Genomic DNA, 72,089 nt, shown 5'->3' with positions numbered 1-72,089 from the left:
GTTTGCTTTGACAATGAATCATGTTTTAATTACAGTATTTCAACTTGTGAAGTAACTAAATCATTAAAAGAAGAAGAAAGACAAATAAATAAATTTCACTATGTACAGCCATTAGAATCTCATATGAATTGTCATCTTTTTCTGTCCAGAGTTAAATACTTGTCATCAAGCTAAATCAATGTTTATTCTCTGTGTACAGCAACCACTAGAGGGAAGTTTGACACTCACATTGCAAGTTCACAACAATATGCTAAACTGCAGGGAAATGTAGATCAGAAATCTGCAGTAATTAAAAAAGACCATCCTGCCAAACTCACGACTTCTCACCATCTTTCCAGATTACTGAGTGAGATGATTTCTATCTGACTTAATAAAAGTCTAAATCCTGCTGCCAGTTGAGCTTTGTCCGGCTTCCTGATACATAAAATGAAGCAATGAAGCTGCAGTGAGCCGAGGAAGAGAATATGAAGCGTGCTCAATAATGAAGACAAATATAAAATAGAATTGCCTGAGATGAGACAAGACTTCACAGTCACTGGACTTTTTGAGCCCTAGGACAGTTACACAAGGAAACACTCTTCCTGACTTACTCCTGCCTGCAGATCACTGGCTAAATGTGATATTTGGTGAAAATATACAACTTGAAAATATACAGTGATGTCTTCTGTGTGCACCAAGACTGTATGGCTAACTGCCCTTGATGTTTCCTCCTGCGTGTTTCTTGTTTTTATTTAAGTGAACTGTTACTGTCTGTGCACCACAGGGAGATGGAATTTTGAAAAAGCATCAGTCTCCCTTTGCCATGGGTACAGTGCACACCATCCATGAAATTTTCCCTTAATGCGAACACAGTTTCACTCAAGTCCATAACCATAAAGATACCTGCCAGGACATCAGGCATGTTTCAGGATGCTTGGTGGGGGTGGGCAGGGGGAGCTACAACTAATGCATGATGACCTCCCCAGTTTGATCCTTTGTACACCCACCTCTTTAGCCAGAGGGAATATTTTAACCCTAATTGATTTAACCTATGCATCATACACAATCTCATAATAACACAAGCTTTTGTACCACAGCATCACACACAACTCCTGTAGTAAATAAAAGCAATGCCATGGATTCTGCAAACTTCTTAAAACTGTAGTTTGTATGAGTGTGGATATTTTCATGTGTAAGCACACATCTGTCACAAGCAGAAAATATATATATAACACATCATTTTTCCATAACTGAGTCTAAATGTACTTCTACTGATCTTCAGAACACTGGAAGAGTGCAGATTCAAAATAATGAAAAAGATAATCTATCTTCTAGAAGAAAGAAATGAATGCACTGCACATTGCTTGTCACAAAGAATGTATTTAATCCATGGTCTTATTTATAGCATCGAAATGTTTTTGACATAGCAAGGAGAGTAAAAAGTCAACAAACATGGGACAAAGACTAAAGAAAACTGCACTCAAATTAACTCAAGCAGTACTTAAAGAGACATTGATTGTGTAAGAATATATAAAGCATACATATAAAAGTTAAATATGTTATTTATTACAATGACACTCCTCTTGTGCTCTGTAACATCCCATTCACCTGATTTACTCTAACACCTACCAGTGTAAATCAGTGGGTTTTTCCATTGACAAAAATGACATTTCTGTGGCATACAACTGATTCAAGTGGAGAATTTGACCCTATTTCTGAAAACCTTCCATTAAATAAGTAATTAGCGTACACAGGTGTTGTTTTTCCCTAGTAATTGATGTGCAAGTCTAACCGTTTCTAAAGCCTGGCCTTTTGCTTGACAGACAAGAATTTATTTTCCTCAGTAATGAGCACAATTTCATATGGATGGGCTTTTTTTCCTCCCCAAAGTAGAAAGACCATCTAGATTTTAGCATATAATCTTCCTCATGACAAAATTTCAAATGGCCCTTAAAGATCTTCTGCAAATTCAGTGAGTTTATGCAAGACACTGTAACTAGTCCTACTGGAAGGCATCACCTTGGGCACTGGAATACACACATACCTGAAGATCTGGAAATGAGAATAACTGGAGATTGCTGCCCTCATCATTCACACTGGAAAACTTCCAGGGACCCATATATAGTTCAAGACAAAATGACCAAAAAGTGTTTCTTCATGTTTATTACTTGACAATATTTTACATAACAGCTCTCCCTCCACAGGGGATGGGACCAGCCTTATAGAAATGATCCCACTTTGGCCAGAGCTCTTGCAGCAGAGAATCAGTACTTTCGTCCATCATAAGAGTTATCCTTTGTAGGTTAATTCCCAGCATGAAAATGAGGCATGTCTAGTTTAAAATGAGATTTCAAGATCAATGTATTAATTGATTGTGAAAGGACTATAAGTCTCCACTGCAACACTTAAAATGAGCCCAAAGACTTTAAATGATCCTAAAATACTTCATGGGAATAGAGCACCATGTCAGTGCTTTCATAAGTACACTGCAAACCCTGCATCAGGAATAGTCCATAAGTTTAATTCTGTTCAATATTCTACATATCAAAGAAGATCATACACATGACAATAGGATGAACGTGGACATCAAGACCTAAACTTCCAAGGACTGGCTAGAATTTACCAGCCGCACCAAATAATTAGCTCTAGAAAAAAATCCTTATTTACAAAGTGTGATTCCTCTGTTTAATGGTGACAGAGAATTCAGTATGTAGTCCAGATGGCTGGTTGCACAGATAACAAATCCAGCATGGCTTTTTGGTGCTATGGGCAGGCTGACTGGCTCGCACTGTGATAGACAGATAGATTGATAGACAGACAAACAATGACCTCTTTTTCAAAATGGTTTGCTGATAATACACAATTTTTTAAAAATCCAGCTATGCATAGACCTCAGTCAGTTACAGAACTGCTACAGTAGAGATGAGAAAACATCAGCAGAGTTTCATTTTAGGTTTACAACTTCAGATGTTTCTGTTGTCCCCTTAGGAAAGAGAAGGGCAAGGACTGAGTTCGAAAACCTATTCAATAATAGATCTTAAGCTCTTAGCTAGAGCAGGACAATTCTGGGCCAGCACAGTGATTCCCCAACAGCTGGTATACACACTTTGTAGTACTACAAGCTTTTGGCAGAGAAACTCAACTAACACTGGATTCTATTCCCAGTGCTGTCTTTCCCCAACTTTTAACCCAGGGCAATTTAGCTAACTTCTGTCTGTTCCTGGTTAGCCATCTGGTAAATAGATAATATAATTGCATCCTTTATAGGCTTATTGTGGGGCTTAATTATTGAAAGTCTTTAAGATAAGTCAAAGTTCTTGGTGAAGAGTTGTGCAAAGCATTAATAAATAATAATAGGGGCAGCACTAAGATGAAGGGAAGATTAAAGCTGAATTGTTGCATAAAAGAAATGTGCCCAGCTGAGGCAAGAGAAATATAGGCAAGTGATTAGTTGACATGATGTGAAAAGGAAGGGAGCAAAATCACTCAACTAATTGCACTAGAAAATGTAGAGAAGGAAAATGGGTTAAGTTAAAATGACAAAAAAAGTAAACTTGGACAAATGGGAAAGGACAGACCTGGCAAAACAGAGTAAGTTATGTGTCACTGGAGAGGTGTCAAGATTGGACTGAGCCAGGAAGCTTAAACTGACTGGAAGGAGAACTTCTCTGTGCTTTACAATTCATGTTTCATTCTGTTCCAGTTCACTCATTTCTTTAGAGTGTGGCTTACACAGATTGTCCTAATGGATGGCACTGCCACGGGGCTCGTGCCCTGTTCCGTCTCATCTGAAGTGGGCGGCTCCTCAGGGAGCTGACAGCTTCTCCTGAACGTGTGGCATTTCTAGGACAGACATCTGCACAGGCATCTCCATAACAGCCTAAGGGGAGCAGTGTTGACTCCCTTCACCAGCCTGATCATGTGCAAATTACATCATCTGCTCTACCTTCATTTCCTAAGCATAATTGCCCTAAGTGATCCATTGATTGCTATCTGACACTCATCTTTTCTGTTCTCATTCCCCAGATGTTCCTGGATTTGTCATGACTCTCAACTCCATTTTATCAGTGATGTGACAACGCATATTTGAAAGGACGTGGTCATATGCAAAGAAAGAATTATATCAGATAAGTACAATAGAGAACCACCCTGTTTAAATAGCATTATCACAAATTTTATAGTTTGCAAATTAAACACAATTAGCTTACTGTTTATTCAGCTTTCATTGGAAAAGTTGTTTTAAATGCTAGATTTCGTTATTGCAAAGGCCATGCACTTTACATAGCATGGCAGCAAGCAAAATCTTGTCCCTTCATTTTTTGAAGCACCCTAATCTTTTGGGGAGAGAATAATAAATATTGACTTAAATAGTGGGATTTTTTTCTGCAAGTCCTTCTTTGAACTGGAAATTTTTGAAAAAAATTATAAAACCACTGACTGTATCTTCTGCTTGTTTCATACAGTTTTAAGGGACAGTCCAATGGGGGTGGAAGGGAGGCATGTGGACAAAAGGTTTTGTCTAACAATGTCAATGGGCTCTTCTCCCCTAAGGTACAAAGATAACCTTTGGCTTTCCAGAATATTTTAACCATGCTGATGAACACCCCTCAAAAAACAAGGAGTCATTAGGTAATTAGGTCATTTTTCATCATAAAGAAAAATACCAACCAGAAGAAAGAGAAAAGATGGTAGAAGGAGGACTTTCTTGTTATTTTCCATGTTGCTGAGTTCATAGCACACACTCTGAGGTATCTGAGCAGTTAAGTGACTTTGTTCCACGCAGTAAGTTTTGGAAAACCATTTGGCCTCCTCACTTGTTGCTAAACACTGGGTCCTGCTCAATCTTGCTTTTGGAAGCACGAATTATTCAGAAAAAAAACCATGCCTTTTAGCAATAAAATATTAAATACGAACATTGAGCTTACCTTCTGTCACTCCACTACTCATTTGCCAGTTACTGATAATGAAGGTGTACAACTTCCAATAAAACTTCATTCCAGCTTTCATGTTTTTCTCTAAAAAGAAACCAGGTGAATCCTTGATCTGTCAAAGACAAATGTTATTTTGTTTTAGTCTGTCTGACCAGTCCATCAATTACAGTCATTCATCTGTTGTGGAAAAGTGAACAGAGCACCATGAATTTGCTAACATTGCATCTGCCATTACATTTTTCTTTGATAGTAAGTGAGGCATAATAAACCTTGATCTTTTCTTGTATGCTGCATTTTGTTTGAAAAGTATGATTCACTGGATAATACATGCTGTTCCTCTCCAGAATCACATTCTACAGTCAAAAAAATTTTCTTCTTTGGATTCAACAAAAAACACTATTTATTGTTCTTAAAAAGTAATAATATAATGGAGAAAACTCCGTGTGAAAATTTTAGGCCCACGTTTTCGGTGCTGACACTTGCTGAGTGACGCATCAGAGAAAAGAGGGCCCATTATCACCGTAAGAACTCAAAAAAATTCTTTCTGAATTCCAGTAAATATCTTCCTTTTCAACAGTTTATTTGAGATATATGAATGTGATGAAATTCTGTGTTCTTTGTGAGTGAAAGTGTTTGCATTTTCATTCAGCAAATAATCTGTAACCCCCAATAATGTTAGGATTATTTGTCTTTTGAGTGCTCCATGGAAGTCATTTGAACACCTATGTCACAACTTTTCAGCCTAAAAGCTACACTGGTGATCATTTACACACACACAAAATTGATCACTTAGGGGCTGGAAAAGTATTCTTAGACCTTTCAGTGCCAATACAAAGGAATTTTCCTAAAAAACCAGTTTCAGTAAACCTGCCTCACAAATAGAATGTACTGCTGAGCTGCATGTTTCCTGTGACATACTCATGACTCACCTTCTCCTATTATGCTTCTTCCAGAAGAACAAAAAAGCAAGGACAGCAACATTCAGTTGTCTTTCACTCAAAGATACAAATCTATGAACAGTATCACAGGTTTCTTTCTTTTCAGATGTTCATTTACATTGTATTTAGAAGCTTTCCCCTACAATCTGGGTAAGATTTTTCACTTTTTTAAGAAAGACCACAAAAGAAAGAGGAGAGGGCCCGAACTAACATATATAGAAATAAGCCTACACGTGGGTGTAATCCAATTCAAAGAACAGGTTTCAGCTTGTGCTTATTGCTGTGTCTCACCTGAAGGTAATGGATTCACAGACTCTTATGAACCCAACCCAGTATCTCATCTTTGCACAGGTGAACTGACATTAATTAAATAAAATTGCAAGAGAAAATAGCCATAATTCCCCTGTTAAATATCTTTTGCCTGTATATATGCAAGTCAATGTGAAGATTATTTTGATTGCACTGCTCTTTCCAATGCTGAGATGCATGTGAAAAAAATTTTAAAATAATAAGAGATAGGTTTCTCTCACCCCAACACTGAGATTACTTTAAAAAATAAGTTAATGGAAACGTTGCTGTATGATGAAATATTAATTTATGTTTATATATATTATTATTATACTCCCTGTGTTGTTTTCTTGTCTTGACCAGTAGAAAATTAGAATCTATTACACAAAAACATAACTTACTATAAGGACATAAAACAAGTGCGTACATGACAAGCTGAGTAATGCAATGTATAATTACCATGTATAATAAAAATTAATACATCTTCTATGCTTCATGGAGGAAACAGTTTTTCAACATCATGCTAGCAATTTCTTGCCCTCAAAAAAATTGTCTCATTGAATGTATACATTCTCTAGAGGGAGAATTTAGCTGTATTTATAAGTATACAATGAAACACAATATTCTTAATTGATTTGAATCAGGAAAAATGTTTGGAGCAGCTTAGCTCACACAGTAGGTACATTGTGAAGCAACTTCCAGTTATTAAAAACCTGAAACATAATGAGAATTTAAACAGTAACAGAAGATTGTACACGCGAGCTTTGTTTGCTCAGTTAATATCAAAATTCTTTCATGCAATCACAGTAAGATACTTTAGGTTTCCTTTTATATATCAAAAACTGGTGAACTCTTTACCCTCTAATGTAACTTTGTATCATCAGAGCAACAGCAAGAACAAGAGAGAAAATCATCTTTATAAGCTGAAGTCCCCATCTGCCTTATATTTCCAAATTACTATGAATATTATTATGTAGCTTTCATTTTATGGCAGCACCAAGGAAATCAAACTCTGAATCAGTACTCCCTTCTACAGTGACAAATACAAACAACAGAGAAGCAATCCTTGCTCCAAAGCCATTATATCTAATCAAATTATTAAAAATAGTAATATTGATCATTATGGTCTGTCTGTAAGGCTGCATTTAAATTCATCAGCAGATGCCACATCAAGCAGTATGCAGTCATAAATTGTTACCTAATCTGCTTGAGGACACGGGACCAACACTTTTGATCCACAGCTAAGGGACTGTGACTGCAATGAACAGTACTCGAGAAAAATTAATTCACAGAATGTTTTGGCTTGGGCCTGACTCCTGTGGAGTAAATGCAAAACATAAATATCCTCTTGCAGGAGGACACAGCTAAGACAGTCTTTAATTTTAAGGTAGACGAACCTGAATTACCTTAGTCTGCTGCTGAGTTCCTAGAAAAGGCTGAATCTGTTTAGAATATTAATCAGAGCTTGTGCATTTTCTGAATTCCATCAGGTCTGCAGAGTTTTACTTTAATAATACCATTATCATTAAATTTTACTGAAAAAAGAAAAAGAAACAAAGGGATATTTATATACATTTATATCTTAAAATAAGCTGTTGCTACCGGTGTTTCACAATTATGTGCACTTTTTTTGAGTCACCTTAACTGCATAGCCAAAGAGTATGTGAACTATGTATATGTATATATGTAATTATGGAAATATGTATGTATATACATGTAATTATGTAGAATTGCACGTTTCATCTTGCTTGTGTAGTTCTAAGGCTTTGATTCAGTTTCAAATTTTTTTTGGTTTTTTTTGTGTAAAGATTTAAACTCATTTCTCACCATCAATATTCAATATTTCCTTAAACAACACATTTCCTTTATTTTCTAGACTTTTCACATATAAAGGGTCAGCCATTAGCCATTCTTCCTTCAATAACTGCAAGGTACCTCTCATGGGTTAATACAACCTTTCACCTAAGCTAGCAGAAATGCTCTATAAAACATCCAGCATCCATCAGTTTGGAAAATGCTAAAAAATACAAACGGTTTTCTGTAAATTTAAAAGTTGAGAATCTTTTCTAAGCTTAGAGGGAAATACAGTTATGAAACCAAGGAAGGTTCATCATTGTATTGATGTCTGTACTTATGTTCTTACCAAGAACAGGTCAAATAATCATTTCTTGGAATTAGACTGTGTTCAGATAAAGAAACTAGACCATGTAGCTCAAAATGCTAACCAGTAACAATGATTTCTGGAATCTGTCTCCTGTGGAAGCAAGCACTGGTGTTTCAAAGCCATGATTACTTTAGCTCTGTGTTACTTGTACCACAGTGTGAGTTGGTCTATTTCTGAACAGCTCTGGGAAGCTGAGAGAGTAGGCCTATAAAACTACACTCCATGGATTTCATATGAGTCTAAATGTGTGTAAACAATAGAACTTACAACTAATTGCCTTTTAGATAAAGCTGACTTAAGCAATCGAGATAACAGAAACCTACAATACTCTGGCTGCAACATACTAAAAATGTGAATTAATAAGTTAGCTGATATTGAGCTCCAGATGTTTCTTACTCTGGAAATGTTCCTTAAGTGATGATAAGCAGATTTACATACTTAACTAATATGCTTATTTAAAGAAAATTTCCAGATCCAGACTAGCATCCAGATTTCTTACTTGGCTTCAGATCAAAAGACATACTGTCAAGAAGGACGGCATCCAGGAAAACCTTTTCAACATCTGCTTAGAACTAAACAACAGATATTTGATTTTCTGCAAATTTAATTTCAGGCAAAATTTTACTTTAGCCAATAATTTTTATATCCTCAAGACAGCCTGACCTAGTCATTTTACATATTCAAGTCTCAGAATGCAGCTCATGCACTGGAAAGACAGCAGTTGTTACAGAGAAACTCTATTAGTTTGTAGTTCACATTTAAGATTGTTATAAGTAATTTCATTTAGAGTGAGACAAGGGCTTTTTTGGAAGCAAAGCCCTTCCCTCACCAATAATATCAGTGATCTAAAGAAGCAGGTTCAAAACCAATTGTATTTGTAATCTAAAAATACTTAAGTTCCAGCATGAAAATTTAAGCTCTACTGTTTCAAAAGGCTGAGGAATAGAAAATAACAATATTATTGAGTCATAGGTGGTGTTCTTTGAAATTCTTATGAGAAATGCTTATTGTCACATTTAAGGCATGATAAGAAAAGACCAAATCCTAGCAAAAACTTAAAAGAAAATACTTGGAGGAACTGTTACTATTCCAAGTTTCTTCCCAGATTACAGAAAGTAAAACACCAATATACTGAGAAGGAACGTGTATATTCCAGGGCAGAGTAAAAAGAACCAGCCAGTAAATACAAAATATGGACTTCATTCTCAAAGTAAATTATTTTAGAAGAAAAATGAAATTAAAAAAAAAAGTTTCCAAATAAGTTAAACGCTTGCATAAACATCTACAGAAAGCCAAGATAATGACTATATAAACACAAAAAAGAGTTTAACAAAATGTTAAACAATGCATTGTGCCAGTAGATATGCAGACTGCTTGAGGAATGAGGCCAAGATTAAGAGAGATGACAATTAAAACTACCCAGTTTTTCTTGTGGTTCCTTGGTGTACCTGAGAGAACAGGAAATGAACCTACCAGGGACTTGGCACAGGAGAAAGCCCTCTGGATATGGGTAACCAAATTCTATGATTGGTCTCCAGTACCTCACACCCAAAGCTCTCAACCTGCTTTGCAAAACATGTAAGTGCAGGAAAACTCCTAATCTGAATCACCCTGCAGGGCCATGGCAGAATTAGAAACATAACATAAGAACAAGAACACCCTACCTGCTGCACACACTGATCTTACTTTAACAAGAGAATATACATGTACACTTCATTTTTTGTGGGGAAAAAAAGACAAAAGATATTACAGGACTATTCCCTATATTGTACTCATGAAAATAAAGGGAAAAGAACATTTATTATCTAATTTATTAAGTGCGATATTTTTTTGTTTTGGTTTGGTTTTGGTTTTTTGGGATTTTTTATTTTCTTTTGTTAATTGGCATAGAGACTGGAATATCTGGGATTAACAGTACTGCTATCAGATGGAGTCAGACTTTCCCACTGATATTTGTTTTGCCACTAAGTCCTTTCTTTCCTTCCACTTCTACCGTGAAGACCATGGCTTCTCCCTTTTTAACATCTATATACAGCGCTTCTACTTTTGATTTAGCCTAAGTCCCTTGTCTCCTTGCTTTATTGCTTTAATTCCTCTTTGCTAAACTGCAGAATTAATGCTAGATAACCTGCCCACAGGGCATCCATCCCAGTGCACCTGAGGGCAACAGCAAACAGAAACCAGTAGGGGAGGTTGCAAATGGTTCAATTATTACATTAATTTCAAAAAGCAGCTTCTGATTAGTTTCCTGAATGTATTCCATGTGGTTTCACATGAGAAGGCATTGGCACATTGTCTAAATCTGACCATGGAGTGATTTTGGCTAAAGCCTGTGCAGTGCTAGAGCAGGCAGAAACAGGATGACAACAATGTGACTCGTCTCTTCTTCTCCAAGATCTGTGTCCTAGATCCCTGAGAGCTTGCACAAATTTATGGGTGAGAACACCCTGCTCCAGTTCCTGCCCCATCCCTTGGCCTCTTCCATCCAGTATGGCACCAGCCTCCAACCCTGGGGGCAAATTCTGCCTGAGGTTTGCTATTTGCTGGCAGAACAGGTCTGTTTTAGTCTGCCCTTTCTACTAGCCTCCTTGGAATTAGCCAGGCAGTAATGCAATTCTGTATCTCAAGCCCCAAGGAAAATTGAAAGTATCACACCATTGGAGAATGTCCTTTTGAGTGAAAATAGTCAACTCTGCTTCTCTTGTTGCTCAAAATCCCCAAGGCAGGTAAAGATGCCTCTTTCAAAAGGTTTGCTTATTTGAGGGCACCCCAAGACATGACGCTGTTCTTTCCATTTTGCAGAGTCAGCCAGAATTCAAAGATGTGTAAAGCCACATGTAATGAATCTGATCAAATGTGTTCTGGTACATTTATCTTCTCATACCCAGGCCTCAGTCATGAAGGAGAACAGAGCTCTGCTCCTTGATAACCATAAAATATTTCTCTCTAATTATCCTGACACCATTAGACACATTCAGTCACCCATAAATTAATGTAAATCATGTGAATATCATTTATCATAAAACATACACCTGCGAGGCACAGTAAAACCTTCTTTTCCCCATTCTCAGGCAATGACAAGCATTTCAGTCAGCCCAGAATAACATTGGCCTGATATTTAACGATCCAGCACTCTGCTACTCTGCTCTGTGACAGACATCTGTGTATAAAATATTCAGAATAAAATTGGTTGGAGGGAAGAAACAAGGACTGGTACACAACATCTCCAAAACTATTTAAGTGATAGAGGAGCTGCATTCTCAGTTTTCACAAGTGAATTAAGATGCATACAAAATTTTGAAAAATGTAATAAACTGACAATAATTAGGCATTTGTGTGAATTATACTTTTTATCTCCATTTAATTATTCACTTTTACTCACTCCTGTGATTAATTAGATTTTGTTTTGAAACACTATTTCTAACAGCTAACAATAAAAGATATACTACTTGCAGCATTAGGAAGTTTATACAAGTCCCTTGATGGGGCTCAGAAGAAATGCAGTCTGTAACACCTGCCTGAGGAATCACAACAGGAAAAGGTGCTTACAGTGGTGGTCTTCTACCCTGGAAGAAGGACAGCTGTGAATCAGGAATGGGAAACCCATAAAAAACAACAAGTAAGAAGAAATGCTTCTTTTTTTCAGGTTTCAGGAGGACAGCAGGTGCTGTTGATTTCTAGAGAAGCAATGAAGGAACTAGAAAGAAAAAACATTGTAAGCAATAGGAGGAGTTTTGATAGCTAACTGCTGTGGGAATGAGCACTTGGGCCGTCTGATCAAAGAGGCAAATATTCTAGAGAGGGATTCATGTAATAAGCAGCAGAGAAATTGGAATGAGAAAGCACTATTGTGTTGTCCTGCAGAAATGATGGAAAGGCTATACTAGAAGAAGCTGGGCAGGAGGAATGTGCACGGTGCTCGAGAGGTGTTCCTCCTGGGGATTTCCCATAAAGTTATGAGCAGTTCAGGCAAACAGGTACAAACCCAGCAGCACCCTGAGATGACTGTGCTGAACTTCAGAGAGGCTGAGCAGAGGTAGAGGTGTGCTCTGTTTCCTTTCTTGATTCAAATCAGGACTTCCAAAGCTGCAGCACGGAAGGGCCCCACCTGTAGCGTGGTACCCCATGGATCTCTCCCTTACCTCTGTGTGGAGTGAAAAAGCCTCCCCTTCCTCCCCTTGGGAGGGAACACAGTTCCCTTGCTCTCTCCATTACTTTTATTGTTGTAGGTGCTCTATTGCTGATAAACACTGAAAATTTGAAGTGTTAAAATGGAAAAGTAAAAAGTGTTAAAATGAAAGTGATTTCAGTATTAACCTGATAGTTTTTAGCCTGACATGCTAATACACGAGTGTTCCTTTAGCATTAGAAAAGTCATCAAGCCATAAGGGAGACAAAATCACTTCCAGTCTTAACTGGGAACTTGCAGCTAAGAGCAAAATTACAAATGATACTACACCAGAATATACTAAAGCAAACATTAGGAAGGTTTTTGTTTATATCCGTTCTGTCTGTGCAGCAGTGTCAGAGTTGACAGCTCAAAAGACTGCTTTTTCCCAAACTCCTACTTTTAATAATCTGCAAACGTGATTGAAGGAAGCAGTAAGAAATCTAATAAAAATGAATGCAGAAAGGATTAAGGAGACAGCTTCATGACAATTTACAGTCCTACATAGCAGTCTCTTGCTACAAGTTGTGATAAGACAAATCTTGTTTACAGTGTGTTAATCCCATGTCCCAATAATGCTGATATGCAATGGATTCAACTCTTTTGCAGAATGGAGATGCTTCTGCATTAAATGAACAGCTGCAGGTAGCAGCAGCCTGAGTGAGAGAGCAAAGGCCAAGGGTTAGTCTAGATTACATTTTCAAATGAGTCATTCACACCTCTCTTCCTCGGAAAATGTTTGATGTAAGTTGTTTGGTTGTAAATTATAAGTAAAGCTTTATTTGAGCTTTTCTGGGTCAATGACTGACTTTTATTGTTCTCTAAAGAGGGAAATTTGAAAGCTGGCTTTCAGGTTTTTTCATATAATACAGATTTACGTGTTTTCTATGACTAATGAGGACTCTTATATTGTGGAATACCTTAAATTATGAACACTGTATTTATATAATACCAGGTACCCTCCTAAATCAAATCCCCCTAGGAATGTAACATTTAGTAATTCTTTTTGCAGAACCAGTAAAAATTTATTAACTATTATCTTTGTATCTCTGTACAGGTGTTTGGTCCTATCACTGCTCACTTATGTCCAATCTATTCAAAATATTAGCTAACTAGACATTGTCCAAGATACTGGCGTCAGAAGGTAATGGTTTGATCCAGAATGGATACATGTCTGGATCTCAGAAACCAGATTATATTCCTAGGTCTGATATTTCATTTTCTGGACACTTTAGGCAGCTCACTTCATTTCTGTGACTGTTGAATCTTTGACCTTCATTACTGTCTGTGTCAACCCTAGAACACTCTCTTTTTCCTTATGGATACCTCTCCTACCTTGTTCGGCAGCAACAATATTCCACTAGAAAACAAAACAATTTATGAAGATAATTTCAAAAGCTTCAAGAATTCCATGTAGACACTGGTATCTTCAGTGCTGCTTATTGGTAATAACCACTATTCTTCTGTTTCAGTGTTTTATTTATACACTTGAGAATGTAAAAATACATTTTTCTCTAGGCTGCATTTTACACCTTTAAAGGAAAGTTAGCTGTCCTTTAATCAACTTTTATTTTGTTTCTGGCCAGCTTGTTCTTGGAAACAATAAGTTTCTTGTCTTTCCGCTGTTGGAATGCCGCATCCTGGATGAAGTGCTAACCAATCCGAAAGCTGTGAAGATGTATTGTGTTTAATCACATCTGTCATTACAGGAGATGGTCACCTTAGCAGAAAGATCGCTATAATGGGTTGCTAATGGGCTATTAAGGGGCTTTCAAGTATCAAGACGATCATCATAAGTAAGAACTGAGAGTCATTCTTTATTCCTGTTAAGATTAATTTTTCCCCAGTAATTCCGTGGATTAATAATGCAAGGTTTGTGCACCTCAGGAACTGCTTCACGGTTTCTTACCATATGCTATGCAAATTCAATAATTAACTCTTGACTTCACAATTTCAAAATAAGGTACTACAAACTCTGTTTAGGGATGGGGAAAATACCAAGCTGAGCAAGCATTCTGAAAGGAACAATTAGATGATCTACTTAGGAAGGGTCATGATTTGATCAGAGTTTTCAGAACTACACTAACACACATTCAATTATAGCCCATAAACATTTTTAAATGGAAAAAATGAAGAAAATATTTGTCCCCTCAGATCAATCTTTATCATTGCTTTGTTCTCAGATTAATTTCTAGATACTAACACCTCTCAGAGCTTTGCAAGCTATATCAAAATGTTCTACATCGTGCCTAAACTGGTGCTCTCATGGTTGATATCCTTTCAAATGAAAGCAGAAAACATGGAAAGTGGCATTATATGTTCAGGTGTGGAATACTGAATTCATTTTGGCTAATATAACAAATGGAAAGGAAGAAAGCAGGTTATTTCCAATCCTAGCTGGTTATACATCTTACAACAAACTGTCAAACAATTTGACTTTCATGTCAGAGTTTTTCCTAGGTCTAGTTCCCTGTTTCTTGGGAGTTGAACAAGCACCTGTTGCTAACAGACAGCAGAATAAAGAGGTTTTCCTGCACTTACACCTTTGAGCTTTATAGGTTATCACTGTAAAGCTGTGTACACACAAACACAAGTAACACATATAAAAAGCTTGTTTTTTCTTTTTTTTTTTTTTTTTCCAACAATACACTTATTCTCAAGCACTTCTTTACAGTTAAATATTTCTGCCCTCTTTTGGATCTTCCCCCAAATCAACATGGTCAGCATGCTCTATATTTAATATGTTTTTTGAGGTTGCTCTGGTAATTCTGCCTGTGTTTTCTGACAATCCTGAGCTGCCCCATGTTGCATCTCTTCCTCTCTTTTACTGTTCCAGCACTATCTTGGAGGATAAGTGTCAGCAGGTGTAAACAGGAAAAAGGAGACAAGTGGCACCATTATAGCATTGCTTTCACTTGAAGGGGGCTACTTTTAGAAAAGAAAGCACTTGCAGCAACTCTTATTTGATTGGCATCATTGTCTAGTGAAGCTGGCACACCATCTTGTGAGCAGGCACAATGCCACAGGAACAGATGGGCCTGTGCATGGGAAGCCAAAAGATAATGTACGAGTACCAAATGTGTGTAGTGGAGGGCAAGTTTCCCAGTCAAGGAACATCGGAATGGCAGTTTATAAGCTTCTGCACCTATGTTTAAGGGAGATAACACACACACTGAATCTTTACAATACCTGCATGGGTGAAACACTCTGGAACAATCGACTGGGACCCAAGAGTCTGGAATTCAGTGACTGCTGAAGGATTCTCAAATTTGCAACCTCCGGGAAGTAAAGGAGCCATGCAAAACCCCAAAGTGGTATCTTTACAGGCACAAACTAGGATACTCTTTCTGGCCTTGACCTTAACCAGGAGGAGATAACTGCAGACCTGGAAGCAGGGGATGTATAGAAGCATCCTCTCCAAAGTATTCCTCCCAAGCAAAGCTTACTCAGATGAAGACTTCATGTAGACCATCGCATTTAATAACAGCTGGACTCAACGCCATGAACTTGTGTAACATCATCGTGAATCCATTTATAGTTTTAGTTTCCACAACACCTCATTGAATTCTACATGTGGATGATTCATAAAATGAGTGATTCTTTTAATTTCTGTTAAACTTCTCCCTTGACCAGAGTTATAGGGTAGCAGCATAGTCCTAATGTTGCCAGAAGTAACTGCTTCATATTCTTTTCTAAGCTGCTTGTGAATATATGGACTTGGACCATAGCCCCCTCCTGCACCAAGTTATGTTTGTGTTTCACAGCTATCACTTCAGGCCTTCCAGATTGCCCAAAATGGACACAGACAATTCCTAAGGTCTAGTCAGAAATCTGGTTTTGTCTAGAATTTGGTCTTTAGTTTTTTCCTGCCAACACCACCGTCACCATCACTAATCTGGTCAGCAGCAATATTATGTGGAATAAAATAGAAAAAACAAGCCAGAGACATGATAAATATTCATGAATGTTACCAGTCAATTCAGGCTTGGCAGAATTACACATCTTTAAATGGGCTTGAATGACAAAAAGAAACAGATCACATCAAACAATGCCATGTTGCACTTCAATATGAAACCACATTTTCTGGACCCACATAGCACATGCATTTCATCAAGGACTAAAGCACAATAGTAGAATATAAAAATAATATTATTTTATAATTAATATTTATAAATATTTTTATAAATAATAATTATAACTGAGATTAATTATCCCAAGATGTGACAATGGGTATTTCTCAGCATCCTTTCCTGTAAGTCCGCTGTATACCAATAAAATTACATTAAAACATCATTCATATTCTCAACTCATTGCTAAATATTCTCTTAACTGTAGCCTTTTTTTCCCCTCTATTAGGAACCAAAGGGTAAATGAGGATGTGGCTATAATCTGTGTCCATACCAGCACAGGGATTTTTTGGTACTTCTAACAGTTATACCTCTAGACACACTTAAGGTAGAACACAGCAATGTTCCCTTTGATTCCCAAGAACAAAAATGGAATAACTGCTCTAAGACTAAATGCTTAATATTTTATACCAATACAACTTCAGCAACCTCACATAGCACTATTTAATACAGATAGCATGTAAGTGATACTAGGTTACCTGTACAGAAAGGGCATCTCTTTGTCAGTGTAGCACCATTGTAGGATATTGCAACACAACAGATGAAACCAAAAAATTAAATTTTAGGGTTTGAAAGGATTGTAGTGTTTTCTCCACTGGGTTTAAAGGACTCATACTCTGCTCACGTTATTTCCTCTATACTGCTGAATATGTGCATATGAAAGCTCTTTGTTTTAACACCTCTGATTGCTTTCAAACCTTCTTTATTATACTTTTAGATATTTTAAGAGACATGATTAAGCTTCACATTCTAACCTTATTCCCTGAGAACAAATCCAGCCTGCTCCATTTCCTTTCTTTTATAAGTTCCCATACAAACACACCAAAGCACATTTTATTCCCAGTCACAAAAACTTGAAAGAGCAAATCTATGACCTTTTTTAGTATCTCTCAGAGCATTTGGCTATCTTCTTTAGTACTCATGGTAGAATAAGTGATAATCAATAGTGAAATCTGCTTGCATCTGGATGGTTTGATGAAAACACTTTTGAAACACATCACAGTGCCTGATTTGCTGTAACTTGGCCAGCTCTTTTCCTCTGCAGTAGTAGCACTGTATCTAACTTACACCAGTTGGTAGCTGAAATCTATTAAATGCTATTATTAGCACTTAAAAATACAGTTGCACCTCTCTGGTTTCTCTTACACTAAAATTACCCAGCTACTTGAGCTCTTTTATCTTCAAATTGGAACAACCCACAGGAGAGGCCAGATGTAGGTGTCAACAGCAGCACGTGCAGCCAGTGGTCTCTTCTGATTCTGGGTTTTCAGTGCAGGGAGCCTTTCCCTCTGCCTGCACAGTGCTCCAAACAGAGAAATGTCACAGAAGTAAATTAAAAGTATATTACATTTCACAACCGACAGGATGGTCTTTCACTATCTCGCCTAAAGATACCAACAACTTTCTTACCATTTTGTGCACTAGAACATTATTTCCCCCTAGTTCTACCAAACAACCTTCAAGAGTTTCAGAAAAACAAGATGAACAATTATTATGGTAGTGATTTTATGTGATTTAGATGTACAAATGTTCACATAATGCCCTTAGCAACATGCCAATATGTTGGCATATTTTGAAGCTCATAGGATCTAATGTATGCATTCAAAACATGCTTTCAGTGCTTTTCTCTTTTGTAATAAGTTCACTTTTATGGAGAAAGGTGTATTAATTAAAAACATTTTTACCAAAATTTTTGCCACAGAAAAATGCATATGTGAAATATAAAACCTGTTATTTTTAGCATTCTCATTTTGTTCCAAATTTATCGCAGAGCGTTCTTTCATAATAATTCTAATGCTTTTATGGGGAACTTGTTTGTACCTAACCCAATTTTAATTCAATGTGAATTTGGATCAGGTAAAGTGCTGTTCACAGAGTGTATCTGCCGGAGTATGAATTGCTCAATATTAAAATGCCCACCCTCTAGAGAACAACTTCTGCAGGTACTTCATAAACAACTGCTGAGGTTACTCAACCTGTTAATTACCGCTGAAAATTCAGCCTGGTATCCAAATTATGTCTGTTACAAAGAATGTTTATGCCAGAATTGTCAGCAGCAAGCTGCCTTCTACATCCCACCCCCACTGCCACTCTGCAATGCCCTTGAAACTAAGCAGATACAGTGTCAGTAAAGAATAAAATGAGGAATTCATGGGAGCACTCATATACTGCAGGTACACACTCTGCAACGATACACTCCTGCTCTGTAAGCAGTTCTTATACATCAGATGCTCACAACCTAAGTTACACACCTAAAAATAACTGCTTATGTCAGGAGATTGTAAAGCAGGAGGAACAAGTACTACTTGCACCTAAGTCCCTAAAACCAAACTCCAAAATACTCCAGCTTTAATAATCACAACAAGCACCATTTCAGAGCACAATTACAATTGATCCACTGATGAGATTGGGTTCAGAAAAGGCTACTAACAAAAAATCCACACCTCAGGGTAAAGTTAATGAGACTGTCGAGGGAGCAGCAGGGCCAGATTTAGTGCCAAAATGCACCAGTGACACTAGAGAGTTGAGGAAGGCGAAGAAAAAGAGTGCTAAGTGATAAGGAACAGTGCAGCTCAGTGACAGATAGATTTAAACCTCTTAAGTTCAATAACCACATGACAAAGATTGTTAAATCAATTCATAAGAATTATGCTGAATCCTGACTAAGATGCACATCAGACAAATAGCACAGCATTTAGAGCTAGGAAATATAAGTAGTCAAGAAGGTAATCGATGTCACATGAAATATGAACAAGGAAGGGGCTCTTGGACTACTTGTAAGCAGTTCAGTGCCTTCTTGCTGAGCTATAACAAATTTCTACCATCCTGATGAAGACACCCTGGCTCCCTTTCCACTGGCACTTCAAATGCAGAACACAGGAACAATGGCAGAGGATGTCGAACTCAGAAAGGGCCCTTAATCAGGACACACTCAAAGCTCAACACAGAATTTCCCGTTCTGCTTCCCAGGGCTTTTGAATAAAGTTTGTCAGCCATTGTGCTGGGGGTAAGAAATACAGAAATGTGGTGGGATGTGCAGTAAATCATTACATTCCAATGGCTCATTTACATTACCTACAGTTCAGAGAGAAAGTCCAATCTGGCTGTTCCAGTGTAATGCTGGTACAGTGAAATCCTGAGATTATGGCAGTGGGTTGTTGTTCAGAAGCCTGGAGCCCCCCCTAAGTGAACCAAACCAGACTGGAAAGTTCATATTGGATCTCATCACTGTAAGGCCAGAGTGAGCCCTTTTTCTTAGTCCCAGAGTGTAGGTGTCCAAATCCCACAGAAGATATTCATTCTGTGTCTCAGTTAAACAGAATTAATTAGAAGGGATGGGGAATTTTTCATAATTGCATCAGGCTTCAAATCTATTTGTCTTCTTATTTTGAGAAAACATTACTATAGCCCAAGGATGACAAAATCTGGTGTCTGGTAGAGCTGTTGGTGCCTTTGAAATGGCTTGATAGTGTAGGTCAAAGCCACTGCAAAAAATTCAGTATTGATAAATGAAAATTAATGTACATGGGGGAGGCAATGGGAATTAGTCATTCATCTTAGCAAGTTCCAAGCTGATATAATCCAGAAAAGGCATCTAACCAATATTGTGAAGACCTGAAGCACAGCCTGCAGCAGGAATGAGAACTCTTAAAAAGAAAAGAAAGTTTTACTATATAAGAAAAAGAATTAAATAATGTAGATTAAAACACCTGGAGATTTTCTGCATCTCATGAGGGATATTGAAGAAATGGGGTTCACAGAAGCAGACAAGTATGATGGAAGAACAGAAAAAAACCTCTAAGATAAGGATAAATTACCTTTTACACTTATTTTGTTTATTTTCTTGAAAAGAAGACAAATAGGAACAGGCATGACAAAAAGTGTATTAAGAAGTAATGAAAGCTATAAAGAAGGTCAACTGGGAGCTTTTCTTCTTCTCTTCCATAATACAACAAAATGAGTTAGTTATTAAATTGAAGTGGGGCAAATTAGGGACTGATAAAAGGAAAATAATTTTTCTCACACAACACATAATTAGATTTTGGGACTCCTTACCATGGCATTTTGCTAAGGCCATAAATTAAAGAAGATTCACAGAGGGAATAGATTTCACATAGATAAATTCTTGAGATACACTGTGGTTGAAACAAAGAATTTTACTTAATGCTGACAAAGAATTATTTGAAGTGGTTTAAAACTCTGGGTTTTAGATATTAAGACAAACTTAATGAGCACTTCACAGATGACCCCTATTAGTCAGAATGCTGGACAGCAAAACTAGAGCTCTCCTTTAGTACAGTAATTGCCATGTACTTGTGTTTCAAACATTACTCTTCGAGGCTATAAAGCTGAAAGTGAGTTTACACTGCCCAGGGAATAAAGACAAGTTTGGGGTCAGGGAGTTGAAGGGAAGGGGATAACTCAGGGAGCAAACTAAGGGACTTCCCAGTTACTCCTGCTTGAGATTTACAGCCACAGCTGAGGAGACATTCCATATGGAAGAAGCTTGCAGAGATGGTTTTTGCCTCCTCCATCTTTATCAGCTACTTTTACTGTCATTTCTAAATGTGGATCATGGAACAATCCAATTGGCAGTTGTCATGCTAGAAAGTACAGTGATTGCTTTGTTTAAAATCTAGAAAAATGTGATGCTGCACATAGAGAGTAAAGGTCCGTTCCATTTCCTTCCTAAATGCTATCACAGTGCCCAGAAAGGTCACTGGACCTGTCCCTTTTTCAGCAGTAGTGGTGCTCAGGAATACTGAATGTTTGGCCAATTCTGAAACAACAGTATATACAATTTACAGGGGTTAACTTAAAGAGCATTTTTTTTTCCTGAGTGGGAAAATAAAACACTAATTATTATAGGAAAGGCAGTAAGTAGCTGCTTGAATGATTTATCACAAAACATAAAAGTGTATAAATCAGAGTGTTTCAGTTACTGGGAAGAAGTGAGCCATTTATGGGGGCAATGGCAAAAGAATAGCATGAGAAATAAATGGAATAGAATCAGAAGAAAAAGGAAAAAAGTTGAAAATTGCAAGGACATCCAAAACTGGAGAGATGCTGTAACTGACAGTTCGGCCTAGCAGGAATACAGGATTTTCCAAACTAAGATAAACATCTCCTCACAAGTATACAGTATACAGAAATTACAGAAATTGTGTATTAGACAACCTTTCTTGGCCTGTGCTCAGTGATATACATCAGGTGTTTAGGTCCACTGAATTTCATTTCTTTTTCCTCTTCTAACTTACAATTCTTCATTGAACTTCAGTATTGATTTACTTCCAAATCACATACTGTACCTTCTTGCACTATTGCTTTTTTAGGTAAACATTAACAACACTACAAGATGGAGCTGATCCAAAGTGTTTGTTAATTCATCAGTAGTGGGAAACCTATGTGTTTTCAAGCAATGCAAATTGGTTTGGCTTCTGCACAGCTCCTACTTTTTCCATACACTGATGGCAAAGAACATTTCCCAGGATTCATATCAAGTATTCATTTTAGCAGCATTAATTTATGATGTAGGTTATTCCATTCTACCCTGAACAATATGACTTATTTAAAAAGCAAGCAATTTTCCAAAGTAAATACTCATTTTCCATTCTAACTGTGGTGCTCTTTGTGGAATTTAAGAGAAAGGGGCCAAGTGTGGAAAACATCTTTCCTACGATTTTTTCCTTGGGGATTATTTATTATACTATTAGGATATTTTAAATACTTAACCCCACAAAATTTTAAAACTGTCTCACTGCATCTACTGTAGAAGTGGAATTATGAAGTGGAATTAATTTTCTGAAAGAAAGTTCTTACTTTATTTTTACTGCTACTATTTTTGTCTGCTTCTCTGGCTTCAAAACCCTGTAGATGATTATAGGATCATTCAGCTTAAAAATAATAGTAGTTTGCAATACAATATTAACTTAATTGTCCACGAGTCACTTAACCTCCCTAATGATTCAGGAAATATCTAAGTGTAACTGCCCTTTGTGCTGGAGTGAATTTGTCTCCTGATGGAAATGATAAATAAAGCGAAATTGAAGCTTGAGTTGTTGGAAGACATGACATAGGTGCACATCCACAGACTGACATGCCCAGGCTGACATTAACTCTGCCAGCCAGTTTTCCTTTGGGATTATCATATAGAATAGAGGGAGAAGGAAGGAGAGGGAGAATAGAAGCTGATAAAGATGGAGGAGGCAAAAACAATTTTCTCTGGCCAAAACTGAAGTTCTGGACTTAAGATCTGTCACTTAAAAAAACCAATTAAATGAAATATCTACAATAATATTAGAAGAAAATTACTCATTTGGACAGATTCTCAAGGGAACTGTGAATTTTGAATGTAACACAGCAAGATTAAGAATTTCCCAGGCAGTTAAACTGAGGCAACTGAAATGCTGGGATGGAAAACTAAGATGTCTGAGGACAAAAAAGATCTGAGATTTTGAATTAAACATCATGAAAAAATTTCAGAAAAAAAAAAGTTTACAATCCATTTCTAAAAAACAATCCCTTAAAAAGTATATTTTATCCCACACTGACCTGTTATCTCAAAGAGAAGGCAAAATAAAAAAATTCTGTAATTATGAATGAACACTTATACACTATCTTATTTTGATAGCTAATAATGTAAGATCAGCTAATTAAACACCCTCTTATAAATTAATGCTTGAATGAATTTTTAATTCACTCACTGTTAGCAGCACAGTTCTTAGTAGAACAGTGCTCTGTAGTTTATATCTAAATAGATTTTCATCAACTGAGAGGAAAAAATGTGTGGGTGTATGCGTTGTGTGTCTGTGTAAAGGGGAGGGTTCACAGAACCATCTTGGTGGCTGCAAATTATCAGCAAAAACCATCTTAAAAATTAAGCAAGACTTAAGAGAAACATTTTTTCTAGATTGTTGATAACACAATACAAGTGTTTCTGCTTGATGTTTTACACTAGAGAACTTCAAATACTAGGAAAGATAATTATATACATGAGCAGGGGAAAAGCATTATCATGACATGATGGGAAGCAAATCTTGCAGTGGAAAGACAGGTGCCAGGATATCTCCACACTTAAGAGAAGCCAAGCAGGTGACAACGCCAAGGCTCACTATCACCCAGCCTATAGTGTGTAATACTGTGATATCTGGTGCTGTGTGACATATCCTCTCAGGAATCATGTCTTAGAATTGGAGTTCTCAAGCCTCCACTACAGTTGGCACCGTATCTGATTTGCTAATTTATTAATACTAATAACATGCTAATAGAAATTGGTGAGGAAGAGCCTTGGTGTCATTCACACTGACACTGTGCCTAAGAACAGGAGGGGGTAAAGATACACCACAGACATGAAGAACACAAGTGTTGTTACAGTTGTTCAGCTGAATCTATGAGCACCTGATCACCTGATGTTTTTACAAAGAATAAGCCATTTACTCCTTCTCCAGCCACACCAGGGAGGCTGTAGCTATAATCATTTCTGTATTAGTAGTATTTGTTTTTAGGACTAAGTACTTGGAAACACTCGGGCTGGGCTGCTATCTCACACTCCTCTATCCTGCAGGGTAACTACTGGCATCAGCCACCAAGGTGAGTGTAAACTTGAACCCCAAACTCACAGCCTCTGTCTGAACTAGCTCAATTGACAAAAAAAAAAAAAAAAAAAAAAAAAAGCCATTTGGGATAGCAAAAGTAAAAATAAAAGTCTACCCAAAAAAAGTCTGTGAGGGTCAACAGATCAGAACATCTTGCTCTTTCATTTTCACAGCAATCACAGCTTGCATGAAGCTGCCAGTATTCAGCATAAATAACACTTGGAAAATTTCAGAAGACAAATTGCCTCCTGCAATATGACATCAAGGTGGTATATGGAATCTTATATAAAAAATTTGTTAGTTCAAAACATATTTGAGGAATAGGCTAGAATGTATATAGGAGCTTTGTATTGAAAAGCAAAATCAGCATGAGCTCATGCACCAAATTATATCTAGATACTTTTTTGAGAAATAGGCATTTCTAAGTTACTATAAAAGCTTCTGATGACAATTAAATGAGGATAGCATGTATAAGCAAATATCAAGTGTAGTTTTAAATTATAACCCTTTGACAAAAATATAGTTTCTGGAAAACTCATACACAACAGAATTTTCAAATACTGGCAGAAGCTTCCTATAGGTGTTTCAAACTTCTGCTCAGCAAGGACAAGTCTCTCTATTTTAAAGCTCTTTTCTATACAACTAATATTTTGTTCATTTTGAGTAAAGAAAAAAAAACCAGGCTAAACAGATTGCAACACTTTTGTTCCCTGGACTTATTTTTCTGCCTTTAATAACATAATTTTAATTCTATAAAACAAAAGAAGGTTTTGCTTAGAAGTGTTTGCAAAAATACACACTGAAGAAACAGCTTTGGTTTTATCAGCTCTTAGCTTTTTTCATCAAAAAAGCCTAATAAAGAAATAGGTAAATAAGAAATTAATACAGCTTTCCTTTCAAGCAAAATCTAAACTGTTTAATAAAAAAGTATTTTCAACATTTTGAGTTATGTACAGTTAATATTTCAAAACACTTCCTATGAAAGATCACCTTTTGAAATAACATCTAAGAAAAATACTCTTTCTCTCTCTAGACATTTTCCTTTTTAAATTTCATCCTGACCTTGAAATAATCTGAATAAATTTGATGTGGATCAAATGTGTACTAAAATAACCCATTTATAGAGAGGAAGCTACATAGCCATAGAAATATTTATAAATAGATGGTACATATAGAAATACAAAAACTGATTCTGCAGAAAAAGCATGATTTTAAGAGATCTGCAGCTGTTCTCAACCTTTAGCATTGCTTATGTGAGCCAAGAGATTTTTGTCTAGTACTGAAGCTAAATTAACATCGTGGCTTGGATTTATCCCCTTGGGTAAACCCCTAATATACACAGTACCAGGCAAAAAGCTTACCCTCAATTTCATTTTCCTAAAATTGAAATGCTTTAAAAAATAAGCATAAATGTATTTCAAAATCCAATTGCTTTGGCCCTAAATCTATCTTTTCTTGGCAGAGTGCAGTTGTTTTTAATCTGAATGCTAATATTTTGCAATGAGGCATCAGATATAAAATACTAATTTACATTGTGCCAGAGATCTATAGTATTTCAATACTAGTCAATCAATAAATGTTTAGAGTAGTGGTTTTCTGAACAAGGGAACATTATTTGAACTATAAAATAATACTGCAAATTATTCTGTAGAGGATATATACCAAAATGTCTAGAGCAGAACAACTGCATTCATTAAACTGTCTCAAACAGAGGGGAAGCAGAGTAGAAGAAAGAGCTGTGTGATTTCAAGTCAACCTGTTAAGTATATGTAAGATACAGAGGTGCAAAGGTTTTATCAAGCAAATTTCAACAAAATTTAACAAAATTCTGAAGGAAGAATTTAAGTAAAAATATCTTTAATAACTGAAAATTAGAAGTATTTGCAGACTGGGAGTTTCAATTCCAACTTTTATTCCTGCCAGCATACCTTGCAGTAAGTAGGGAAAAAAATTAAGTTATTTAACTATCATGTGAAATATACTATTTATAAAATTAGTCTATTTTTTAAATGCAGACATAGGTAGAATTCCTAACTAGACTTTTTTTTTTTTGGCGACAACTATAAAACGAGAACTGCAGTATTAATTCTTGGGGTCCTATTTCCTTTTTTTCATCTATTGGATGGATTTTTATTTATCAGAAATAAGCAACCTAATACATTCATCTGGCTAATAAATCATATAGTTATTACTTGTGTTACAAACTTTAGTAAGAACTAAAGGAATTTTCCCTATTATATCAGGTAAAACTTTTTAAGGAGATAAAAAACTCAGCAGGCAAAAATATGCACCTTTGACAGTTTTTCAGCTAATAGTTTTCACTGGGTCCTTCAGGTTTTTGAATCTAATAGAAAAACTCTTTACAATGATGTAACTGAACTACTAGAGAAATGAATAGACACATTACTGCTTGGAGAAACCTTTTTTTTTGCCTTAAAAACTATACATTTTTCCTTCTTTCACCAGTTTAAACGTGATATTCTCAAATACAGTCTTTAATCATCAGCTGGGTACTTCCCCACTTACTGGACACGTGCATTTCCTGCAAATAAAGATTTTCACCACACATTCCACAAAACTAGTCTAGTCCAAATAGTTTCATTATTCCAGGCCAAAGCCTTCATTTTCTATTAACCTGAGTCTAATGGTTTTTGTAGCATTATTTACCTCAGCGCACCTTCTGAGCTGGTACAATCTCCACGAGGTATTTCATGGATCTGCCACACAGCCAGACCACAGCAGTGTTTTGGTCAGGTAAGGAGACTCCTTTCTGCTGCTCCCAACCCCTCCCTTGCCTTCCCAAAAACATGAGATCTCACTCACTGTTCACAGAATGAGCTGGGAAAAGAAGATGTGGCTGAGGGAAGGATAAAGCTAAAATTACAAGGGTTACATGACCCTCCTGTGTCCACCCAGGCAGCAGAGGAAAGGTGTCAGCTGAGGTGTGTAACAGAGAACACACACAGTGCTTTCCTCACTGCAGTGTGTCCTCTTCCCTTTCAAACACTCTGGGAATTAGGAATAGCAGACTTGTGCTTTACAAAGAGGAAAGGGCCAAAGGGCTGTGTTAAATAGTGGTGTTACAGCAGCACGAGAGCACGAGATTAGCACAACCTGTCTCTTCCCTTGACATCTGCAACCATAGTGATTTAAGAATCTACCAAAGAGGTCAGGGTGGGGTCATGAAACACAGAGTGCCTCTGAAGCACTTAAATATTTTACACTGCTACTACAGTCAAACACCAAATTTCTCCAGAACTAGGGCTAAGTTTCTGCAATTTCTATGGATAGTAGTTGTGCAGGCTTTAGGAATGGCTATTATGAACCAATAGTAATTTTAATACTAGAATATACATATTTTTGTATTCTAAGTATTCTAAGTATTATACTTGAATTTTTCCATTTCTGTAGTCTTTATTTTGCTATGTAGTGATTTACAGTATACTTTATTATATAGCTACTAAGATAGTAGTAGCTTACTGTATGTATTTTATATGAAGTTTTACAGAGAAGAAGCTTATTTATTTCACATCCCTTTACTGTAGATTTTTACTTTAATATTGGGATTTGGTTTGAAAAAGTTAATGATATTGTAAGCCCAAGTAGCTGACCAAGGATTACTGAGCACACAAAGAATAATATTATCACTTCAGTGCAGGATCATAACTGAACAGGAAAAATCTCTGGATGTTTTAAAGTCTGTCTAATGCTGTAACCATGAATCCACAAGAAAATTCATATTCCTGAACTCCATCTGTAGAATGTGCAGAGAGAAACAGTTTTTTAAGTGGCATTTTTATAAAAGAAGCCTTGTCAGTTTTCATAACAAAAGAAGTTACCCTAATTTTATTTTGAGTTCTATTTCTTATTCTGATACATACACATATTCAGTATCTGGTTTAGTTTTAATCCAGTCATCCAGCAGAATATCAGTAAAATCTGGAGCCATGCTTACTTCCCTCTTTTCTCTCTGCCCAGTACTACTGTATTTCATATTTATTTTAGTTTGCTGATTATACTTTTAAACATCTGACTTACTTGAGCCTGAGAAGCAGTAGGAAACTGTCTGGATTGGTGAAAGGCTTTGTTCAGCTCCCTCTCCCATCATTTGGGAATAGTTGATCTTTTCTTGATGTTTGGCTTTTTTTCTTTAACATATCACAGACACAGAGGATCAGGGCCAAGATATGGTGGAGCTCTTGTCAGGTGTTTTATAAGGGAGTCAGATTCCTATATCAATGAAAAATCAAATTTTAAATAGGGGGAACTTAAAATAATAGGGGAATAATATTTGATATTGTTTTAGCTCCTATACCCAAGGAGTTTCTCAGTTTATTCACACAATTGTCAGATTTACACCAAGCAACAGCACCAACCACTTAATAAATTTGAGGAACACAAAAGTCCTTGGGGAAACTTCATCTGGAAAGTTAAGGGATGTAATGGAACTTCTCCATGAAGAGGTGCCACTCTTCTCCCTGACTGATTCAGTTATCTATTTGCTACTTGACAATAAAAACAGCTATTGAGTAAAGCAACCGCTTTACTTTATATAATTTACTTCTTTATTATTTAGTCTATTCAGATATGCACTGTGTAGCTTATAATATGCCTTTTGTTTCCATTCATAATTGCCTGCAGTATATGTCAGCCTAAGTTCTCCATATATATCTCTGCTAACAATAAACTCAAAGTCATTGTTTATATGATAAAATCGAGGACATGAAATGAAAACATAACCAAAGCTAAAAAATAAGACAAATAAAACACCAATACGGCAAAGTGGAGTGGAGTGTAAAAGCAATGAAGGAAAATAAAGGTGGAAAATAAAAGGAACATCGTAACAGCATTTGAAATAAATTATGTCATTTTTAAGAACAAAGAAACCAGTGGTTATTACAGGAAACAGTACAACTTCTGATGCATGCATATTCTGGTGGCTGAAGAAGTAAACATACAATAGACACCACTTCCAGTAAATTACATGAATCATTCTGTGAAGAATGAAATCTGCAGGAAATGCAGAGCACTGCAAAAATTGCACATCTGAAGATACAAAAATGACAACATCAGAAGGCTTCTGAAGAAAAATACTTCACAATTTTGAAATTATTTAATTTTAAGTGGCAAGACACAGAAGAAACATGAAGAAATTATCTTTGAAAGCAAGAAGACAGGTAGCGACTTCTGGCAGATAACATCTCTCAATTACTCCATGCTTGTATAATTTACTTCTTTTTCTTAATGAAGGTTTATTTTAATATAATTAAAAACAAAAACACCAATACAACAGTTTATACATGCGAAATATTGTAAAATCCATAATGAAGATAGATATCAGACTACCAAGATGAAACTCAAGTTCTCAGACCAATCTCTGAGTCAGTGGCAGAAATTAAGAATTCAAGGGCTGGTCATTTCCTCAGGTCAGTGAATTTTAGCCTTCTCCATATGGTACCATTATCTTGCAACAAAGAAAATGTAATATCTTGGTATAAAGCACTGAAAGTAATTGCAATCCAGAGCTGCAATTTCCAAGTTAATATCCTATGTTATAAAATTGGTGGGCATTTTGGACTTCTATTCATAATAAGCAACTTGAACTGACAGGAAATGTGGGCAGGCTTGAATGCTTACCCCAGAACCTGAAGGTAAACCTGCAGTTTACCTGTGCTGAGACACTCCTATAAACCATACTGCTGGAGCAGTATCTAAGCTAAAAAATAAGTGGATTTTCATATACTTTTTGCTTTTATGCTGCATTCTATTCTTCAGCTGGTTTCTTTTACCACCTACATCTTTAATGACAATTGACAGTTAAGGAATTTTATGATCTTGATTCTCATTTTTATAATGGACTTCTGGAGAAAAAAACGACATTGGTTTGGGACAACCTGACTTGCCAGTGTGTGACAGCACCAATGTCTGAGTCAAGCATTACAACATATGATTTATGCAATGTTTTTTTTACAAGTCAACAGAATACTCTTCATACTTTCAGGCAAGACAGCAATTAAAGATTGCCTTCTGTGTTTAGGAACTGAAAGCTTCCTGCTTTTGTGACCGTTGTTTTCTGCTGCTGTCTCAGTATCTACTGCACCATTTGAATGCAGCAATTTCTGAATTGCATGTCAAGAAATGACTTCCCTCCTACATTCTTGCAACTTCACTGTAACCTATCTAACAGGGAAAAAATAGGTGTTAGATTACTGTCATTTTGCTTGGGATTTAGATATTAGCTATTCACAGATATCACTAGTAAAATTTAATTTTTCATTGCTACATCTGAATATTTCCTGAATCAACTTTCATCCAGCCTTTACTTATGATTTTATTCAGACCTAGAAATCACCTTGTTACAGCGCATGTGCAGCTCTTTCCATATCTAGGGCCTAAAATAAGGCACAAATGCATCCTTGCTTCCATTTTTCCATGTTACTTCACTTGAGACACCTAGAGCCAAAGAAAATCAATGCCACCCTCTCTGTCAGACCCTTTCTTTGACTTTAGTATGATCATAATCAGGATGTTTCTATTAATTACACAAAACTATGATTAGAAGCTGACATGCTTTGAAGCACTCAAATATTTATAAAACTCTAGAGCAAAAGATAGACATGGTATCTGCCTGATGTACAGGCATGGGAAACATGCACAGAGAACAGTCCAAGATCACTAGTCATCTGAAAAGTAATACATTTTGTTTGTCTGTATTTTCTAAAAAAACCTATTGCATTATGTTAAATACCCTGAGGGCTTAGAGTGAAACGTGACTGGAATGAATATAAAGAAAAAACTTTCTGTCTCATTAGATGATCTAAGTTTCAAAATCTGTTCTAAAAGTGTTGTAAAGTGTGTAGTGTTGTAGATTAATGCACTGAATACATTTCCACAGTGCTTGATGTGTTTCATAAAAGGTCCATTTCAGAAGTGTGCTGTATTATAGGTGAACAGTCGCAGTAAATAATCTTGTTACAGAAACCTAAGCAATTTTTACAAGGCGTATTTCTGGCTGACTGAACAATTTATTCTCCAGATGTCACATTGTATTTTTCCAATATAAAATGAAACAGCTTTTTTTTTCTTTTCTCTTTTTTTTAAGGCAGACTCTTTTGTTTGGATCAAAGGTACTTCCTTAAATAGAAAAATCTATTATTAAAACCCATGGCGGTATAAAATTTACACTATATGGTTACTACAGTAATTTATAATTTTATTTGATTTAGTGGGATAAAAGATACACTTTATCTGATTTAGTGGGATAAAAAAAATACCAAAGTGTGAATATTGCTGAGGATAGCTGTGTACATTTTAAAAATAGGAATCATTAGTTCTCAAACTGATCATCTCTGTTGATCCTAAAGGTTTCAGGCATCTTGACTAGATTTATGTTTAGTTAAAACTGTGTCACTTCAGATGTTACCCACTAATAAACCCATATGTCACATTATAGGCCCTGGAAGATTACATGATAATGTGATATGATAAGAACTGCTTCTCTGGAAGGCAAGGGCAATTAAAAACATTTTCACTAGGCAGTCATCATCAGTAGAGATAAACAAGGTAATTTTCCAGCATATATTTTCTTGGCTTCAGAAAATAAATTCTTTCACAGGAAGCTCTCTCCCAGGAAAATTGACAGACTATCAGCAACCTATTTTACTGATGAAAAAAAAAAGAAAAAATAATCCTATGCACTAGTGGATATCACACATTTCTATTTTCTCATCCTGTTTTCTTGATTATACAAACAGAAAATTAGCAACAAAGGATAAATTTCTTTAAAATATTCCCCAGTTTACTCTTCATTGTTTTTTAATCATTTTCTGTTTCTACCCACCAAGCTGTGTATTCATATGGAGCTTTATGAGACTGCCAAACAGTTCAATCTAAAAGTTTTTTTCTATTAATATGCAGGTGGTTACCTAAATCAAATTTCACCAAAAATGTAGGTTATTAATTTTGCTAATGAGTGATTTGTTTGATCCGAGGCCTAACTCCCTATTCTGTATTTAGCTTTTTGAGAGATATGGACCTGATAGCTATGAATTGTAGATGGTATGGAGCACATGGAATAGGACTGTTATTATAGTCTGTCATTAATAGGATTACCTCCAGGGAAGGAGACTCCACACCCTCTCTGGACAATCTGTTTCAGTGCTTGGTCACTGCACAGTGAAGTTCCTCCTCACAGTCAAGTGGAACTCCCCGTGCAACAGTTTGTGCCTGTTGCTTCTTTTTTTATTGCTTGGCATTAGCAAGAAGTGCCTAGCTCCATCCTCCTACATCAGATTAGCAAGGTTGCCTCTAAAATTATTCAGAAAGATTTAAAACTGTTCAAATTTGTAATGCAATTTCAGTACAGCCCCTGAAGAAGAGATTCTTTGCTTAACTTCACTCTCATGATGTTTGGGACTTTTTTCCTTTTTCCATTTGAATCCCTACCTCTGCTTCTTATATGACAGCAGAGGTCACAAAAATTGAGATAATCTATGCAATATGGAGAGGATATTAACTTAAGAACCAGTGTTGATCACAGTACTTATTGCTGGCCAGTGCATGCAAAGGCCAATGTGCAGTGACAGTGGTTCACTAACTTCTCAGCTTCTCAGTCACTTCCAGGGTCCATTAGCAGGCTTTGGAATTTCATTCAAGTCATTCAATTCATTATTTTTGTGGCTGAATTGGGATAATTGGCTTGGTCATTCTTCTTGCTTGAGAGCTGGAAGGTCTCTGACATTCTTATTAAAGTGATAACCTGTCAAACCCATGACTGTGCTATGATGACTCCAATCTCGACAGACAGTCCCCTCTGCCCTACAGAGGGCTTGTATTAGAGTTCCTTTTTGAAAGTCCAATGGAGATGAATGAGAAAATTATTTTAAAGCTATTCTGTACAAGACCATTTATATATACACTGAGATACTGATAAGCACTGTGAAGAATCCTTCCATTGCTAACATATTATGAATGACTACAGAACAGCTGTTTGACTTTTGCTTTTTAACCAAGTTCAAATGGATTTCAATGAGTTCCCTCACATAAGACTAACTGGATTCATGATCAGATGAAAGTAAAGTGTCTTCCAGACCTTGCCTGGTTAGGTCTTCAGTATGAACATCAGCACCAGCTGTATGGTTTTGCATCCCCTGTGCCTGGTTCATACCATAGCAATTTAATATACCAGATACAGTTACTTGGGTTGGAATCCTTCTTTTTTCCAGGGATGTGATGTTCCTACACTAACAGCACTGCTGAAGGACACCTTGAACAGAGGAAAGTTACATAAAAGGAAGACCTGGACCCAAGATGGAGCTTTGAAAATCATGAATGGTGCCAGAAACGGAGGAGTTACATAGTAATGGACTAGACACCCTAAAAACACTTCCAAAAGCACAAGCCAATGAAATTAAACATTTTTATCCTAAAAATAAGGTCCCTGGGTTGTTTTTGCATGCTTTTCCCTTTTCATTGCTTTGGAAGAGGTGTGGAAAAGAAGGCAGACCTGTGACGTGCTACTCAGCAGCAGATGGCATTGGAGCCAAAAAGAGCAGCATAATTCATTTGAGGGATCCAGAGACAAATATGGTGGTCTCACATGAAAACTTTTTTCCCCTCTGCTTCCAGGTTTGGAATGCATGAAAATCAACCTGAGACTCCATCACTTTCCCCTTTCAGAAACCCAAGAATGTGTCTGGACCAGAAGGAACATGTTCCATTGCACTGCTGTGTCACACTGAAGAAATGAATGTGCCAACATAAGGTAGATGATGCCAGTAAGAGACTGGGAGCACAAGGATCAGGTAAACAGGATCAAGTTTTTAAAACCCTAACACAATGAATATCTTCTTGCCTTAAAAGTTTGCAATGAGCAATTACCAAAGCACAAATCAAGACACCATAACATATAAAGTATAATGGCAAAAGCACTGAAACTTACTTATTAATTAGTATTTCTGATACAATTCTTAAGGTATTGGTGAGCTTATAAAATAAAAGAAAGCTTCAAATTGAGGCAAATTGGAAGGGAATCCTTTCACAAAAATACTTTTAATTGGCCATCATTTCCTGAGCTTCTGTTTTCTCCAACTACAGTCACTTGTGTCCCTGCTAACTGCCTTCCACACAGTCCAGTCTTTCTTTTTCCTCATCCTACAATGAGGCAATAACACTGTGCTCATCAACTATCCTATTACCATAGAAATGATAGCTACATCACAAATTCAGCAGTCTGATTCCTTGACAGGGTTGATTAGGAATAGAATATGAGCTGGAGGAAAGCTGAACCCTTGATTAAACACAAATAGCTCTTATAATTAACAGATATGGGAATAAAATATATTTAAAATCAGAAGAAGCATCTTCATATTTTACATGAGAAGTATTTTTGGCACATTTTTTTTTTATTTTTTGAATTGTTTGGAATTGTTTGCAGAGTTCTCTAACTTCTTTTTAAATCACTCATATACACACCATTAGCTGTCATATGTGCTCCAGAATTCACTGAAAAATCAGTGGAAGCACAGCTTGTAAAACACTAGTTAGGACTTTACATTTCTTTTACAATAAATACATTGGAATTGCAAATGCACTGTAGCCAAGTATACACAGCCACACAAACTCAGGCAAACCTGTAGGGTTATTATTTTCAATCAGATCTACTTGAATTCAAAAGCTGTGTAATTTATGGGCCTTTCTGGTAAGTTCTGACTATTCCCTTAATTAAACCACCTCCCAACAAGGTATTATGCATCTTGCCCCAGTCCCAGAAAACCACTTTTCTCTACACCAAATGAAGACCTTGGCTCAGTAGAACACGCACCCATTCCTCTCCCAGAGCTTCAATATCTTAATGAATGAATTAAAGTTAGATATTTTATTGTCTCCTGAATCAAGACCAGTATTGAGCCCAGAGCCACTAAAGTAGGAAAAAGATTATTTTTATCATTCAAACCATTCATCCCAAAAGAAGAAATACCATATATGAAAATAGAAGTGTTCTAACAGTTCATTTTTCAAGAGACTGTCTTTTCAAGTTCTCACACTAAATGTAAGTGCTAAATCCTCGATTCATATTTTACTGAAGACTTGACAACTCTGATGGCAACCAGTTTATTTTACCAGTAAAAGTGTACAGTAGGGTGTGCACATCCATTCCAGGCCATCTCTATTCTCAGGCCTGCTGCAGTGTTTCTTCTACTTCAGACTATTTAGTCAATGCCATTAATCAAAATCCTATAGCAGAAAATGCATGCATAAGTCCTACACATTTATTGCCATGGCAACAATTCAGGCTCTTGTTCATATGTCAAGCTACATCAGTGGAGATAAATTCTATTGTTTTCACACTGACAGTTCTCTCTGTGTTGGACTTAATCCATAGAAAAATATAGCTTTACCTCTTATTAAAATAAAACACAGACCACCCAACTCTCCAAATTCTCATTCTTCACATCGTATAAGTAAACAATCTGAATAGTTATAAAATTACGGTTTGATGTTCAGGTTTACAATAGTAATTAAAGTGTAAAAAATGGCCCAGTACTCATGATATTGTCTTAATCTGTGGGATTGGTTAGGAATGTAATTCTTCATGAAAAGATGAGCTCATTTCTGTGAAGCCAAATAGCGATGATACCAAAGCACTGCATTCTTGAATTAGATTCCAGTATTTTAAAATAAATGCCTTTGAGCTTTAAGTGAAGTTGATGTAGTTCATTTTCCAACTTAGCTGTGATACTGTGGTTTTCATAACATAAAAATTAATGATTAATGCATAATATCCTGAGAAAGATTTTATATTTCACACAGCTCATGATAAAATACACTGTCATATGGGTGACTCACAAGTGCAAAAGAAAGATAAGAATCATTTTTCATACATAAGCCTCTCTAGATTTACTCCTGTATGCTCTATTATGAGGAAACCTTAATACCCGATATAATTTTATGATTTTACTGTGTACTAGATCACAGTTTTGATTCCTATTTCCATAGACACAGTATGCTTCTCATTATCACAGACTAATAAGAAACCAGTCTTTCATTAATAAAATACTTTTAATGCTTCACAGTCTCATTATTCCCTGTGTACAGAGCATCACACTCCCTGGAAAGGCAGAAGCCTCGCATCAGCACTGAAGACACATCCTTTTCAATCTGACCCTTTTTCCACTTCCTCATGCAGATTTAAGTCCCTGCTTTTCCAGCATGCTTCATATTGACAAAGCCTATTACTGTGATATACTACACTGGAGTTCATTTCAACTAATATCCACAGCTACATCTGTTACTGTCAGTGCCCAATCCAAGTTCCTGCCTCAATGAAGATGAAGACAACCATTATTATTTACTTATTGTCACGCCATGTTATGCCAGTATCAGAAACTGCTTCACGTACACACCGTGTGTGACTTGCATCAAATATATATATTTTTAAATGGGGGGCTTTGTGTAATTTGTAAATATCCTGTGAACTTCATTCATATTAATGAAGCAGCTTTTGCACTTTACTGGCATTTTTATGCAAATTGCAGTAACTCTTTGTGTGCCATGACTCTGTACGTGACACTGGCCACAGCTCCTGAGACAAGACTAATTTCCCTGGATGAGCAGCAGAGGACAGAACATGCCTTTTCCCACCATCTAAAAGAGAGAACCAGGGGTTCTGAAGATGTTGTGTCAAATAACTTGAATCTTGCCATGCTCTTAAGAAGAAGAACTAAAAAAATATATTTCAGGGTCTGAACAATTCAGAGCAAAATCTCTTTTCTGAACTTCAACAAGTAATGTTTTACCATTCTTTTCCTTGCACCAATTAAGATCATGTATCTCATTGCTCCTAAATCTGACACACACTAGTTTCAATAAAATGTATTTTTAAATAGTAATATTTGAAGCATAACAAAAGCAGCTTTTTTCCATACGCATGAATTACACATCAAAAAAAAAAAATTTTAGTTCCCAGTTTAGCACTGCCCTCTGGTGATACATATCTTGGATATATATGTGACCTGTTTCATCTCAGTGTATCAGGCCTAGATCTGAACAAGACTAAAATAAAATTTAGGCATTTAAATCGAAGACAATAATTTCTTCATCTGCTAATACCTCACCCTATATTTCTGCCCACTAAGTTCCCCAGCCTGAAGCTTGCTTTGTGCATAGGCACAATTCCAGCCATCTGGCATGGGCTTTGGATGGGGTCTGCTAAAATCTTACAGATTTGTCCTGTCATCCTCTAGAGGAGTCCCTCACAGGGGAGTGGGTTCTCAGCATCCCAACATACATCTGCAGTACAGACAATCTCAGCCATGCTTTATCTTCCAAAACCTTCGGTATCTACTATCAAACAAGTGTTTCAAGCCATAAATCTGTCTCGAGGTGATTGTATCTGAGTTGCAGGGAGTCATCTTAATGCCCACAGGGCTGAAATTTATGAACCCTACTTTCAGCAGAGGGTTTCCTGCAACATTTGCTGTCTGTTTATGTATCTCATTAGGAGGCACCCAGTTACCATACTATTGTTATGCAGCTCAGTGTTTCCTAACATTTTTAAATCCATTAGGCTGCAAGATTTTTCAAAAACAAATTGTGCACTATGATGACTTTTAGTTTCAATTGCTGAGCTAGGTTAATTTTCAATATTCATTGATTATTAGCAAAGAATACAAATCTCTAATCCTAACCTAGAACACTGAAAACCATTAGTCCATTGCTCCTAGCATGAGACTAATGAGCAATGCTCCACTCATAAATGGGTATTTTGTGTATCTGGGATGAAAGGTTGTATGGAAAAATGGCCTGCCACATTTTTATCATTGGTGTGAAAATCCTTTTCAAGGCTCATTTAGGGAAGCTTTCAGGTGTTGAGCTCCTTTGAAAATCTGACCTTTTGTGTGCATGGCTCCTGTTACTGTTGAAAGTGCACCAAGGAATGAAATGGGGGAATTCTGAATACAATATGGTGGAAAGAACTGAGAAATGTAAGGTTCTTTATGAAATATTTTAAGAATAGGAAGATTCCATGATATTTGTTGCTTTAAAAAAAAAAAACAATGAAAATTTGTGCATTTGAAGTCTGAGTCATAGTTGTAGGGAAATAAATATACAAACCATACACTATAATGATAATCAAAACTTTGATTTCACTCCAAGTTCATTGTGCAATACTTCACATTATTAATCAGAAGTATTATTACAGGATTATTACTTTGCTTAATAATGTGTTTAATGTAAATTTAATGTAAAAGATCCATGATAGAGGAAGTTAAAATCCTTTTGCAAGGTTCAGCCAGTGCATTAGTAGCTTTAGTCTAATAGCCTAATGTTAATTTGGATTCTAATCTATTATTTTGCATGATATTTAATGTGTTTTTGTAATTAGATTTTTTTTTTAAACAATGCCAGGAAAAATCATGTGGGTCAGAGTGCATGACTGTCATTAACTACAGAGCATTTCTGGGACATGTATAATCATAACACAACTTCTGCAATGAAATAGTGTAGACAATATTCCAGTCAACAACCTGTGTCTTATCCTGTAAGAGAAAAAAACACATGACAAGGAGGTGATAAACACCTGCAGCTGTTCACACACACTGCTCCCATTTCAAAGGTGCTCACCCTCTTGGCTGGTCCAAAATATTAATTTACATATTCATTCCCAACTCAGGTTGAGACAAAAATGGATTATATATTAATACACTTCTGATAAACTTCACTCCAAATGAGAGTTTGAGAACAATTATACAAAATACTTGTTCTGGGAGAAGCAATGATATGAAAACCTCCAAGAAAAAGGGCACAAGTCTACCCAAGACACGACTGGTGAATACAGAAAACCTCAGAAGCTATGGGCAGAAAGAAGTATCTCCATTTATCAACTTCCTTTTAAATTTCCATTGAATCTGTACTAATCTTAAAACAATGACCTAGAATAATAAAGGATTCTTTTTTTTTCCTCTAATTCTCTTAAGCTTTAAATTAGTTGGCAGTATGATAAATTACTAAAAAATAAAAATAAACGTTTATAATAATAAAAGATAAAATGATAAATGAAATGAAAAATGAAAAATTATAAAAATCATTCTTCAAATTGAGGCTTGGTATCCTTCAGTGAAGGTGAAAATTAAAAAAAAAAAAATTCAAGCAGCATTTGTTTGCTCTTATTTAATTCAATAGATAATATGAATGCAATGCTTAATTTTTACCTTGCCTCTTAGGCCATATGGCCAAATCTTGCTCTTGTCAGCAAATTTTAACCATTTTGCTCTTCTCAGTGGATTGTCCTACTAAAAATACTCAAAGATTATTTCAGTTAGGCTCTGTGATATTTATCACAGCCTAATCTGACACACCTCAAAAATGCATAAAACTAAGAGTACAAACAAAAAAAAAAAAGCTTCACTTCTGTGGTGCTCCAAATGCACGATTTTCTTTAAAAAACAGAAGCTACAGGAAAATTAATGAAATCATAAGCTCATGGCTCTAAAATCTTGGTTTTTTCTCATCAGGACACTGAAAATTATACAGTGTGATTGCAACAAGACTAAAAATCAGCATCCTGGTCCAAGATCTACTGTATTCACAACTTGGTTTAACTTATTATACTTTAGTTTAGCACTAGTGAAAGGAACTGATTCTGTACACACCATATGAGAATTAATTTTTAGTTGCCAAGTGCAAAGATATTTCACAAAAAATGTCCATGTACATGCCTATATAGAGAAGAAGTGATTACCCTGAAACTTATTTGCTAAAAAAGAAAATGGAAGTAGAAAAAGAAGAAAAAATCACTTGCTTTTTTTTCCTTAGGGAGCAGTAAAGGCAGCAGATAATGTCACAAGGTAATTTTCATTAATTCTTAAGTTCTCTGCACACAAAACCCAAACAAATGGACCCTGTGTCAGAAGACTATCAATAAAATAGAAAAATAAACAAACCCATAGAACCAAAGATGTTACACCAAATTCAAGCTGAATCCCAGTGCTGGTGAGTTTGCCACCAGACTACCAAAGAACAGACATACAACAGTACAAAAAATAACCCTAATGTGAGACTTAGCAAGCTAAGTACTCCACTAGTCAGTCCCATAATTATAATTATTGTATTTTATCTCATGCCCTGCTACCTGATGGTAACACTCTCAGTTGTAAGGGGTTGCAAGAAGAAAGGGAGAGAAAAAAGGTTCTGTAATACTCTGTTTCATTATGCAAATATCAAAAGTAATCACTTAGATCAGAAAGCTTCCAGGAGTATTTTAGGGATGGAACAGCAGTCTCAGATATCTACTCTTCTTCAGTGCTTTTAAATTCTACGGTCACAGACCTACCCAGACTGTCTTCTGCAGTCACTGTTTCTCTCCTGGAGGTAGCAAGGTGTAGATTCCTCTTGTTCTGTGTTCCATGACAACACAGCACTCCTGGTGCACTACTGGCAAAGTTCTCCTTTTAAAGAGCTTGTAGGTTTTCTAGTGCTATCTTTCACTAAGAATTAAAATTATACATTAAAAGTGTTTTGTATTGTAGCTATTTAATCATGGTACAGATCTAGTGAAACAAACATTACCCAGAAAAAAATATTTCAGATAAATACTTATCTAAAATAAAAACCTGAACAAAGGCCAAAGGCTGGGACAGGAAAAAAATATTCCAGAGTGAACTGTGCAGTTTTACATAAAACAGAGCTATCATGAATATAATGTAACTAAGTCAAGCAATATATGATTGATTTATTGTATTGGAATCCATTAAAAATATTCCATTGCAGTTTAAAACCATATAGTCATTAAATATCTTTGAAAACACACATTCTCTACTTCATTATAAGATACTCTTGACAGCACATCATTTTTAATGGCACCATTATAAACAGGATTCCTAATGGCTCTGTTTAGTGTGTAACAGGATTGGAAGTCAGTAATATAAAGAATCGTACTCAACATAATCAGATAACAAAGAGCACTGAAGGAAAGATGAGTGCACAATTAATAGTTGAATAATTATTTTGTGTAAAATGAAATGCATTTTAAATAGGGTGTCAAATAGGCTTTATAATGGAAAAATGGAAGAGTGGAATAGACTTGATGTACGTTACTTACAAGTACAACATGAACTACTGGTGCTGATATATGATCTAAACAGGAGATAGGAGAGGGAATATTATGCTCAAGGCTAATTGCTGTGATAATGCTGGTTTCCAATTGCAGCAAACTGTTCTATGCTTAAGCCAAATCCCCAGTCCAGTACATGTGCCTTAAAACACGATTTCGACTTCACCCTTGCTTTTGTTCGTGGTCCTTTCTAATAACAAGGCATTCAGTGAACAATTCTTCCTTCTGTCCCTTGAAGTGAATGGGGGTAGTCAGACTTCAAGTGTCATTAGTCCTCACCCTCACAGTACAGAAGTTATAAATCCTAAATGACCTCAGGAACAATAAAGTTAATTTTTAGTAAACTATAATTCAGGAAGCCAGGCATTTAAAATGAAAACCATGTCCTAATTCAGTACACAATAGGCAAGACAGATTTATATGAAGTAAAAAGGAAAGGAGAATTTTCCCAATGCAGCACTATCCCTCACTAAGAGTTGTATGAAGAAAATAGGTCTCCTGACTCACCATAAAACTAATGGGACTGTAGCAATGCTCATCAGCAGTCAGAAGTACTGACTTCAGGCACCTTCTGCCTACAAGGCCTGCAAGTTCAGGAAAAAGGATAAGTAACTGAAAACAAGATTCTGTAAAGAGAGTCTCTAACTGATCTTTGTTGCAACACAGACACATTAACATAAACACATAGAGCATTTTTAATTATTTCTTATGATGTATGGAGGTATAAATTGATATTTAGGAAGATCCTAACCAGCCACCAAACTTGACAAAACCAAAAACCAAAATGAACGTGTGTGAATGTAAACTCATGGACTCATATACAGATATCTGATTCACAGATATCACCCTTTCCACAGAATCCGCAGTGCCTGGGAGAAAGCCTAAGGAGAGATATTAAAGTGGGTCACCACAACTTTAATTTCTTTCATTATGTCATTTGTGGTAGTGCCATCCAAAAAGAGGAAGTGTCTATATGCAGTAAGAAGCCATTCAAACTGACAAAATCTATTACATACATACTTCTGTATATGTAAAGAGCTGGCTTACAGCCATACTGAGTCAATTTAACAGAATACTTATCTACAAGTATTAATGGCTGCATATATTTGCATACTTGTATGGTTTTTAGTGATCTGTTCCTAATCAAAATAAGGAAATATGGACTTGCATACAGAGGATCACCTTAACTAGTACTGTTATGATGTGCATCTGATCTTTCTAAAATATACAAGACTTTTGAATGCTTATTTTTATTGTAATGTTGGAGCATTTGTGTTTTGGCATGTGACCATTAGGACAGATTTTCTTTTTACCTCTTCTACTGTTAGAAACTACCTATGTAACTAAAAAACTATACTTTCATCTTTCCCACTCCACACTAATTATGCAATAAGGCAACATACAAAAAAATATATTAAACCTAAAACTAATGATGTGAACAACTACATAAAAGTTGTTCTGTGTCAGTATTTTTCCCCAAACAGTCAGGCATAGCTCCATAAGTTCTGTTTGCCATTTTGGTCTCACTCCCCAAACTTTTTTTCTACTCTGCCATATCAAACGTAAATCTAAATTCTCCCTTGCAAATGTGAGAATCTCTGCACTCTCACCTGTGTTATTACTTTGCACTATAACTCAATGCCTTATGTAAATGAAGAAGCACAAAACATTTTTAAACCTTTTTTACTGATATCTACTTTTCTGAAACTAATGCAAGGATATCTGTACATATAAAACCCCATTTTTTAGTAGCCTAGTGCTGTCGCTTCCACAAAGATTTTAGAGCTAACACAGACAAGTGATAATAAGCAGTACATACTCTACCTCTGAAAATCTGGTCCATGGGTGGGGGGCACAGATCAGGTGTGAAGGTTTTTAACAGTCACATATTACAAATTACAAGGAGTTTGATATCCATGGAGACCGAGATGCAAGTGCTGAAAGGCCAGGGAGGTAACTCAGAACACTGCTGTCCTGCTGCTGCCACACAGGGCTGTTGCTATCTAAATATGAAGGTAGCTCTAGACCTGGAGGATGCTGCTGACTGCATTCTCCTCCACATCCCAGCAGGAGCTCTCTCTGAGCCAGGTCTGCAAGAGCAAGGCTCTGGACTGCTCAAATACCACACAAGGTCATGTGCTAGGAAAAAATCAGCACAAGGAGGGCTCTAATTTTACTATCCATAAAAGCATCAATCTTGAAAGAATGCTATTTTAAAGTTTTAGATTCCTAGCTGTAAAATGGTATAACTGTCCAGGGCTGCTGTGAGGAAACATTTAATCATATGCATAAAGGTTTCCACAATACAGTGATAATTTCTACAGAAAAGCCCACCAGTAATATATTTTGTCAAATTATATCAGACTTCTAATTTTTTTTGTTCAGAATTACTGTTTGTTAAAATATACTGAAATAAATATACAGAACATACTTATCTGATTGAAGATTTCATCATAACATATATTTATAATACATCCTGAATTTGAATAATCTAGTTTTTGAATGCTTGACTTTTAAACCTTACTAGCCCTCTGTTATATACCTTTGTTGCATGTGCAATATATAACAGAATGACCTTCATCCATTGCATCCTTTCAGTAGAACAGAAGAATTTACTATAGATTTTATTATAAATGCCTTAATGAAATTCTAATCAATAATACTTCAGAGAATGGTAAAGAAATTGATTTCATAGATAAAAGGAGATGTTATTATCTCAGTTCAGTAACTATGAAATAGAAAGATGAAAAAGTCTGTTTTTCATATGAGAACTGAGCACAGCTGTACAGTTATATAATAAAGTATCACTTGTATCCATGGCAATAGGGAATAATTGATGCACCACAGTTATTTTTATAAACCCAAAGAAAAAAAAAATCAACTGGAAATTTCTTTGCCAGTTTCTTGGCATTGTATGTTTTTTATCTGTACATAATGTACAAATTTATAGTCTGAATACACTCACTGATCTGACTCGTTGAATAAAACATGCTGGGTTTTGCTGCATATTAAAGAAGATGGGGATCTCATGCCCTGCAACCAAGTCTTTCATGAGGGATTTAATGAAAAACATTTCTTGGAATAAGATATATTGTTACCTTAAATTCAGATTGCATTGGATTTGGGATCTATACACCATGGGGATTTTTTTTTTTTTAATGACTAAAATGTTTTTCAGCTGTCTTAGAGTGCAAGTTTAGGGATATTTTAGTGAAAGTCAGTAGATGCCTGTAATGTAAAAAATCTAAAGGAGATTAGTATATATTTTCTCTTGGACCTTACCCGATACAGTTACATCTCTTGGTCTTTCTTGAGGAAAAAAAAAATTATGTCAAAATTCTTGCCATTTTAAAGGAAAATCCACACTTACCCCTTGAAATTATATGAGGAAAGGACATTGCTAATGCTTTGGGTTTATTGCAATGATGAGATGAATTCACTAGACAACTAAAAGGGGGTTCAGGTGCTCCTGTCAGTCTATTCATACCAATCTTTTCTACAACAGAAAGGAGTTACTTTCCTTTTTTTTTCTTCCAAATGCAGATCCATTTATTCATAACAGGGTTTGCATTTGCAATCACCTCTGTTTACTTTGCTTCAAGAGACAGCAAGGTTTTGCTGCAAAGACAAGTATTCCATCAAATCAAACCTCTCGTAGTCATACCCTTAGCATGTTCTATTGCAGCATAATTTCACGTTGGCACTCAGATGACCATGACAACAAGACCTTTTGTGATGAAACTTTTTGATTTCACTTCTTTAAAAAATTGCTTAAATCAGAATTCTAATTGTTGTTTCAAATGTAAGATGAACCATGCTACTTGATTTCTGTTTTTATCCATAGCTGACATCTGAGATTGATTAAATAAATTACATCTTCAAGACAATGGACAGGCAAGATCTCAGAACTTCTTGTTAAATGCTAAAGCACAATACATGATCTTTCACAAACATTCTCTAAAGTATGTAGAACATTGTGTATGCAGTACTGTATTTCCCTCCTTTTCACACCACGACATCATCACCTTTTCTCATTTCTTTCAGTGCTCCTTTTCACTTTACCCTTCCCTGGCATCTGTAGGAACTGTTTGCCTGAATTATCAGATGGATATGAACACAAGCTATTTGCTTTTCAGAGATTAAAAATGGATAGTCTCTTAGAAATACCAGCTGCAGTTGTTTATCAGGGATTCTATTATTTTGGAAACTCTGCAGCACCATTTACTTGAGCAATAGTCCTGTTACAAAATTTTTCATGAGACCAGCCTGACAGTGCCTTTAAATACTTGGAATGGAAGGAGGCAGGGATGTGTATAAAATCCACATATCCACAGTTTGTTTTCCTCCATGCTGGAATTTATAAGTTTATCTGGCAATTCATGGTAAGTGAGCTTGACCTGGACCTTCACTGGACAGCACCAGGTACAAGCTACAGCACACACACAGAGGAACACTTTTACCTAGTAAAAACAAGCTTTAGATATAACTTCCCTTCTGCCATTCAAAAATTACAGCCACTTGTAATATAATTCCTTATCATCTAGTGACTGTTCTTAATTCTGTTTATATTTAATGACAGCATCTAAAAATAGTTCTCCATTATTTTATCTTTTTAGGCTGTTTCTTTTCCTTCCCTCCACTAATATATCAAAATGCCTTTTTGTCTAGGGATATTGAACAGGGAATTAAAATGCATTAACAAAAGAAAGGTTATGGACTGTGAGTCAGCAAGAACAAAAGAACCAAATACATCATGTAAAAGCTAATAATATTTAGATAGGGAGCCCAGAATTTAGCATTTTCATTATATTTTTCAGTTAGCATGAAAGTTTAATCTTCCACTAATCATTTAAAATGTAAAATAAACGGGGCTTGGGCATATCACAGTCTATACTCAGGTCCCCAGGAGAGCAAAAACCACAAAAGAAACCTAACCATATGATGCTATATATTTTGAGATATTGCCATTCAATCTGATTTGCCACATGCCCATACATTTTAATGCTGACTTCATTATGAAATCTCTTCTTGATTAATCATTGGCGAACAATGACTAAATTGCACTCCAGCATCAGCTTGAACCAGGACATTGTTAGTAGCAACACTCATTTGAAAAGCAAACCAGATGGGCCAAGGAAAGGTCAGTGTGGTACTACCACGGTCACAATGGACAAAGCTCATAAACCAGTGGCAGAAGTTGTTGAACTGAGACTACAGTAGCTTTAAGGACATGCTGTAAAACTGTTTGCATTCCAGTTTTCTCCTCCAGTGTGTGTTAACTTCTCGCTTTTTATGGTAAAAACTTGCATTTACAATCTCTAACAGATGTTTCTCTTTAATTATCACCTACATAACCTTCACTGCAGTGAAACAAAAGGTGTACTACAATTTTCCCAGTTTGTAAGAAGACAAGCTCTAAACACACACAACTGAGAGATTTCCAAAACAAATCCTGCTAAGGAGATGGAGTACAAAACTGCCCCAAAACCTTCCGACCTTCCACAGCTGCCATTTCAGCATTGAATATAGGGCATTGAGCAAAGGGCACTCCTGATCCACCTAAAAACTGTCTGATCTCCCTCTGTTTCAGCCTTATCTCACACTTGATTTTGGTCACAGTCCTCAGGGACAGCCCTTCAATTTGCAGAGCATCCTCAGAGAGCCCCCACTGTGCCTCTTCCTGGGCATTGACCAGGACACCTCATCAGGCTCCTTTAAACACTGGGGGAACATCAGGGAATGGAAACCCAGCACAAAATCCAAGGAGCCACAAAGAAAGTGGGCCTCAGGCTTGCTTTAACCTCTCAGCAGGCCGCTGTCATGAGTGATAAGTGGTCAGAAGTCTTTAGCCCGGGCTTGCCACTGATGGGTTTTTTAAGTGACAATATACAAATGCAGTTTAGTCATACTAAAATTACTATATCACTATGTGTCTACATTTCCTTCAAAATAAATATTGCTTATTTATTGACACTGACTTGTCATTTGAGCAAATTTAAAAGTATGAGATCTTAACATTGACTTTTTCACCATGATAAGAATTCACATAGCATTATGGTAGTCCATACACTCTACTACAGATGACATTTGTCAAGCTTAGTAAGTTCTGGCAAATTGATATTTTGAAGTTACTAAAGAAAATATCATAAAATAATCTTATATCTGATATATTAAGATGAGAAAAAAAATATCAGGAAAATTGCAGTACATGGCTTCTAAACATCATCTCTTCTTTCTAGTATCAATTGTGAGTTAATATATTCTTAGTGCTTAGGTTAATCTTTCTCTATGACTACCCTTCTTCACATCAAATTCTACTTCATGACTGCATTACAAGTGGCTGATAGACTGGATTTCTCTTTCTAATGCTTTATGTCCAGTGGTACAAGCTACATGTACACAGAAGTATAGTTTGAAGTTTTAATAGTCTTGGTCTTGTTTCAGAAATACATGATAGAAAAACTTCATATATATGACTAAATTAGCCACTGCAGCCATATAAAGCTACTCAGAAACAATTGGAAAGATGTATTTTTCTACTAAGCTCTGAAGCTCTCTCATCTGAATCATGGCAATAGCAAGCCAGGAATGAATAAAGTTGCCCATCCGATTGCTTGTAATGTAACCTAGTATATCTATTTTTGCCAGATATATTTATGGGTCTTAAAATAATGCAGAATACAGACAGTACTGTTGAGATACTCCTTTCTTCCTTGCTCAAGGGTTTTTACAGTAATGGCAGCACACAAAATAAAGCAACTTGGTTTGTTTTTAATAAGGTTAATGTCCTTGCCTAAAAGACCAAAAAGTCTAAGTCAGATGTTGAATTCACAAGCAATATCCAGGGTCATCTGCAATAACCAAAATCATATAAAGGAAAGTCACAGCTATATGGACTTCATATCCAAGTGACATTGAAATGTTGCACATAAGAGTTTTCAATAATAAATAAAATCAGCAAACTACTTTTCAAATTTCTTTTATTTTAAGGAGGTATTGCAGTAAGTGTGGCAAGATTTGTAACACAGAATTTCACTGGAATAGCTTCTAGGACCACTGCACTCTCTCGTGCTGATCCTAGAGGAGCCACACTGTACCTGCCTGAGATCATCCTGTGCTCATGGTAGCAGTGGGAGCTGTAGAAACCACCTTCACCAATACTCATCTCACCCATTTATTTCACAAGGAAAAACTGACCCTCCCTACACTGCTTAAAAATGGATAAAATCACATTTCTCCACTGCAGGCTAAAGAAACATGGTCTCTGTCCAGTTGTGTTGAAATTACAAAAAGAGAGAGAAACTCTTTACCTGTGAGCTCACAAACCAAGGAACAGTACAACCTTCACACATTTATTCAAATGAAGGATAGTTCTCAGAAGATCAGTAAATTTCTGTGAGTTTCAGTTGATGACGGGGCCTCTGGTGCAGGCCAAATTACTTTCTTACTTCCAAGGAGACACAGGACACACGACGCTCTCCTCAGTGGAATCTAGCACAAGTACAAATTCTTGTAGCCAACACTTTGCACTTTTGGCCTCTTTTAGTTGATGAATCAATACTACAGAATTGCTGTCTCCGGTTTCTCTGCTGGTTGTGCACTGTAAAATAGACTGTCTTCATTCACCCCTGAGTACAATACATTCAGGTTTTGGCATTCCTTCCCTCTCCACAATTTAAATCTACTTTTCTTTTTCTTCTTTTTCTTTTACATTACATCCTCCTGTCAGATGAAAGAACTCTGGCTGGGGAAGGAAGCTCCTTCATATGGCAATGTCATGTATTTCCAGCTCTGCCAGTAAGGACAGTCTTTCACGTTTCCATAGAGCTAGAGGGCACAGGGAAGAGAGTATTTTAGGTTTATAGAAGAGTCATCTCTTATGGTTTAATTTGGTACTTACTGGTTTAAAAAACTGCTGACAGTTTTTTACATGGAATGTACTTGTACACAGAGGGTGTTAATTGGATGGGGGCTGCAGGAAAGAACAGGCTATAAAGTTAGCAGAGAAGTGACCAGTTTGTCAGGAATTTTTCTGGCAAGGAGGTGGATGTTCTGCACTTCTCTCTACATCTCACTGGCTGTGTTAGATCACTCTGGTGTGTAGTGAGTGTTTAATATCATTGGGGAGTTGCACACAGTGGAAAAGTACAGAGTGTTTCAAGGATTTTCATGGTTTTGTGCTGGCAGGGGCTACTTACCATGGGCATAGTAGAATATGTCAACTTTCTTTACAATTTTACTTCACTCTCATTTTAGAACCATTCAGTTGGTAAATCTTAGACTGCAGGGAATTTATTTCTCATTATGACTTGAAGAAGAGTGTAACTGGTGAAAGGCTAGATGAGAATATTATGGGAAGCTCCTTTCAAGGTGAAGTCTCACTAATATACATTTTTATACAATATAAATTTGATAGAGATAAAAATCATTAACTGTTTAATGATTCTTCCATTTAGGTTCCCAAACTGTACCTTAAACTGAGACTTATATAATTTGCAGAGTTTCTTCCTGTATGGAAACAATTCCTTATAGGAACTTAGGTGATCATTCAAAAATCTGTTTTGTTTTCCTGTGCAAAAACCTCATTGAATAAAAGTCTGAACATTAATAAAATTGGTATAAACACTATGCTTGTGGCACGGCCATTGATGCTTGATGACTTGGTTGTATATAAAAAACAGTTTGGGATGTGTAGATTTCCTTTTCTACAGATTGCTTCCATGTACTATAGCTTGTAGGTTATTAAATTTATATTTTTTATTTTTTCTGAAGATTTTACAGAGTACTTAGGAGAGCACTGTAGATATACAAGCACTTCAGAGAGAATTTGATGGCAGGATGAATGTTATTGAACTACAAAAACCCTGAGAGTCTAAGTTTTCATTCCTGATAAGTATGTCATCTGCATGGCTTTGCAATAAGATTATTTAAAAACCTGTTCTGTGCAGAAGCTCTGTGAAAGGTTGACTATGCAAGGCTATATGTGCTTATAGTTTGAAGCGTGGATTTTTGGAAGCAATGCTTTTCTGTATAAAGATAAAAGGGGTGAATAATAAAACATCATTGGGACAATATGACAGTTTAAATGTAAGATTATGGCACTCACTGACAGGTGGGAAAAAAGAGCTACACAAACAAAGTAGTAGTGACATCATCTGGAAAAATGGGTTGGAAATAGTAATAGTTTTCTGCATTAGAAAAAAATATCACTGAATGGATTCTACTTAGTCAGCTAAAACATCAGGACTTTTTTAATTACTGCCAACTTTTAGGTTCAACTCTGAGCCAAATAAATCCTGATGGAAGACTATCTTCAGATCACCTATTTTTAGTGACTCATTCAATATCATACAATACTGTATTTCCCAGTAACATTCCAGATCCTACCACAGGACATCTAAATAGAACCTTTATGTTCAGATATACACCAGCTGAGGTTCTTCACTTTTTTTTCTTTTTCTCTTTTTTTTTTTTAACATTAAAGAGACTGAGCTTCATTGTAATCTTGGGGACAGGTGTATACTTACTTGTGTTATCAAATGTAAATATGTGTTTGGTTCATATCTTCCACAAGTCAACAAGAAAGGCACAGTCACAAGGCAATGTCCTACTCAAACTATAGGGCTGTCTTCAGGTGGAAAGAATGGCTCACATAAATTTTTCTAGATATCACAATGGAAAAACACATGCACAGGTGCCACAGTACCCAGTACTATTATACTCCTCTCAATTGTAATTCCAGCCAGGAAACAGCAAGCTTCACCCTTGGAGAGACTCATAAATAGTTAAGTACCCTCTATCAACAGACGATAAAAGGGAAAAATAACCAATAAAACTACATAATGAACAACTACTGAGCAAACAGAGCTATAGCACTCAAACACAGTGAAGTTATTGCCTAGGCTATTACAAGGATTTTACAGTAATATCATTTGATTTTCCAGCTTCACGGCAATTATATCAAAGGTCTCTTACTCTTTTGCAATGTGTATCATTGCTTTAAAATAAATTCTATTATGAAGTCCAAGGTGGAAAGAAGAAGGAACAAAAAAGTTGTTCAAGGTCACAGATAACCGTGTTCAATTGCTTATTTGTATTATTTTGTCATCTTTTTTGACCCCTGGAAGTCAACTGATGGTATATTCTGCTTCCTACACAAAGGATGAAGTACAGTAAAACTTTTTTTATAGATTTGAGCTCCACCATATATATAAGGGAAGCTCAAATTCTTGATTTTGGATGCAAATTGGAATTTGCACAGTTCAGGTTAAATTGACTTTGGCTTCATCTCACAACATCTGAAATCATACTGCTGTTCTCTGGTGTTTTTAGGACATAATTAGATAAATTCATAGATTAAGCTGCTCCTGGCAGTACTTGCTCTTCTGTGAATAGTGAACCAATTCCACAGCACATTGAAATACAAACTGTAGTTGCAATACCAAGTTGGCAATGAATCTTTGCTGTTGATTGTTGTGTGCCATATGGACCCACTTAAGCCTCTTCCATTTTTGGCTCTGGAAGAGAAGGCAGCCATTGTGGCCAGTCATGAGGTCAGTTTGGAAACCAAACGGCCCAGGTGCACAAACTTCAGCAGGGCCATCTGCATCCATGACTGGGTTTTTTGGCTACATTTATCCCTGCCCATATTTAGACACGATATCTGCCTTCTTGCGTAATGCCACCACTCTCTGCCAAACAGAACCCTGCAAGTCTGTCCTGATTTCTGTTGTGATCACAAAATACACCCAGTATATTGCTAATTTCTGTGTCCCATTCGACTCTTATACTTCAAATATGAAAAGAGCTTTTTGATGCTTTTTTTTTCAGACTATGTCTTCTATCACATAAAGCCCACAGAAGTTCAGATGAAAGTTCTCTACAAACTTGAATGTGGATGTTAATACTCACGTTTTTAAAAGTTTGATGGCAGCCACCAAGGAAAGCTGAGATACTCAGAGGAAAGATTAGAAATGTAATTATAATGATATTGATATGGCTACTGCCTCTTACTTTGTTCAAAATGCAAATGCTTTATTCTTTGCTACACAATTCTTTAAAAGGCTAGATAGATGCACTAATCAAGTTTATTTTGTGCTCAACAGTATCAGTTAACAAATATCTACTGGATATTTAAATTATACTTACATTTCCTGTCACAAGTCTCTGAGACAGAAATAATTATACTGGTCTTTTATTTATCACCTCAAACAATACTATATAAGAAAAAAAAGTAAAAATTATACACATTGCAAGGCTGTAACACTGTCAGAAGAGCAAACAAAATATATTCTAAAGCAACTCATGCATTTCATATATTAATACCATTCTGTGGGTGCATTTCCTCTTTGTCACAATATCATGTTTAACCTTAAGTTTGGGGAAAGTACTGAAAGTACTTGTGCAAAATCTAAACAGAGTCTGATCCACCACTGTTATCATTCAACTTCTATATTTTTCTAACAGCATGAAATGCAAAAATCAAGAAATAATGAATCAAGGCCACAATATTTAGGAAGAACTTTACAAAATTGATAGTGAAAAAGTAAATATCTCATAAAATATATAAAACATATATACAGAGATCTATTAAGAGCTACGTACTAGAATTCTTCTATTCTCATTATTATAATCTATAGCATTCTTCCAGTTTCATATTATGCTTTGTTATAGCTTTCTCCATTTTAAAATTGGTTAAACAAATCCTTTATTCTGAGCTGGAATAAAACACATCTCAAATGCAATTCATCCTTGCTTTCTTCTATCTTTTGTGCTAAACTGTCACACAAACCAGTTCTGTCACTCTGGTTATTTTTGCTGATGCAACACATGGGTACAGGACAAAGCATCTACAGAAAATCCTGCCTTGACTCAAAAGCAAATAACAATTATAGAACCATGGAGCTTTGCATCCATTTCAGGATGGTGTAAGCTGCACCAAAATTAAGTTCTGCTAGCAAATTAAAGTGCCAGTTGGGAGCTGCCTCATGGCCAAAGTAGCTTTCCATTTTTAATTTCACCTCAGAAAAGTGTCTCACTCCCTGCTCAGAGTAAACTTTGAGTCTTTGTAGCAGTGGCCTTAACCTTATCCACAGGCCTTCAAGAAAGTCATGTTTAGTAGTCTGCTGCCTCAAAAAAAAACCCTGCAAAAATGCTTTTCCTCCCAGGAAAGAAGTAAAATGAAGGTGACAGTCTGGAATACTAGTGAACTGGCAGTTATTTCACATTGAGTCTTTGTCAAATGACTGACAATACATTTCAGAAATATGTGAACAGTGGCAAACACATACAAGCCTTTGGAGAGCCCTAGAATTTATTTGTACATATTTTACACCAAGGATATGGAATAAATGCATCCAGAAAATGATTTAAAATTCCAGACACACATGCTGCACTCTGATTGACATCCTAATAATGCCTAGGAAATACAGGTTTCTTTGCTTGATTTTTGTGTATGGATTCTGCCTCATATTAGTAATGAGCCATTCCATTCCAGCCAGTGCATCTCAGGGCACTCCTTCAAAGATTACAGTGTTGCTGTTTGAGCTTCATTCTTTACAATGTCATTTAAGGGCAGCAGTTACCTAATTCAGTGTCTTGCATGGACTACACACAGGTTTGTGCAACTGTAGGTGTGCATCCTACTTAGATTATTTTCCCTTTTGTACTAATAAACACATAGAAGCCCCAAACTATTCATCAGTCCACAATACTAAAGAACTTCTAAATGTCTCCCTTTTACTGTGTCAGAAAACCCAACAAGAATTTTTAGTGTCATTATCTATAGGTAACAATACTGATAGAGAGACAGGGATCCAAGCCAGCACAATTTCTCCAGTACAGCATACAAATGTCAGAGACCCCTCCTATGCTGCATCCATGAAGATGTGTGTGATGGCCACACCATGCCTACAATACCAGTCCTGCCAAAAGATACTGGCTAGGAGCCAAAATCACAGCCTGTTCTCTAATGAGAAGAGAAGAGATATGAAAAGAGAAGCCATAATGAACACCAAATATACTGACATAAATCTTTACAACGCAATGCAAGTGCCTTTGACTTGTTTGTTCTGTTTGCTGCTAAGGTTTTCAAGTAAGCCCCCTTGAATCCACCAATTTCACACTGGCTTCAGACACATCTGGAACTACTATATTGCATATTTGTAAAAGCAGAGCTCACCGAAATACTACTGCTGCATTACCATTTCCTCAAAAGCTAAATAAATAAGCGAAACACCTTACAGAATACCTGACAATGTGCTTTAGTTACAGCCCTGAGGCTTCTCCTTTTTCCTATTGTTCTCTTGTTACCAAGTAATCAGCTGGGACTTCTCACCCCCACACAGCCAAGCAGTTGTACCTGGGAACTCTGCCTTCTCCTCCCCACAGTAATGGACATTTACCTGATTTACCTGTATCAGGCTATTAGAAGAACAAGATTTCTCTTTAAAATTAAAGATCAGCTTATAATACAAATAATTTATGTCGTGTTTAATTTTATGTTAAATTTTCATTTTCCAAGTCACTACAATGCCCCTTTGAGTGTTTCAGGCTTATCTATAATTTGGAAAACATAGATAAACATCAAGTCACTCTAAATCTTCATAATCTCCAAATTAATATGGTGTATTTGCATATGTTCATGTGAAGATGAATTTTTCTATTTGAAAAGAAAACCTGGGAGAAATGACAATGAGACAGCATGTAAATGTAGCTTTAAAATACTTACAAAGACAGCACTGTATTTAATCACATATATCAAAATAAAAGATTGCCATGTTCTTAATCAGAGCAAATATATAACAAGCTTAAAGGAAATCTCTCCACATCAGACTCTATAAAAGGATATGTCAGCACAAATGTAAAGGACTTGGGGTTTTGAGATAAACCAGCCTTGAACAATAATCTTCTGATAAATCTCAAATTCCAGATGGTCTTTGTGGGGTTCAGACAGCAGCTGTATTCAGAGAGCATCATGATGAGGTATCTGGCTTATTTTAAACAGCAAATGTAGCTAGTGGTACTGTTTTGATATTACTTAAAATAGTATCTAGGAGATATATATGTATTTTTAAGAGAACCACTTGATCTCCTGTGGGAACATATCACAATATCCTTCCTTAGCTCTCAATTTCTGCATGTAGGTATTTGTTAAGCAGTGCAATATTTTAAAAGGGATTTTGGAATTTATCTAGCCTTCCACAAATGTACAAAATACAATCTGCCACTTTACTACCTTCGCAATAATGTTATGGCTAAAAAGTGCTTTTAATCCAAATGCAAATCTCCAAATGTTCTTACACTAAAGCTGTTTTCAATTTTTTTTGACACAAATTCTTAATTAATTTGGCTTCTTGATATTATAAGCTATGGAAGATCAACTACATAAAAATGAGATGTCAAATCTCTCCCATACATCAGGCATAATGCTATTTTCATTGTATCTTTACAAGACATCAGATATGTTAATATTTATGGAGTACACACCAAGGAATACTGCTAGAATTAATAAATAATAAAGCTAATATTTTTTTCAAAAATAAATCATCAGATATCTCATTATAAACTGGATGTCTTCAGTTGTAGATAATTTAGTACAGTGATAAATAACAGGAGAGCACAGTGCTGATGGAATTATATTTCATTATTTAAAATATCTTGCTACTCATATAAGAATGTGTTCTTTTGTGCTTAAACTCATGTAAACAGAGCTGGCTTAGAATTGTGGATACTTTCAAACAAATAAAATTAGGTTGCCTCTAACATGCCAAGTAGACATTTCTCAGCAGATGTATATAACATGTACCATTTCTCAAAGGCACTTTGAAATCATCCTCAGATGTGTCTTTGGCAAGATGTCGCTCAGGGAAGTTTAGCCCATTGTTCCTATTGTCCAACAATAATAGGATTCTTCCATCTTGAGCAACATGCTATCTTACAGGTTTTAACCTTGCCACTTTTGATTCTTACCTGTAAAAGAATCAGTAATAGGCAACGGTTTTGGTGGAGGAGGGTTTTGGGCAACAATTAATTAGCAAATTATTGGGTAAAAATTTATAGAGGTCTTGCATAAAATTTTGTGGCACCCAGTGACTCAGTAATAACATCTAAGAATACAGTACATGTTGATACATTCAGTATCATTCAGTATAGTTAATAAGTATGTCTCCATTCTGTGTATCCAGTCTTACAGTTCAGTTTTGTAAAATCAATTGGATTTCAACCCAGGGAGTCTACATGGCATACTCAGTACGCTGAGAAGTGCTGGAGGAGTGGCTCCTTCTCTCTAGAGCTGGGTTTTTCAAAGTGTGCTACAGAAAGCAGCTTGAGTTCTCAGTGAAAGTAAGAGGGAACTGATGCTGAACTCCATTAGACCCCTTCATTTGTAAAATCACAGCCTGTTCTCCTTGACCTGGGACATGTCTTCATTCTCTTTCTAATCTGCGCCTGGTATGCATTGTACAAGTGTTAATTAGCCGATAGTAACATAATTAAGAAAATGTTGCTATGGATCATTGTAATTCCATTTCAGACACTGACAATAAAATATAACTATAATGTTAAAAGAACAACTTGCTACGAAGCGTAATGGAAATAAGAATATCAATATGAGTTCATGATTAAAACTCCAGAACCTTCAAAAGTAACTCACAGCTCAATTGCTTTATTTTCTAACAGCTCTCTTTCTGTGGAATTCCTAATCTATACAGAGTCTATGACTATGAGATTTACATATGATTTTAGTAAATCACTAAGCCCATTCTGTTATTGAATTTCTCAGTATGTGACTTAGTGAACTGGTTTTATGTCAAAAGCACATTAAAAAAAGATAAGCCCAGACAGCATTTTCAGCCTGCAACAGATAAGTTAACACTGTATTGTTTAGTTTTCTGTGTCTACACCTAAGTGACAAGGTGATGATTTGTTTAAACATTAGTTTAGATATGTACTGATCAAATATTGTTTAAGATAAGCTTAAAGTGAAGTGGCATAGAAATTGATGTTTAATTGATTAATTTACCTTATAAGTCAGAGACTTATGATACTAGAATCTAAGAAGAAGTGGAAATCATAAACTGAATTATCCACCAGGCTGATTCCATTAGGTTCTACACCCTCAAATTTAAAATCCTGGTAACAGAAACAATAATATTACAGACAGCAAACTAGCACCTAACAAGTAGGAAAGTAACAGAATGTTATTTACTTCATATTGGCATTAGTTTCTATAGTGTCATGATGATTTACCCAGTAAGGTCGAGGTTCTCTGAAGTCTACAAAATAACTCCTATATCTTTTCATCACCATTTAGTAGGTTGATTTGGCCTTTTTAGATTATTGTAATAACACTGTTGAAAGGGGAAAAAATCATATTTACACTGAATTTTAATGACATTATTATACAGGTGAGCCAACCTTCTATATCCAAGGAACAAAATTCTAACCCAATTTTACATTTAATAACAATGGAACAAATCCAGATAGGTTTTTATTTCCAAGCTCCTAGAGGTGCCCAATGACCCTATTATTGCTCTACACAATCTTCTCAATAACTTTCCCAGTACTGCAGCTGTCTGGTCAGTGGGATGAGAAAGACAGTGAGAACATCGGGGAAGCAGAAGAAAAGTGAACAGAGTAATATCAGAAGTCAGCATTTTGCTTATTCTGCTGATGCTTTAAGCTGCAAACAATGCAATCACAGGAACTTCCAGAAGTACTTTCAGAGATCAGTAAGGTAACAAAAGGGGTCCATAAATACAGCTGAGAGCTGCTTTCTATTTTCATCTTTCCTTTATTTGCCATTGGACTCAACCCAGCAGAGTGATGATGCAAAATATTGATTCTCACATTCAGAAGCTGGATCTGGCTTTTGGGATCTATAGTTTCTGTATCTTTCCACATTACAGGCTCAGCGTTCTCTGCTGAAAGAAAGTCCACAGGAGAAAACACAATTCCTTATTTTGAGGGATAACTGCCTGCCTTGCAAGAGTCAAACAAAACATTTGAGCCCTATCCTGCAAACAACTTACAGGAATAAATGTGGTGGGACTAGGACTTTGAATATTACACACCCACTCTTTCCCAAAAGATAAGATGAAGTACAGCATCTTTTCCACCTGCACTTTATGAAAATGGAGCTCAGGAGAGCCTGCATCCTAAACAGACAATTGACAACACTGATAAGATGCCATTCCTGAGAAATATATTTTAAAGTTATTCAGAAATTCCCCTATGACCTCATGGGTGACATCTACAGATCAACAATACAGAATACAGAGAGAATACAGAGAGAAACTGTACCAAAAAAAAACCACACAGTGTTTACAGATATTACAGGAAAAAAAATGACAACTTTTTTCTTGATTTTGTTATCAGAAAGAGGCTATTTTGTGCATTTTAGGTTTTTTATCTAAGAATTCTGTGTGTTTATCCAAGGTAAATATGCACACATTAATAACATAAGAACACGGACATTGTTTGGGATTAAATTAAAACCATTTGCCTTATGCATGCTCATTTCCTTTTTTACTACTCAATTCCCCTATGATGCCATCTGATCATTTCTTGAATGTCCCCTGTGCTTTTCCCTTAACAATCTTGCCTGGTAGGCCATTCCACACGTTTGTGATTCTCGGCATGAAAAAAAATGCTTCCTGACATCTGTTCTGAATTTGTTTCTCTTTAATTTCCATTTATGCTTCCTTATCCTAACATCTGTGTCATTGTGAAAACGGTAATTCAGATTGACGCTATCTGTGCCATTTAAGATTTTACATTCCCCAGCTAAAAGCTACTTATAACCATGTAGTGGTTTTGTACTTCTTATTGATAGTTAGCTTAGCAACATTGCCTGGTTCTAATTCATGTTTTAGGTTATAATTCAGCTTTGTTGTAGTTTTTATTCTGCTTTCGTGCACGTTTCTTCCAAGCTGAGGGTTAGCACTGTACTCAGTGGGCCATTTTCAGCCCATAGGTGTTTCCCACAGCTGTTGTATAAGAAAGGAAGCTGAATCTGGCCCAATAAGCTTAATGGGGGTATCAAGAGGACTGTACATTATGCTAATTTCAGCCGCAGGCTATGAGTGTACCTTTGGTGTCTCTACAAGTCTGGGAGTTAGGAAACTTTTCAATTGTTTCTCTCAAAGGCTTACAGGGGCTGGAACACCAAAGCATACCCAGTTAATACTACATAAATAATTCCCCCCCTGCTTGTCCAGACAGACAGAGAGGTAAAAAGGATGTTGAAATTAGTCTTTATAGTTCTCCCAAGTCAACAAAAGGATCTGGGACTATTTTTTCTACACCTTTAAATCCCTAAGACTGGGACTAAGTATGTCCTTTCACTTGTCCTTAAAGAACAGATTAATTCCAAGAGATGAACAGTCAGAGCTCAGACTCACAACAAGCACAATTACCATCATGTTTAACAGCAATTAGCAAAGAGCCCGTTTTATATGGTTGGTATCTATGTCTGAACTAAAACTGGTCTATTTCTAATACTAGAAAATACAGAGGAGTAGAGTGATATAGCAGCTGATCATGGAGTGTGAAGTAAGGGCTCCTGCTGGAGAACATAAAACAACTATTGATCCCTTTCTCATGGTAATAAAGAGGTACAATTCACACAGAGCTATGTCTCAAGTCACAGCAAAGCTTTACTTTTTTGCTTCCAAAATACTGAAATTAGATTATATGAAATTATTGAAGAATTAGAAATACTTTAGCTATTTATTAATCCTACTTATTCTTATATATTGTTGACAACCCAAAGGTGATACTGAACCATGAAAGTGGCTATCCCTACAAGGGTTCAAACAATAATTGTTAGCACTTAATCCCTACATAAACTCCCACTAATGTATTATCTTTTAAAGGGAGAATTTCGGAAGAAATTGAAAAAATTCTTCTATTTAATTCCACCATGCTAACAGAGTGTTTTGGAAAATACACCCAGTTACCAAAATGATCTGAACATGTATGTTTGAGGTTTTCTCAAGTTCTTTATTTTCTTTCCACATATGAGCAGATAATACACTTAAAAGTATTACTCAATATATTTCCTATACAGTAAGAAAATAACAACAGTCTGTCTCACTCTGCTAGGAAAGAGTATGTGTTCTGCCTAACTAGGTTACCTAGGGTTTTTTAAATGAAAAACTGTGCCCAACATTCAAAAACTGTTTATTCCACAATGTAAAAGTGAAGATAAAAGTGACATTAATCTTATTTCATAAAGGATTACCTTGATTCATTCATCTGGATGAAGTAGTGGGCTTTGAAATACCCAAATATGATCCAGCTTATATCTCTAGAATATGGCCAATGAGCGAAAAGAAAGGAGACCAAAATCACAAGATACTGTACAAGTAAACATGGTGGAGGTGTGTATGAATCCATGTAGGAGGGGAGACTGATTTTAAAAATGAGGTATTTAAGAAATAACGTGTCACCTAAAGCGAGTTTCAAGTCAAAGAAAAAAAGCTACACTTTGTAGCCAGCAAGGAACTGCATTTTGAGCACATTAATGGGGGAGGTGGAAAGCAAGGAGCTGATACCAATATCTGTTTTAATTAAAGGTAAGGAGAGAAGAATTTTCACATATTGTTTACAGGCAGTGCAGATTCCTTTCATCTTAACAGGGTTTGCCAAGAGTAAACATGGCATTCTAATAATGCGTAAAAAATTCTACAAATGCTGAAGAGTGTGAAGGTTTTTAACAATAATCACTCTTTCCTCAAGTAAAATGAGAATTATTTTACATCATGTCTTTTAGGTTACCTATTTTAGGCAGGAAAAATGGCATTTTTTGAAAATGCTTGATATTCTGGAATGCAATAGCAATTCCTGTACTTCCAAGTAATGCTTCCTGTCTTACAAAGCAGGCCTGGGTTACTGACCCTGCTCTAACTAAGCTTCCTCCCTGATTAAAAGGCAAGTTTCTTTCATGGTTATATCATTTTAAAACCTATTCAGACGTGATAACATTTTTGCTCCTGTATCTTGGCAACATGATTTATTCCGTTAACACTGAGTGTTACAGTCTGAAAAAGCAGTACCATCTGGGTGGAATTAATAGCCTACCCAGAAAAATAAATGAGAATGGTCTGCTATAATTAACATGTAGGTAAAGTATATTTAACAGATTATTATAATTAATATATCAGTTACTGATTTCATGCTAAACAGAATTGTGAACACAAGATATTAAGATTAGTTACCCTTTCTGTATGTGCCTAGTAAAAATTCAGTACAATAATAGATCCAAAGAATCAATAAAATTGACCTTAACATTAAGAAATTTCAAGCAAAGAGAGACAATGTAGGGTATTATGAAATAACAGTAGAAAATTACTCGTTTCATGAATTCTGATTTAACACCAGTAAAACTCAAATATGACCCGAAACAAAACCAACCCCCACCCAAATGCTTCAAAGGTTAATTTAAATGCTGTTAAAAGCATCAATCTATGTAGACACACAGGGCAGACCTGTTCCTTAAAGCTGCCTTTGAATTACATAAAATGTAAAATACAACAGAAAGTCAACAGACAAGATGTAGATTTGATCAAAACATCATAAAGCATTATCACCCACACTGCGGTTTGTTGGTGAGCTTTTCATAAGACACAAATGTTGGTTTGGTTTTCACAGGCTACCAATGATCCAGGGGTTATTTAGCAACTTCCTCAACCTCTGCATTCCAATGACAAAGTTCAACCTTTTTGCTACTCCACAAAAAAAATTTACTTTTATTCAAGGTCCTAGATGTCTTTTCAGTTGAACTGATGGCATCACTAAGGGATATCAGATAAACAATAGCACATTCACAATCCCTACATGTGCATCTCTTTCTTACTGTGTAGTAACAAATCCAGAAACTCACACAGAATTGAAGATTAAATGAATGAAACTGATGCTTTGCACAGAAATTTAATAGGAGTTTTTTTTTAAAGAAAAGTTTTCTAAATGCCCACTCCTCAATTCTCCCCCACCCCTTGCATAATTAGGGCTTTTGTGTCTCCAGATTATCTTTAAATTCATGTTCTTATAAATCTTGTTTATTACTGAAAAGACTAAGGGTTGTTTGACAGTGGTGTTGGGCACATTACAAATGAAGTATGTAGGAGAATCCATTCCAAAGGCTTGCAATTTAAACAGAGAAGACAAAGAGAAGATGAAAGAGTGAAATTAAATTCAAATGCAGTTAGAGTGCCAGGGGAATTCCCTGCTTTTCTCCTGACTTTCACTTTATGGACAGATGCAAAAGTTAAATGCAATATAACAGTAATATTGTTAAACACATTTGGCATGACAAAATCATGAAACACTCACAAACAAGGCTATAAATAACAACAGAAACCTAAACCAGCCATCGTTGTTCAGCATATGGGTCTCATTGAATATTTAGGAATAACACTGAAGTTAAATAGGTTAATTTTTTTTTTTTTTTAATTCAGATAATGTTGTCAGGGGAGAGGGAGCCCAAAACATTAATTGGCATAACTTTCTACTAGCGGAATTCCAAAATTACTGCACATCAATTGATTGTGGAAAATGCTGAATACAAGACTGGCACGTGGATCACAGGGAACATTTGGAGCTTGCAGGATTCCACAGTTAAGTAGCTGAAGTAGAATGCTACAGTATTCTACAGTAATTGTTACCATTTAAATAATTACTTTAGCTGATTAGTGTAGAATACGAAGTAAAAATCAGCCAAAGAGATAATTACAGGGATGGCAGAAAAAGTTTTAGAAGCTTCCATGTAGAAATTAAGATGAAGAGCAGCATTTTACATTTCTTTCCTCATTCATGTCAACTACAACACTGCTGCTAACATTCTCCAGGATTTTAATTTCCAACTCTAAGATATATTCCAAAGTAATTATGTTCCCAGCTCAATCAAATTTGCATTCTAATTCAAAATGTTAGCAGTATTGTCACATGGTATTATGTCAATAGATTATGACATTTAAGGTCTGCAAATTTTGCCTTAACATTACTGAAGCAGCTATTAGGATTTTTGAGAAATCAAATATGGTTTAGGATTTATGTCTTACACTGGAACATCTGGTATTAGTCTCTGACACAATTCTAAACTAGCTGGATCTCCGTTCTGTTCCAAAGCCCTAAGTCCATAATTCTGTGACCCACCCAGACTCTTATGAGTTAGTAGATAATATACAGTCATGGCCAGGTGAAGAGCAGCCTGGATCACTGGGAACTGTTCTTGTGCATTCTAGGAGCATATTAGTGCTGCTAATAACTAGCACTTTATTTATAGGAGAAAAATGTACAGGAAGATTTTTTTTAATTCTTTAGTGTGCTTTTATTTTTTGTATGTTTTTGCAAAATCATTTTTCCTAACTGCAACATAAAAGTTGGTATAAATGACATAAATTTTTATTTTTAGTTGTCTTGATATATAAAAGCCATCAGAAAGGCTTTATTGGAATACCATTTTGACACCAGTTTGGACTTGACCATGCTGGGACTGCTGTAACAGAGTCACCATCATATGTCACTTAACATACACAGAATGGAAGAGAAGGGAAGAAAGGTCATATCTGACAGGAGTAAGATTCAAGGGTTTGGGTGAACAGTTGTTATCAAAAAAACAGACAAGTGACTGACACAAAAGTCCTCAGTAGCAAAGTGAAAATTAGAGGGAACAGAAGCACAGGGTTTGTTGTTTTGTTTTTTTTTACAGAATGTAAATATCTTCCTTGGGATAATGCATATGGAAAATAGTTAAAAGGCAAAGAACAGCTACACAAACATTCCCTGTCGTAAAGAAATGTAAAGAAAGTTCATAATATTCCACAATATCATTATAAGAGCCTAAGTGTTCTCTTTTGGAAGTCAACTAATTTGCCTGAAGGAAAGACGTGTATCTTCTGGTATAAAATTACTTTCAGCAGCCCTGCTTAGTGTCTTTCTCACTTTATCATAAATTAGATACAGGCACTTAACTAGTCTTTATGAAACTAAAAAGTATCACAACATTGCTGCTACACAGGCAATGATCCACAAGTGAAAAAAAGAGTTGTATTTTGTCAATATATGAATTGCTATAATAAATAATAGATTTCTGCAATTAAAGCCTTTCCAGAAATTTTAAGGCATCTTTTTCTACCAGGTCTTATTCTCCATTCATAAGAAAGGGAATAGATAAGTAATATTTCTAACACTTATTTTCTTTTAGATAAAAGCACTGAGAGGCATACTCCTGGCCTTAAAGAAATCTTTAACCAAAACTCAGCTATCTTAACCTGACAACTTTATACAGGTCATCTGTATTTGTACACCATCAACGTCATCTAAAGAGGCATTATTCTAATTCAAGAACTGAAATGCTGATGTTACAGTACGATCCAATACAACAAAACACACTAAAACAAGGTATGATATAACTGGCATTTACATTACAGGAGTCACAATAGTCCCCCTACTGGAAATGGAGCCCTGCTGGAGCAAGGGGAATGCACATCTAATGGAAATAACATTTATTCTTAAAAAGACATCAATCTAAGTGAAAGATGAGAAGAGCAGATGAACACAATAAGGAAGCAAATGATAAAAATGAAAGATAAGAGAAGCAGCATGATAAACTTTGGTCACAGCACACAGCCTGCTGAAGTGCCACGAGCTCATCAAGAGCTGAGACAGGCTTTGGTTAAGGACCACCAAGTTTTATGGCATTATTTTAACCACTGGAGGGCTCTTGTATTTTTTCACAAATACCTTGGTAAAGAATCAACATGGTAAATGTTCTTGTTAATAGGGAGTCCCTAGCTGCTACATAACCAGCATGCCTGTGCAATTTCATGCAAATCAAATTCAATTTACAGTGCTTTTACTTCATCTGCAATTAAAAGTTGAAAAAAAAGGAAGGAAAAAAAGCCTCTCAAGTAGAGGCTATCTATTTCTTCATAAATAGGACACCTTTTCAGAGACTCTCTTTTATATGCAGTGGTAGAGATGAGATCTGTACAAAACACAAAGGAATAAAGTATCAGTGCTCAGTATTGTGAGGGCATTGCCCAGATTCCCTGTCAAGTCTCAGTTCTGTACAGGCAATAATAACCATTACTGGGCTTTTTGGGTTTCAGTCACTGCTGTGACTCTCAATACAATGAATACAACACAAAAAAACATTTTAAAACTGCTGATAAAACCCCTTTCTTTTTCCACCTTTGAAAAAGTGTTGGGAGAGTTTCTGACAAAAGAAGGAAGTAATTTCAATGAAAGGGATAATAGGAAGTATATTGAATGAGAAAGAGGATGGAGGGCAGGAAATGCAACAATAAAGTTTAATTAAATTAAAGAACAAGCTCCAGCAGTGAAGTATATGCTGGAATATTTTTTTCTCTAAGAACTGAGAGAAAAAGTTTAACATAGGTTATTGAAGATAAAAAATATAACCATCAGATATAATATAGAATATACTGATCTTTGATTCAAAAGATAATGTTCCACTGAATATCTCCTCTTTTTTTAACAATTTACTTTCTGTAACGTAGTTGAGGAAACCAAAAGGAGTGTGATACATGGAGGATCTAAACCAGCATCCTTGTAGAGATACAGGCCATGGAAGCCAATCAGTGTCAGAAAGAATAAGGAGTTACCATTATGACCATAACTTAAAAAAGGTGTTTGAAATGATAGCTCCTGTCGAAATCAAAAGCCACTTCAAACCATATCCTGCTTTTTCAGCCAAAGACCTTATTAATCTGATAACATTTCAGCTCCTCCAGATCTAAGGACAGGTGGGGAAGAAGGAGTTAAGTACCCAGCATAACTGAATGAAATCACTAGTCACCTTACATATTAGAAATTCAAGTATATTAAAAAAATATCACAAAGTTTAAGGTTGAGGCCCCTAAAGCTTCCACTCAAAAATGTTCCTTTGCAAGCCTCCTTAAAGACCAATACCCACATTGCTGTAATAGTGGCACAACAGAAGTTTGTCCTTAAATTCCACTATCATGCACTGCTGTAGAGGAAAGGTAGAGCTACAGATCCCTATGAAACTCATCAAGTTTCATACACTTTCCCCTTTTCAGTTGTGTGATTTTCCCCACATGGTGTGAAAGAAAAGTTCTTAAACTACTTGTGATTTTGTGATGACAGCATGACTTGCATTAGCCATGATAAAACCAACACATAAAGCAACTGTGAGCAGAATCCCCCAGGAGTGATAGAACAGGAGCTGGTAGGATGCTCTCTGTGCCATGGACTTGCCACCACAAAGTGAAAAAACCCAAACAAAGTAAAACACTCATGAGCTCTCAGAGCCCAGCACTCCTGGGACTGAGATCCTCACCTCACACTGCCTAGCAGAGGAGCAGGTACAATTCAGACTTGGTACCCAGGACTAAGGGGCACAGAAGCAAAGGAACCTCTACCAGCCTTGCCTGTCTCCCCACAGGATTTCCAGCAGGAGAGCTGCATTGCCAGTTGCCTGGCAATAGCTAAAAACTCACAGAGCACCTGAGCTACAATTGGATTTTGAAACTGACTGAAGAAAATATTTTTTCTCATATATTTTAACTCTCATATTTAAATCAATTGACACACCAAGACTATCAGTTATAAAAGGGGATGGTTCTAGCATTTGAGCATGGTTCTGGCTTCCTTTTCTTGACATTGCCCAAATCTGATTATCTCCATTTCAGTAGCAGTTAACAATACAGTATTTTAGCCAGCATTCTGGGAGCACTTAATGTACTGAACTGCTGGTCAAAAAAAAGAAAGAAGAAAGTAACATTATAATTGAGCTCCTCTCAACAGAGAGCTTCACAGACTATGTTTATAATGCACTTGACAGAGAAAATGAGTATTTTGTAGGGGTAATGATTAATTCATATATATATATATATATATATATATATATATATATATATGTATATATATATAAGATTTATTGTCACTGTTTCCAGTGCAACCAAAGCAGCACAACTGAAAGGAAGATTCCCATACTATGGTTAAAAAAGATAAAAAAATACCCCAAAACAGCTGTTAAGAGATTATTCCACATAGTAGATCAATCCTTTTTCATACATGGTTTTTTTACAACTTCTTCATTACTTTTCTTCATGGCAGAAGTATAACATTAACAAAACCCTGTAGAGCTATAGACTCTCTTTAGGAGCATATTGCCTGCATTTACTGTTTACAAATAGTAAAAAATTTGGGTGTATTTTCTAGTGTAGTTTACATTTGGGATAATATTTTATATATACAAAAACATATATACATATATCTATGTGATATATGTATATACAATTTCAATACTTTGGCAGACAATTTCATAACACTGGTAAATGGCACTTAAACTGAAAATAGCTTTTATCTTTAATTGTCAAACAATGAAGTTGTCTTACGTAAAGTATTTTTTCTTGAAAAGAATAATGTAAAGTGGCAGAATAACAGAAGCCTAACATGTTGCAAAGGACATAAAAGTTATCCTATAGAATTTAAAGCACCTTGAACACTATAGAAACTATGAGCCATAAAGGAGTATGAGGACAACACTGTACAGGAGGTTTACAAAACATCTTTTCAGCAACCAGACGTCACTGTTGAATTTTAAAAAAAAGTATCCTTTCTGTACCTCAGCATCAGGTTTCTAAAGAAGTATATTTAGTCATATTTGTAACTCTTCTGGGAAAAAATATACCCAAGAGTATATGTATTTTTAAGCTTGTGGTACCAAGTTTTTATCATTGATCATGCTGGCTTTTCTCTGGCCTCCCACACAACTTGAGAGCAATGACTCTCTCAGGTAGCTCCTGGTAGTCAGAGCCTTCAGCTGTGCTTTGGGTTAAGCACCATCTCCTTCTCTCTTTTGCTGGTTTTGGCTAAGGTAGGGTTAATTTTCTCCCCAGTGGCTGGTATAGAGCTGTGTTCTGGCGGTGTGCTGATCACTGGGTTGATAACACGAGATGTTTTCATTATTGCTGGGCAGGGCTCACAAGGAGCCAAGGCTTTTGCTGCTCCTTGTACAGCCAGGACAGGTGACCCAGGCTGACCAAAGGGATATTACAGACCATGTGACATTATGCTCAGGGTATAAAGTATGAGGAAGAAGAAGAAAGAGGAGATATTTGGAGTGATGGTGTTTGTCTTCCCAAGTCACCATTCCCCAGGATGGGGCCCTGCTCTCCTGGAGGTGGCTGAACAGCTGCCTGCTGCTTCGAAGGGATGAATTAACCCCTCGTCTTCTTTTGTTTTGCTTGTGTGTATGGCTTTTGCTTTCCCTATTAAACTGTCCTTATCTCAACCTACGAGTTTTCCATCTTTTACCCTTCAAATTCTCTCCCTGATCCCCCAGGTGGAGAGGGAATGAGTGGCTGCCTGGAGCTTGACTGCTGCTGGGGTTGGACCACAACGCATGTCCATTTGAAGAAATTAACTCTACTTCTGAAAAGAACCTGTTCCACTAAGATGTAGAAGCAGATTATTCTGTGTTGTATAAAAGCCTCTGAAATCAGAGAGCATATCTACCTGTCTCCCACTTTATACCCTCTGGCAAATCCATGGGTGTACAGAGAACACCAGCACAACACACAGCGGGATCATCCTGTGACTGCAGAGGGAGCAGCTGCCTCTGTGGGCACTGCAACTTCCAGGTTAGCTCAAGCACTCCCAGAGCATTTCTCCTTCCCAGCTCGTTAGTTCTGTCTACTCTGTTGTGTGGTATTTATTTTAAACCTGATGTGATTTGTTATCTTTTCTACAAAAGGGCTGATCAATGTTCCCCATTACTAACTCTAAGTTATCAGACCCAAAAAATTCATTTTTCATTGACAGCTCAAATTCATATGATCATAGCAGCAGTGCTAACCACTAAAAAATAACAGGAGCACTTCACCAAAGGCCTAAACACTGTTTAATACAAGAACTGAGATATTTCAAAGCTGGTCTCAAAAGCCTTGGCATTACTTTCAAGAGTAGATGTCTTCTGCTGCTTCTCCTCAAGACTCAGGGAGCTAAATGCAGTCCTTCAAGTGCAGTCTTTTATGACAGGGGTTAGTATTTCAACCAGGATTCTAAGATTCAATATTTTTTCCTGAAATACAATGCATATACTGCATTTCATAAGAAATTAAGGGTTAGAACTTCGAAAAAAAAATCTTTAACCTTCATTCAGTTCACTTAGACCATTTCTATTTAAGAAGACCAGTGCCAGCCATCTTGTAGAATAAAAACATAGGACTGAAGCACCACTCTGTGCAAATGCAGCATTTAAAATACATTTGAAGTTTTTAAAGGCTTCTAACAGGTGCAACCAAGAATGTTTCAGAAGTGTTGGAGGCTATGAGAAATTGACTTATTCAAAACACAACTTGTCAAAATTGTTGCCTTATGATTAAATTGCAATACCTCTCCTTTTTCCTGTATTACCATGAGGCCCTTCTAATTAAGAACCCTGGTTTCTTAAAGTAGATTAGCTAATCTATTGTGTGTTCTAGAAAAGCCTTTTTTACAGACATGCTAAATTAGATCAAACAGAGAACCTTCTGACTGTCAGAAGAAACAAATATAAACAAAGGTCACAAAAATCAGTATTATCTTGATACCTGTTAAACTTAAATAGTGTTCAGGAACAAAAGAGTTGTGATAAAATAAATTGGGTGTTTTAATGTGTATGAATATGTAATATTTATATTTAATGGCCTATTGCTATAAATTATAAATGTACTTTAAACATGCATATCATGATAGCCCATTATTAACTATAAGTATTTTGTCAGGCAGTAATTTGCATTTAATAATTTCAGTCATTTTGTTATTCAGACTTTGTATTTTCCCTTTTGAGTTCTTTTACTCCTCTCTTCCTCTGAGCTTAGGTTACTTTTTCAATGCAGCAAACTGTTGGGATATAATGGTTAAATAATGTGAAATTGCACTGATGCCAGTGAAATAAAAGCGAGTTTTACAAAACCAAGTTCCTTCCCTGAACATAATAACAGTAAATTTCTAGTGTCCTGTAGTGCAATATCCATTAGATTTATTATGTTGCAATTCCCAATCCCACTAGTTCTGCCTGAGGGTGAGTATATTACATTTCATCACAGTTTCATTTTCTCCTACAGATGAGAAATGGGAATGCTATTGCAGTTATGTAGAATGCATGTGTTAAATCTGATCTCTAATAAAATCAAACACATCACAACTCACAGCACTTTAGCACAGTGTCGGCAAAATGAAACACCATCTGTCATCATGTAGAGACTGCCTTATTGTAACACAAAATCAAACTGCTCAGTGTGAACATTGTTATTTAATAAATGGGTAAATGGAAACTGATCATTATGATCTTATTTATTTTAAATGACTGGTTCAAGCTACAAAAAAATGCATTATAACTTATCAATTAGATGTATGGACATTGCACTAACACCAAGAGCAAACATCCATAAGCCAAGCCAAAATTTTAAATGCCTTCAGTGAAAGAGTGAGATAAATATGCGAGACACACACTTACAACAAAGACCTGCCAAAATGTAGGCTAAGGATAGAAACTGATGGAACAAAAATTCACTGTCTGTACTCATGAGACAAAACCAGCTGAAAGCTATGTTGTTAAAGAATAGCTGCTTGTAGCAAGCAGGTTTTAAAAAAAGCAAACATCATGCTCTGGTCTGAATGAATTACAACGATAAAGGTTAGTTATCACCCCAATAAAAGCTGCATTCCTAAGAGCTTCTACTTTAGCCATTTTAACACATATCAGAGTGAAGAATGATGCAAAATATTTGCTGTTAGTATAAATTAATTGCCTTAAAGAAAAAAAGCATTCATCAACTGAACTGTCCATTCCTATTGACAGCAACAGATCAAACAAGATTTCAGGTTTATAATTACAAGAACCTAGATTTGACAATTTAAATGCCAGCTCCTAGTTATATAGGTTATTTTTGCTATTATAACAAAAACCTAAGTAATTTATCTTCAGAAAGGATCTTCACACACTGAATATGTAGTTTTCAAAGAGCTATTACTGCATCTGCAGAGACAATAACATGTGCTGACAAAATCTTAATAGTCCCATTGCCCTCATATCATATTTAAAGGACCCATGAGCCTGGTAAGATGTCAACAGAAGTATCCAATGCAGCAGCACTGACACTGTGATGTGTAAGGGAGCAAACAGAATGCCAGTAAAATCTCATGTTTATGAATGTGAGAATCCTCTCCATTACACCAATATTGTATCATCTTGAACAGCCATTAGCAGTTCAGCAGAAATGCCCCATGCTATGAATACATTTATGATTATTTTGTTCATTGTATTGGCTTTGGAGGTTGTTATATATAGTTTAAATATATCATAGAAGCTATCTGGTTTCAGTTTTCTTCAAGGCTTTTCTTTAAACATTTAAAAGAAATGTTTGCCTTAAAAAAAAAAATCACTATCCCTTGTTCCAAATATGTAATTTATTTTTTCATATGGGTAGTTTAGAAGCCTAATAGGCAAAATGGGTGCAGACAATGAATAAAACCTCATTAATTTTACAGTAAAAATTTGGTATATGTGCAGTTCTATTTTGTGTTCCATTGATTTGGATGGCACATACGATTATTTTAAAAATGACAGACCAATATATATAGACTTAAATAAAATTCTCTACATTTGGGACATTAAACATCAGGGCACTTATTTCTTCTTTGATTTGCCTTGTTGTTCTTGGGCCTTGAAACACCAATGTTTGTCACAGAGAAATACCTACCAGACAAGACCGCAATAAAACATAGGCACTGAGCGGTAAAATAAAA

Source organism: Pseudopodoces humilis, chromosome 14 (genome assembly GCF_049639895.1).
Source record: "Pseudopodoces humilis isolate 2021_Gansu_Grassland_sample_001 chromosome 14, ASM4963989v1, whole genome shotgun sequence".
NCBI lineage: Eukaryota > Metazoa > Chordata > Aves > Passeriformes > Paridae > Pseudopodoces > Pseudopodoces humilis.
The sequence above is the reverse complement of the archived record's forward strand: the minus strand, read 5'-3'. Positions refer to the sequence as shown.